The sequence below is a fragment of the Sinohyriopsis cumingii genome, unplaced genomic scaffold (assembly GCF_028554795.1).
Source record: "Sinohyriopsis cumingii isolate HCF-2022 unplaced genomic scaffold, ASM2855479v2 utg001437l, whole genome shotgun sequence".
NCBI classification, from domain to species: Eukaryota; Metazoa; Mollusca; class Bivalvia; order Unionida; family Unionidae; genus Sinohyriopsis; species Sinohyriopsis cumingii.
This window is the reverse complement of record NW_028315999.1, coordinates 107,724-179,812: the sequence shown is the minus strand read 5'-3', so window position 1 is coordinate 179,812 and position 72,089 is coordinate 107,724. Positions and strand designations below refer to the sequence as shown.

General features: G+C 36.9%; 2 protein-coding genes across 2 annotated transcripts; one reads left to right on the top strand and one right to left on the bottom strand.

Annotated features, from left to right (window-relative positions):
* Positions 1 to 4,480: 4,480 nt before the first annotated feature.
* Positions 4,481 to 5,311, top strand: LOC149772486 (zinc finger MYM-type protein 1-like). The gene has a single exon (XM_089947699.1). The coding sequence runs from the start codon at positions 4,481 to 4,483 to the stop codon at positions 5,309 to 5,311; it is 831 nt and encodes a 276-aa protein (XP_089803825.1).
* A 20,695-nt stretch (positions 5,312 to 26,006) lies between these two features.
* LOC149772485 (uncharacterized) lies at positions 26,007 to 60,025 on the bottom strand. The gene is made up of 3 exons (XM_089947736.1): positions 59,929 to 60,025; positions 43,247 to 43,383; positions 26,007 to 35,953 (listed from the first exon to the last, which is right to left on the bottom strand). The coding sequence occupies exons 1-3, from the start codon at positions 60,023 to 60,025 to the stop codon at positions 35,852 to 35,854; spliced, it is 336 nt and encodes a 111-aa protein (XP_089803862.1). The 3' UTR covers positions 26,007 to 35,851.
* Between the last annotated feature and the right edge of the window lie 12,064 nt (positions 60,026 to 72,089).

Below are 72,089 nucleotides of genomic sequence, written 5' to 3'. Positions count from 1 at the left end.
TTCTCGTGATACAGAGGATGATATTTCAACAATGAAGTCTAATGTCGAGTTAGATCACAGAGAGAGAGAGAGAGAGAGAGAGAGAGAGTCTTTTCGAAGTGAAAAATTCAGCGTTCGAAATTGTGTTTTAAAAGAGTTATATAAACCTGGAATGTAAACCAAAAAGATGTTACAAAAAAGTTTTCAAATTCCTCAAATCATTGCTCATTCTGAAAAGCATAACGTGCATTGGTAAACTGTTAAAACAGGGTATTATTCCACGGCCACTAATATAGGCTGGAAATTCAAGATGGCGGTCTTCATACAGAACATCAAAAATAAACCACCAACCCTTTATCCTTTTATCTATGTTGCTATTATTTAGCGTGATGCTTGTGATTTGAAGTATGAAATCAGATGGAGATCTACTGAATTTTATCCGTTGTTTTTCTGCAACAAGCTGGAATGTTACTAAGGTAAACATTGACAAACTCTTTTCACACAGAAGATACAATCCAAAACATACCATAAACATACAGCATTCTCCTTACCGATTTTAGCAATGTCTGGTGACATACTGACAAACACAGGACTCGGAAATGGCTCCATATTCCCATGTGGCTATTATGAGCCAGTTACTTGGTCACAGATTGGAATGTGCTGTACTAATTCAATATATGGCAAAACAAAACTTGTGCGGACATCAGCACTAAAGACATGTCATGTCTTGAAAGATTTAGTGTTGTATGGCACTGCTGTAAAGTTAAATTAACCCTTTGTAAATGAAATAGACAGTCATAGTAATTCTCACAGATATTTATTGTACTACTGTTTCAGCAATGTTTAAAATCTGTTCTTTTCTTGATACACCGAGTTAGAAACACGTTTTGCAGACAGTAGATCTTTTTAATTTTTATGGGAGTGGTTCAGAAAAAAAGTAGAATATAAAGGCCCAGTCTTACATGATAGCGTAGCGGAAACTCCCTCAGCTACACTACCCCGAGTCTCGCTATCTCTGGTTCTTTAGGATCGGTCTTTCCATTTGAAGTGATACTCCTCTGTATTTTTCTGAGGACTGGCGCTCCAGAGTGCGACAGATTTATACTTCAACGGAATACTGTCTTATTCCTGGCTTTATGTCGCCGACTTGGTCACATAATCACTGATTGGGTCGCAGAGTTGTTGACTGTGTTATTGACAGGGTCGCAGAGTCATCAACTGTGTCACTGACTGGGTCACATACTTGGTCGCAGAGTTCCCCACTGGGTTGCAGAGTGTTCAACTGGCTCGCTGTCTGGGTCACAGAGTCGCAGACTGGATTGCAGAGTCACTGTCATATAGTCGCCAAGTGAGTTGCAGAGTCGTTGACTTGGTCGAAGGGTAATCGATTGGGTCGCTCTATGTGTCACAGAGTTGCCGATTTGATCGCCAAATGAGTCGTAGAGTCGCCAACAGGGTCGCCGAATGAGCGAAAGAGTTTCTGGCTGGGTCACAGAGTCGCCGACTGAGTCGTAGAGTCGCTGACTAGGTCGCCGAATGAGTCACCGAGTCTTCGACTGTGTCGCTGACTTGGTCACAGAATCGTTATTGAATTAAGATTGACAGAGAGAGAGACAAACAGTGCGAAATGACGAGAGAAGAGATATCTTAAGTTAAAAAGTGTATTGTCGCAAGATTTCTACATTTCTTGAATGAGCCTTGTAGCTCCTGTCTTCTGGTCGACTAAAGACCTAGTCCCTACACGTTTTAGAGTCCCTGGCCTGGCCCTTTCTTGTTCGGTGAAATATGACCAGATGTGCTTGCTCTGAGTGTTGTGGTTATGCTGCTTCGCTTGCAAGTGGAAGTCTTCACGCAATAATGCTTCATAACATATCACCATTGTATCCACAATTGCCTCGAATATATTACAGGCGAATCGTGTGACCCCAAATCTTAGACACTAACGGTGCTACAAAATCCACTAACATTTAAAATCAAGCATAAACTTTAACGAAACAAACATTTGCTTCTATGAAACGAAAATTACTGTTCATGGATTTTTCTCATTACAATACTGTACCAACGCATTCCTAGCTACGTGATAGGTGTGATGATATGCAAACATATTTACAAAATACAATATACAAAAATACAATATTCAATGAATGTGAAAAAGTCTCCTGTTCGTATAGTATAATTTAAATATTAACACAGTATATACTGTGATTTGTTATGCATTATTATGTACACAGACTTATACTTGTGCATAACATGCCGTGTTTAAAAAAAAAATCACAATTTTGGACTTGCAAACCAGTCGACATGGCCATGCTTAGAAAAGCACGATTTTGAGAAATTTTACCCATAAACGTTTTCAACAACAAAAAAAATACTCTTTCTATACAACCGCAATACCAGTAATGAGTATTCATATTTGACAATCAAGTTTTTTTCAGGATGACGCATCAAAATCAATATTGGAAGCATTCTCATTTGATAAGCTTGATGTTTTGTCCGGGATTATATAACCATCACAAGTTTTTATGACTTATCAGATGGGTCCCAGACCCCATTTGTGAACATTATTTGACCTCATAAACATACAATGCATCAGCAAGCAATGGGAGTTTACCGATCATTGATGACTTGGCGATCCAACTAGCAAATGTCTTTGGCACATTAAATAAGTAAAATAAATAGAAGCCAGGTCCCCTGTTGTTTGCTGTTGGATTAAATTTATACACGAGTATATACAGTACTGGGACTATGTTGTTTGCTATTGGATCGAACTTAAAAACGAGTATATACCAGGGCCGTGCAGAGGCCGAGATACCCGAGCAATTTGCTCGGGCCCCGCCCCCGGCGGGGGGGGGGGGGCCACACGCAGTCAAACACAGCAAATTCTGCGGGCCGAAAGCTTGCGTTTTTTTCCCATTTTTTTTTAAAAAAGAGAACCAGTTATAACATGCACTACAGCACGAAGTAACTAATGACAGTGCGTAAGACGGGGAAAAAAGGAAGTGGGATGACGGGTTGAATCATCCTGCTATTTGGTTTCTACCGGTAATGCGACTCACTTGACTGGCGTGAGTTTTATATGACTTCGTCAGTTCGTTACTTTCTCTTGGTCTGAAACGTCAGTCGTCAGGCATATATTTTGCATGAAAAGGATCTGTGAGCGTTGATCTGCCGATGTCTTCCAAATTGAAAATAATTCACGTGTACCGTATTTAAAAACGTAAATATGGAAATACTGGTGAGAAATGAGTACTTTGGTTGAAGATTCAGCAGTACTACAGTAGTACTCAGCAAGTACTGCATTTCAATACGTTACTTTTCTAGTTGGAAGATATAACCCTGAAGTCGTCAAAGCATTGCATAGTACGTCGAAAGAATTGAAATGAAACGCACATATCCATCAGGTGAGTCAAAGCTAAAAATCAGCAAAGCAAAAAAAGCAGCAAAAAGGGAGGCAAACCTTATTTGATGTTGGAATTACGACGAATCCCAAGACCTCAGATGCCCCTTCCAGTAGTTCAACAACTCAGAAAGAAGATGACCCTACATCCGATCTTTTGTTCCAGCAGCTATAGAGAGTTTAGAAGCTGGTACCACTAGTCATGATTTAGAAAGTTTAGCAGAAAGCCAAAGTGCAGGTGCATCTGCCATTTTTGAGGACAGTCCAATCACTGAAACTGGTGAGAGTGGCAATACTTCTGCAAGGCCAACTGGAGTAGTTTTGTTGCAGCCATTTGACATTGGGGAATTTGAAACTGAAACATTCTTACCCACTCAGCTGGAAAATTTTGTCATGGTTGGTAACATTTCCTTTCCACTGGAGCTGCCAAAAGATACTGGAAATCACATATTTCCAATGTCTGTTTTGAAAGGTAAAATGCCAAATGGGGAACCATTTTCGCGAGATTGGCTTGTATTTAGCCGAGAAAAGATGGCACTATTTTGTTTGCCATATCGATTATTTTCACCTGAAATTCAGATTCAACGCTTGACTTCATCACTTGCAATGACGGAATGATGGGGACCTGGATAGAAATAGAAGAATCTTATCAATCGTATTCCTGAGCATGAGCATTCAAAAGCCCATAAACAGTGCTACATTCAGTTGCGTGAATTAAAAGTTCGAGTGAAGAATGATTGGTCAATTGAATATTTTTTAGATCGCCAAATCCTCACCGAAGCAGCTACATGGAGAAAAATTCTAGAACGACTCTTGGATGTGGTTCTGTTTCTTGGTGAACGTGGATTTGCTTTTCGCGGGAAGTCCGACATTATTGGAGATCCTCATAATGGAAATTTCTTATGATTGCTAGAACTGATTTCGCATTATGATCCAATTCTCAAGGAACATGTGATGAAAGTTAAACGGTCACAGGAAAAGGGTCAAAGGCTTCAAGCGCATTATCTCTCAAATCGTTCTCAAAATGAATTCATTGGACTTTGTGCTGATGAAGTTCGGAGATAAATCGTAGAAGAGTGTGAATCTGCAAAGTATTTTTCAATTATGGTTGATGCCAGCCCTGATGTGAGTCATACTGAACAAACTACTTTTGTCATACGATACGTACATGAAAAACTTAGAAAATTTTCCATCGAAGAGCGGTTTTTGATCTTTGCAGATTGTGCAAAAGAGACTGGATCTGATATTGCAAGATTAGTCCTGGAGACTTTGGAAACTTTGAAAATTCGCTTTGAGGACTGCCATGGCCAAGGCTATGATAATGGGGCCAACGTGTCAGGAAAGTACAAAGGTGTTCAAGCAATTTTCCTAAAGAAGAACCCACTTTCTATATTCTCACCATGTGGCTGTCATTCAATGAATTTGTGTGGACTGAATGCTGCCTCAAGCTGCACAGATGCTGAGACCTTCTTTGGAATTGTTCAAACTGTGTATACCATCTTCTCTGCTAGTCCACAACGCTGGGAAATATTACAAAAGAAGCTGCATGGTGTGTCTCTGCATGGGCAATCTGGGACGCGAAGGACTGAGGGACTTGATAGCATTCGCCCCTTCTCTAATCACTTGTGTGGAATCATTACCTCTTTGGAACAAGTTCAGAGCTTGAATCTGACTGCAAAAGCACGAACTGATGTGAAAGGTGCCATAAAATATATGAACTCCTTCAAATGTGTTATCATGGCAGGCATTTGGATGAAAGTTCTCACATTGATTGATCGCTGCAACCAGTTCGTTCAGGCAAGAAAGGCAACTATTGATGTTGCGGTGAAAAATATTGAGGCATTGATCAGTCACGTCAAATCTGTTCGGGATGACTGGCCAACAATTTTGAAAAAAGCCAAAAACAGTGGCAGTATCTGCAAAAATCAGTTTTGAATTTCCAATCCATCGGAAAGTGAAGCGTAAACATTTTGCTGGAGAACAAGTTGAAGGCGACGAACATATCACAGATTCAACGGAAATGGAATCAGAAGAAGAGGCAACTTTTCGGAGAACTGTTTTTATCACATTATTGATTCAGTTATTGGTGGACTTACAGTTCGTTTCACAGCCATTCAAAAAATCTTGGCTACATTCTCTTTCTTGTGGGAGTATTAAAAACAATCTGAAGATGAAATTAAGAGTGCCTGTTCTGATTTTGCGAAGAAATATTCATGTGACCTAACTGAAACTGAACTGTCTGAAGAAATGCTTCATATGAAACAAATTCATGCAGCAAATTTTGGTGAGAAACCTCTTTCCCAATTTGACTTGTTGAAGATTTCAGAACTGAAGCTTGGTGAACTCTTCAGAAATGTAGTGATAGCGCTGCATATTTTCTCTTCAATACCATGTGAGCGTTCTTTCAGTAAACTGAAACTCATCAATAATTTCTTGCGCTCAACTCTGGGACAATAACGAACTAGTGATCTTGCCATTTTCAGTATTGAGTGTGAATTAGCGCGAAAACTTGATTTCCATATCATTGAGGAATTTGCAAAAACAAGTGCAAGAAAAATGACCTTGTAACAAAAGAAAGCTGGATTTCTTATAATCGGTTATTTTTTTTTTGGGGGGGGGCAAAATCGGAATGATGCTCGGGGCCCCCAAATCCTCTGCACGGCCCTGGTATATACAGTTCTGGGTTTATGTCATTTGCTATTGGATCAAGTTTATACATGAGTATATATGGTAGTGGGTCTATGTTATTTGCTGTTGGATCAAACTTGTACATGAGTAGATATGGAACTGGGCCTGTTGTATGCTTTTGGATCAGACTTATACATGAGTATATATGGTGGTGTTTCTGTGTTATTTGCTGTTGGATCAAACTTGTACATGAGTAGATATGGAACTGAGACTGTTGTATGCTGTTGGATCAAGTTTTAACATGAGTATATATGGTAGTGGGTCTAAGTTATTTGCTGTTGGATCGAACTTGTATATGCATATGTAAAGTATGTATAAATGGTGTTTCTAGAATTGTCGTTTTACATGGGTGGTCTTTTTATGCATGTGGTTGCTAGAGCAACTTTGATGGTATTATGTCAAAGAGATTTCTGCAATGGATGTATTTTTCATAAGTTTAGAACTGGATGAAATTGGCACATTCTCTTTGATACGCATGAATTAGTTTATTTACGAATATGCAAATAGTCAAACAGAATGGCAGAAAACAAACATATATTGGCAACAACCATGGGCTATATTTGTCAGTAAAGAAATAACTTTTAAGTTTTACGGTTTTACTTGTTTTCAAGATAGACTTGGTAGTAATGCACATATATGACAGTAACTGGCAAAGGAGTTAAGACAGGAGATTAACAAAGCCAAAACTTCTATGGACTTGATGGAAGATGATGAGGAAGAAGAAATTGGTATATAACTGATTATATTGACAAAACTGACTGAAATATGAAATCCATTTTATCTTACTATTTATGCCAGTTATATTTTCATTACATAGTAGTATAACCTATCTTAAAAGACCACTGCTGTGAGACACCACATGTCTTGAGAACACAGATTTAATGATGATACGTTGTTATGACCTATTATAAGAGACGCCTGGCATGTTATACAAGAAAAGTTTCAGACTCCCAAATCCTCCGATATGGTTATGTTTTGAAAAACACAGTTTTCATGAATCTTGGCGCTATAACATACAAAAACATCATCATCATCATCATCAGTCTCATGACCTAGTGTGGTCGTTGAGGCACTGTGCTGCTGAACATCTGACCAGTTCTCTCCACTTGTCTCGATCATGTGCCAATGCCTGTGTATCCGCAAAACTTTTCCTGGTCCATTCTGTGATGTTGTCAGTCCACTTTTTTCTTTGTCTACCTCTCCTTCTGCCACCCTGGACGCTACCCTGCAGGACTGTTGTGGATAGACTGTTGGCTCTAGTGACATGGCCATACCATTTCAGCTTTCTCTTTTTGACGGTGGTGAGGAGGTCCTCATATTGGCCTACTTCGCGCCTGATGGTGTTACGCACTTCTTCATTTGTGATGTGGTCCATGTAAGAGATGCCAAGGATGGTTCTGTAGCATCTCATTTCAAGTTACTGGATTCTTCGTTGTAATTCTGCTGTCAGGGTCCATGCCTCACATGAGTACAAAAAGACTGAGATGACTAGAGCTTGCAATAGTCTAATTTTAGTTTTCAGACAGATATTCTTGTCTCTCCAGATGGGTCTTAGCTTTGACATAGCTGCCATTGTTTGTGCTGCTCTTGACAAAATTTCTGCTCTTGATCCCTCTTCAGTGATTATGGAACCAAGATATTTGAACTGGCTTACTGTTTCTAGTTCATGTCCTCTGACTTTAATCTTGGCTGAGATTTGTTTGCCACTATTTGTCATCAGTTTTGTCTTCTCAGCGCTTATCTCCATGTCAAATCTGGAAGATGTTTCATCCAGGTTCTTCACTAAGGTGGCTAGCTCGTCTTCACTGCCTGCCAGCCCATCAATGTCGTCTGCAAAGCGGAGGTTGGTGATGTTACGCCCTCCAATGCTGAATGTCCCACAGTGGGTTTCCAGGGCTTCGCTCATGATGCGCTCTAAGTAGATGTTGAAAAGCGTGGGTGACAGGAGACAGCCTTGACGCACTCCCACTGTTGTCTGGAACCAGTCCCCCACAGCACCTTGGGCAATTACTGCACTGGTAGCCTTGGCGTACAGCTGCTTGATGGTATTGGTTAACTTTTGACCCATGTTATACTTCTTCATTGTGGCCCACAATGTCTCATGCCACACTCTGTCAAAGGCCCTTTTGAAATCTATGAACACATGATAGATGTCTTGTTGGTGTTGCGAGTACTTTTCGCACAGAACCCTGAGATTGAATATTTGTTCTGTTGTGCCTCTTCCACTCCGGAACCCGGCCTGTTCTTCAGCGATTATTTCTTCTGCTTGTGGTTTCAGTCTGTTCAAGATGATCTTCAGCATTACCTTACTAGCATGGCTGATCAAACTGATAGTTCTGTAATTTTGGCACAGCTGGAGATTGCCTTTTTTAGGAAGTGTTATAATCAGTGACTGGGTCCATTGTGTTGGCCATTCACCTGTCTGCCAGATCTTGTTGCAGATTTTTCTTAGTAGCTCTTTCACTGATTCTCCCCCATTCTTGATAAGTTCAGCTGGGATGTTGTCTACTCCAGCTGCCTTCCTATTCTTCAGTGCTCTTATTGCTGACTCCACCTCTTCTTTGAGAATGGGGAAGTCATCATCATTTGAGGAGTTTGGAACTTCTAGCACCTCTGGGTCTCCTGTGGACTGATGGTTGTAGAGTTCTTTGCAATACTCAGTCCATCTTTCTGCAATGTCACTCGCTTCTGAGAGGCATTTACCATTTTTGTCTTGAATGGTACTGACTCTTGGTTGTTTCTGTCTGGTGAGGTCTTTCACAATTTGGAATGCCTTTTTGCTGTTATTCTTTATCAGACTGTTCTCCATTTCCGTGCACTTTTGTCCAATCCAATTTTCTTTTGCTTTGCTCAAGTTTTTTTCTGATATTCTTGTTTATTTCTCAGTACTTCAATGCCCCTGTTGTGAGTCTGATGTTTTTTAGTTCTCTTCGGGCATTACACAACTTCAGAATCTCTTCTGTAACCCAGGGTTTTTTCTTCGGGCGATGGAGGCCAATGATGTCCTTGGCAGCTGATGTCATGACTGTGTTGAAGGTGTCTGTCATCTCATTGACATCACCATCCATCACAAGGAGTGGGGCAAATTTTCCTCTAATTGTGGCTTGGAATGACTTGCAGATGTTAGGGTCCTTCAGTTGTTCAAGGTTGAAATTGAGCCTGATGTTCTTTGGCTTGTTAATTTTCTTCAGCCTCACTCGGAAGTTCATAATCACGAGGTCGTGATCACTCCCAACATCAGCACCTGGGAATGTCCTTGTTTTTGCTCTATTGATGCCAGATCGGTAACGGTTTTGAACCAGTATGTAGTCGATCTGGTTGTGATGGGTTCCATTTGGTGAGTGCCATATCCAGCATCGTGAAGCTTTATGTTGTCCCAGGGTGTTGATTAGTACCAAGTTGTTGTAGCTTGCGAACTCGAGCAGCCATCACCCTCTTTCATTGGTAAGCTCATTGCAAGAAGGTCCACAATGTACTTCCTAGTCTTTTAGAGCATCTTTGCCAACTTTGGCATTCCAGTCTCCTTGGACAATGAGGATATCTTTCTTACTGACCATGTTTAGAATATCCTGTAGTTTGTTGTAAAACTCCTCTATTTCTTCATCATCATGATCGGTAGTTGGAGCATAGACTTGGATAATTATGATGTTAAAGGGAGATGCTTTCAGACCAATGGAAATGATTCTGCTAGATATGGGGCAGCATTCCAGCACAGATCCCTTGATGACTTTGTTTACAAGGAAGCCTACTCCATTTATGGACTTGTCACACTCTCCACTATAGTATAATATATGCCCATCTTTGGTTTGGTGTTCTCCTGGGGATTTCCATCTAACTTCACAGAGTCCCAGAATGAGCCATGTGTAGTGTTCCAGCTCATGTGTCAACTCTTGGAGTCTTCCAGTTTGCGCCAGAGTTCTAATGTTCCAGGTGGCGATGACAATGTTGTCTCTCGCTCTGATTGTATGCATAGTACAAAAACATAAAAGATATTAAGAGGCCTTGCTTAATCACCACAATATATGACTGTAACTTCCAGCTTTGTAATTGCTCTGGTGTCCTAAGTGGTTAGAGCATCCACCTTGGATGCAGGAGGTCATAGGTTTGAACCCCAGCTGACTCACACCAAAGTCTTATAACAATGGTACTAGCAGCTGCCTCGATTGACACTCAGCATTAAGACGGTAGTGTTAGGGGTGGTCAGCCTGGTGTCAGGATAATGTGACTAGGTGGGAGCTCATGCTACTCACACTCACACTCCAGCCTGTATAAATAGTACACATTCCTGCTCAAAGTTTTAGTAAAGTTTAGATAATTAATAGTCAACCTTCATCTCACATATTCATTGTCATCATTAAGAATACATACTTTCTCATTACTTTATTGTTCTATGAGCACTGATGTGGGATGGGGTGGGGGGGTCCATGAGGCTAATTTGCATTGGTAAAGTAAGAATGTAATTCATTTGAAATTATAGGTATTTAATCATGGAAATGAGTGTTGAAGAACAGAAGTTTTTAAGCATCATTGGCTTGAATTAGAACATTTTAGCCATTGGTATCAAAAATTAATTGTAAGTTTGTGGTTAATGGCAGTGTTTCATTGAAGTCCTATCTTAATGTATTAACAGATTATTTCAGTAGTTGGGATAGCGTGCAAGGGTGATTTAAACAAAATGGTGAAATGCATCTGTTGTTAAGGGAATGGTGAAATAACTGCAAAGAGAGCAAAGCCAAGCAAAACTAGATTTCAGAATTCCTGGACTTAATGAATCACAGTAGCAAGGTGGACCAAATTCATTGCACATACTGCAGACACCATATTGACACAGGTCATTCTGCAACGTACAACGCCTTTTGACATTAAAGCATCACAGCATTGGGACAATGCCCAATCCCAGGAGTAACAAACATGTATAACCAATCATCAACAGACCATGTCACAAGAACTGAAATAATTTTCTGCATTTTGATTGCAGACCGCATTCTGCTGTTGACTCAGCTGATCACACTGGACAACAAATTTTTACAAAAGTCATGTTACTGAAATAAAATTAGTCAATTCTTATCAATTTTTATGTGCTGAACACGAATATGACAGTCAAATTGCAAAATTGGCTCTAGTTTTTTTGTAATCTGCAAGAAATTAATGTTTACATAACGAAATGCATTCCAATAGTAAAAGGTCAACTGTAATAGCCTACCTATAAAAAATCAAGTCATTGACTACATCTTAGATTTCTTCGCCTGTCTCTTGTACAGCTGTTCGGGAGCATCTCTGAGGAGTGTCCAGCAGTAGTCAGCCAGCATTGTAGTGGACCATTTTCCCTGGTATCTTTGTTCCATTGTTGCGATATCTTGATGAAAACGTTCGCCGTGTTCATCACTAACAATACCACAGTTGCTAGGAAAGAAATCCAAATGGGAATGAAGGAAGTGAATCTTTAGAGACATATTGCAGCCAAGTTTCTTATACTTCATCAACATGTCTTCTACTAGTTCCTTATAGTTTTCTGCCCTAACATTTCCGAGGAAGTTTGTAGAAACTAGGCGAAAAGCATTCCATGCTTGTTTCGCGTCACCTTCCAGCAAGTTGTTGAACCGGTCATCTTTGAAAAGCTCTCGAATCTGAGGACCCACAAAAACTCCCTCTTTAATCTTTGCTTCGCTGAGTCGAGGGAATTTTTCATGCAGGTATCGGAATGCTGGCAAAGTCCGGTCAATGGCTTTCACGAAGTTCTTCATCAAACCTAGTTTGATGTGAAGGGGTGGTAGCAAGATTTTCTGAGCCTCAACCAGAGCTGGGTGTTGGATATTCTTCTCTCCAATGGCTACATTCTGCCTGTGAGTCCATTCCTTCCTCATGTAGTGCATTTCCCTTGCTCGGCTATCCCACTCGCATAAGAAACACATGTATTTTGTATATCCTTGCTGCAGTCCCATTAAAAGGGCAACTACCTTCAAATCACCACAGAGGTGCCAGCTGTACTTGTTATACTCAATGGAATTCAGTAGCTGCCTTAAGTTATCGTATGTCTCTTTCATGTGGACAGCATACGCTACTGGAATAGATGGAAGAATGTTTCCATTGTGCAAAAGCACAGCCTTGAGACTCAGTTTCGAAGAGTCCACAAATAGTCTCCATTCTTGTGGGTCATGAGTGATTTTTAAAGCATTCATGAGGCCCTCAATATCGGAACAGAATATCAGATTACTTTCCTTTCTGAAGAAAGGCTCCAATTGCTGGTGGCGCTTTCGATATGCAGTAATTGTGACATCTTCTTCTAGAAGATTCCATTGTTGGAGTCTTGATCCTAGCAATTCTGCCTTGTTCTTTGATAAGTCCAAATCACGAATCAGGTCATTTAGTTCTTCCTGTGTTATTCTGTGTGGGGTTGATGATGCACCACAGTGAAAATCTGGATCACTGCATGCTGATGGACCAGGAGAAGAACAGGTCAACTCACCTTTGTCTTCGTCAGATGAATCAAGAGAATATTCTGCTGGAGGTTCTGGAATAGGAAGTCCCTCACCATGTGGAACTGGTCTCAATGCAGACGGAATGTTTGGGTAGACTATTCTCGACTTCTTTCGCTTCGTTATTCCGCCGGAAAGAGGAGGAACCAAGCAGAAGTAACAGTCATTTAGGTGGTTGCTTGGCTCTCTCCACACCATTGGGGCTGCAAACGGCATTGATGACCTTTTGCAATTCAACCACTGTGAAAGCTGTGTTGTACATGTAGCACAGCATATATGCGGAGCCCAAGGCTTGTCTTGGTCACCAACCTTGCATCCGAAGTAAAGATGATATGCCTTCTTCACTTGAGAATTGATACTTTTCTTCTGGTTGGCAAATGTCACTTCCCCACAAATATAGCAAAAATTGTCCGCGGTATTAACACACTTTCGAGGCATTACTGTTCTTTATTGTACGTAAATGGATAAAATAATAAGTTTTATGTAACAGTAGCTTGAACTGTCTCGCACAACGTCTAAAATATTTTAAATGCTGAACCTATCTGATTGGGCTTTATATAGTACACTGCTTACGTCAGCTTCAGCAGCCGCCTGGCATTAGTATAATAGGCCTACACATGTATAGTACACTGCTGACGTCAACTTACTTCAGCAGCCGCATGGCATTAGTATTGCATTGCATCAGAAAATGATGCAATCAACTGTGGATGATGTGAGCATGATGGTATTATGCAATGTTACATCATTATTCCGGATGTTGCTGCAGTCCTACTGGAGAAATTTACACAGTGAAACATAGAAAATGAGGTATATGAATATCTTCAAAACGAGAGCCAATACAAATTTTTCACGGTTATATTCGTGTTCGGCACACCAAAATACTACAGATTAGGGCCTTTTCAAGTCAGTAATGATTTCACTGTTGACCAGTGTCATTTTTGAGACCTGCATGTATGACATTCCCTGACAGTTGATTGTTTTTCAGACCTGCATGTATGACATTCCCTGACAGCTGATCATTTTTCAGACCTGCATGTATGACATTCCCTGACAGCTGATCATTTTTTAGACCTGCATGTATGACATTCCCTGACAGCTGATCATTTTTCAGATCTGCATGTATGACATTCCTGACAGCTGATCATTTTTCAGACCTGCATGTATGTCATTCCCTCACAGCTCTGCAGATTCAGAAAGATTTATTTTCCATGCTTAGAAAAATTCAGCAAGATCTTGAAAGAAGTTTAAACAACATTAACTCCCAATCTCTAATGAGTGGAAGGATGAACATTAACAGAGATGCATTATAGTCAGACATTCTACTGAAGTATTGAGAGCAACAATGATTGAATCTAATTAAGACTGTATTCCACTATGCAATGGATTTTAAAAATAGTAACTTGGTTTATTTAAGATAAGATAAGATAAGATAAGATAAGATAAGATAAGATAAGATAAGATAAGGTAAGATAAGATGAGATGAGATATCTTTATTTCAGACTACATAGTCCATACATCTAAATTAAAATACAAATATAAAGTAAAAACATTGTAAACATGAAAGATCATTTATATATTATGTACAAGTATACAGGTACATCTACAACAATGGACTGTGCCCTGCATTGTTAAGAATTAAATTAAGTAGCACATTTAAAGAGCAAAAATTTGTTCCATTATCTCATAGTTCCATAGAGATTTCAATATACAGTTCTTTTCTTTATTAGATATTCTTGTCATCATTGAGAATACATACTTTCTCATTACTTCATCAAAACTGAATAAATTATAATTTACAAACATGTTGGAGGCACTGCTCCATCATGGAAGGCCTTATAGAAAATAAAAACTATTATTATAACCAATAACTAGTTTTCTTTTCATACATTCACTAATGTTTGTCCACAGAGGAGCACAATACATTGTGCAGTAATAAGATTTGAATAATCTAATTTTGATGTTCAATGAATAATTCTTAAATTTATGTAGAGGCATGTTTGTTCGAGTACATAAAAATTGGTAATGTCTCATCATATCTTCATTATCTGACCAACTGGATTTTAAAATATGACCCAAATATGTATAACTGTTGACATATGCAAGAGCATTGCTGTTAAGATGTACAGGGGGAGGAGATGGTAATTTGAAAGAAGTTGACTGAAAGACCATGCATACTGATGTTTGTCTATTATAGATGATATCATTCTCTAATGCGTATTGTTCACATATCTTTAATAATATCCTTAAACCTGCGATAAAATAACTTACTGATGACATATCATCAGTGAAACTAAAATTGTTAAGAAACAGTACATATAGTGGCAGACATAACCACACATGATACTGACCCAGATTACGATTTAATTCATCTATGTATATATATTAAATAACAAAGGGGAAAGAACACCTCCCTGCCTCACCCCATTGGTTGCATAGAAAATGCTAAATATTACACTTCCCTAGCACACATAGTACAACTCTTTGCCATACCAGTTAACAAAAGTATGAACTATGTAACAGGTATTTGAATGTTGAACAACTTTTAAAACAGTGTCCAGTAACTGACCCTATCAAATGCCTTACTAATGTCTAAAGAAGATACAGGGCAGCCATTTTCTTCATAATATCTGACAGTTTCCTTAAAGGATTATTGGCATAAATCTGTTGAATGTTGCTTTTTGAAACCAAACTGATTATCTGAGATTGTAACTTCACATCATGATGCATTCAAATATTTTTGAAATAATAGTTTTAAGAGCTATAGGTCTGTAGTTATTTTTGTTTGCCAGGTTACCAGTTTTGTTTTTCAGTAGCAATATAATTGTAACTATTGTGAAATCATCTGTAACAAAGTTATGTACAAAGATACAATTAAATAAAATCATCAAAAGCACGTAAGTCTAGTATCTGAAAATTTAAAATATTCCACTTATAAAATCTGATCATTTACCTCCTTTTTGTCTTGTTATTGCATGTTGGGTCTCAGATAGTGTGATTACCTCAATATGAGCAGAAAGGGTATTCAGTGCCAAAAGAACACGCTTCTTATTCAATTCATTTTTAACGCTATTTAATAAGTCTTCAAAATGATTTTCCACATGTTGCATATATTATTTTGACTATGGTTCCCATCAATGCAGATTGGTAGCATATTGGAAGTTGTCTTTTATTTTGTTTAACTTACTTCCAGAATTCATGTTGGTCAAAATTGTTTAATTTTTGGGCTAGCAAGTCTGCTCTATGTTTTACTTCTTCCTTCTTATATAATCTAAGAGCATACTTAAATTGTACTTTTGTTTGGCACATTTGATTATTGAGATGGCCATGACAAGGTTTACTGTTATCCAACTTCAAAAAGAAATGTTGCCATTAATCCCAACATTGATAGCAATCCTTAATAATGATGGCTTAAACATTCTTATTCAAGGAAATGATGTGTAATAACTTATATTCATTATCACACCCCTCCATAATTGTACCTAACTCAAACAATTTGGGTTGTTCCACTTAGTGTACTTTACGCATACTGAGTAGCTCAATGAACTCTCCCACAACAGGGTTCAAGGACTTGACATAGCATCATCAGCCAATTAATTAATCTTTTAAGTGGTGGTTGCTTATCTCTGACTGTCTCATCTTTTAATTGACTTGATGATAATCAGCTATATAAACTGTCCCAAGGATATTTTTACTATGGTAGGACTGTTCATAGAGATCACATGCTTCTGACATGCATAGTGGTGGTCAAAAAATTTCTCATTTTTGTTTTTTCTTTTTCCATAGATTAAAGAAAATTATGGGGGTTGGGGTTGGTATGAGACAGTGTGTTATACATAGTTGTTCAGTCATATGCTGAAAAAACCTCCCATCATGAATGTGCATGGTCTACTTTATGGGGAAGATTTTAAAAGATTTTGTGCTGAATTGAACCTCTTGCACAAAGTTCCAGTTTCTAAATCTTCTCAAGTCTGCTATGCAGTTATACTATGTGTAACATTATTAATGGCCCCATTTACCCCCACAGCTTGAAAGTCAAGCAGCTGAATGTATGGGTGGGTAGATAGTTATGCCATGGGTGTTGTTTTTGCAGTGTTTAACGAAGTAATCTAAGTTATGGTGGAAAACGCTTATTTTTAGACTTAAGTAACAAAACTTTACTTTTCATATCAATATCTTTACTGAAAGAAACTAATTTGGTACAAAGTGACAATTACGGCATGCAGGAGGATTAGTAATGTTTAAACATAATTGTTTCATTGTCCAACTAATGTGTAAATGTTTGCACGTTTTTGTAAATATGGCAGGCATCACACTTATAGATGTCTATCATATAGATAGTTAAGAAGAATAAAATTAGCATTTTTATTCTGTAAATCTAAATGAGTTACAAGCAAATTTTACATGAATTTCAATAGTGTTATTAATTTTTTGTAGTGATACAACATGTGGTTTAGTACATGGTCATGGGAAAGTCTCAAAATAGAAACAGCTTTGGACTTTAAAAATATATGTTTTCTAAGCCCACATATTCTGTTCAGTTAGGATAAAAAGTGAACGTTGAAATATGTAATCTTCAGTTGTACTAGCCTCATGTTAGGAGAGGCTGATCCTTTTAGAAGAGCAGTCATCATAGGGTGATGTGGTTAGAGTTGGTTGCTCAAGCATGCCTTCTTTTTACCTATTCTCCTAATGTTAGTGTATTTGGCTGATGCATATGATGGAGAAAAGAAATGTTGTAGTAAATTATGTTTCTCTGAAAATACTTCATCACATTACTATTAATCCCTTCCACTCTTTCCTGCAAATGAGAGCATCCCATTACAGGTTTACTCAAGCTTAACTAATAAATATCCAGGATATGGGTGGTTATCTAGTAGAAATTAGGGGAGTTAATATGTCTGAGTTACATCCCATCATCTGTATGACATGTAGAAAGAAAAACATTTCTTTGTCTCCAGGGATGGTTAGATTTTGAGGTAGCAGAAGGTAATTTCTTAATGTTAAAATGGTTGGATAATTACTTTTGGAGAAAAAATATTTTCCTCTTTTAGAAATAAACAAATTTTATGGAGTATAGTGTAATGAAATTATTGTTTACAGCTATGTTCTTTTGAATGTAAAAATATGTTTCATGGTATTGAAAATTTTATTTCCCAGGTATAAGACCCAAGTCTGCAGCCTCAAGACCCAAAAGTTCACTGAGGAAAAAGAAAAGTTAAACCCACAACCATGAAATCAGCATTCGAGTGTTTGAAAGGGGAGACAATTCATGGTGCAGACTCCATAGATGTAGTTTGAAATGGAGCTCACCTCATGACATCACTCAATATGCAGCATATATATACACTTAGTAAATAATTCTCAGGAATATTTTATTATTATTATTATTATTATTTTTATTATTTAACTGCTCAGTGTGACTCTGGCTCGATTCGATTGAAATCAAAACTGATACTCATGATTTGCAAAGATATTGTATGCTTCCGCACATGCTATATATTTTTAAAGTACTTTATTATTTCTGTTATAAATTTTTGTTTTTATATAATTCTTATATTAGTCTTCAGTATAAGACATATTTTCTCATTTGATTTCTGAATCATACTGCTGGAAATCCAACCAGTTAAAAGTCTGATCAGTATAAAACTGGATGCCAAATTTAGTTGAAATCCAACAATTTTTAATAAAGTAATGATGTAGATGATGTAGAAGGGTACAAACCTCATGTAAATGAAGTTTTGGGAAGTTTTGGAATGCTAGAAATCAAACTGAGGGCTTACCAGTACATATGTGTATGCTAAATTTGCTCACAATCCAAAAATACTAGTAAAAGTTGTGCTGTAGAAACCAAAGTTACAAAGATGAAATTTGATGGGTCATAACTCCTTTAAATGATGTGTAATGATGGAAAGTCATTTGAATTAATGTCTCATCAACGTAAAGCAGCATTAAACATACCAAATTTTTGTTGAAATCAAACCTCACTAAAAAAAGTACTGTGGAAACCATAGGAAGATGAGCATTCTGGAGAAGAGATGGGTAAATGATATTGTGGAATGCATGGAAGGGCATTTTAGGGCAGGGATGGGTAAATGATGTCATGGAATGCAGGAAACAATTTATTCAGGGTCTTGTCAACACTAAACAGCATACTAAGCTTGGATTAAGTATAACAGTCTATTGAATGCCTAAAATTAAAAACATTTAAGATCTCATCAGCATAAAGCTCCATAGCAAATTTGGTTGAAGTTCAGCAGTCCTTTGAAACACTATACTGGTTAAAACAAGACTGGGTAGTCAGGGGGAACCACTCTTGCAAATGATGACTTGGAACACTGAAAATCTAATACTTTCAGGGTTTCATCAATATAGAACTGCATACAAAATTTGGCTGAAATCCAACAATTCATGATAAAGTTAAGATATGCAAATGCAAGTTGTGATAATGGGCAATAAGGGGCCATAACTCCTCTAAATAATAACAAAGAAAGATGTTAAACTCTTTTACGATCTCATAAATATAAAGCAGCACATTTGATTAAAATTTTGAAGTCTTTGATCTATAACAAATCTTACCTAATTTTATGAATATTTATTGCACAGTAACTGAACTATATTAAATTGTTTTTAATTTTATATTTACTCATTGTCAGCACAAATAATGTTACAATATATGATTTTACTATTTCCTTTTGTATAATTTTTAAACTACTGTCAGTTTTATGCACATTTATTTTCAACATGTATAATGTTATACTGCAGCTATCACTATTGAATCGGAATATTTGCAGGCTGTGATAATATTTATAATTTGATTTCACTTACAAGAATGCATGATTATATGAGTTAGCCATTGTAATTGTGTTATGCATTATTATTGAATATACATTCATGTTTTAATGCATGCACACGTCATATTTATATTTTTTATATTATTGCTGTTAATAATTTTTCTTCATCTACTTTGAATCTTGTTCTTTCAGTTTATCATTGTAGTAATTGAAAATATTTAGTTTGCATCAACTGATAATTTACCACCGAGTCCTTTTGATAATTTATTCCAATAATATCAACAGTTTTTGTCAGTATCTAAAATGTGTATGTTATAATGAACCTTTTAAATATTAAGATACTGCTGTGCATGACATTGAAAGATTTTATATTTGTATTTATGGATTTATAATTGTTGTAAATTGCATTTTAGCAAGCATATAATTCTAGTGAATTTAGCATGTGAACTAATTTCATAAAAATTGATTTTATGCTAGAATAATTTGATGAAAAAGATCATAATGAATACAGTCTAAATGCTGATAATTACACGATTGATGGTTATGGAAGGCAGAGCTATGTATTAGTATTCACCATTTCAGAAGTGCCATGTACTACCATGAATGTTAAATTACCACATGTGCAGAAAGACCTGTGAATGTTGCAATAAAAATATATGACATTTCTAGCTTGATTTCAATATCCCTCATTATCTAGGGTGGCTAATTTCTTTTTTTCATTTGAAGTTGAAAGAATAAAAGTGATTACTGCACACGAGTGGTTTCATGTATGTTAAGTGACTATCCCTATTGAGGAATAGATGGGATGGTTATAAGTTCATATAAATTATTTGAGAAATAATTAATTATATTTGACTTTTATTCCTTTTCTTCTCACTTCTACTTGAAATTTGTATTGCAAGATAAAAGCATCTTCACTGGAAAAAGTTTTGTTTTTTTAGTATGCCATATAATACAGACTGATCACATTGTGTACTTGTCTTGTTGTTTTTATACTTTCAGTAATGGCAGGGGAATACAACAGTCCTCATGTTCATCTGCTATCAATCTCATAAGTGGAATTAGATCCAGTTTTTGACAGACTGTTATGAAACTTGGTAAATAATTATCGTCATCACCAGAAGATGCACTTATTGACAAGTCACTTTGCTTCATTAATTTTTGTTAGTTATTGCTATTTTTTGTAGCAGTATATGACAGTCTTGTTAGTACAACTAGTTCTGCAGTTTTTGGTGGATTGCCATGAAAGTTCATAAATTTGATGGTCATCACCTGAAGATGCACACTTTTACAAATCCCTTAGCACTCAGAATTTTTATTAGAGATATTGCTCTTTCTCATATTGCCACCGTTATGTGCAAAACATCATATGTACCATTCACCTGAATAATACTGAATCTTGAAAGATATTGGTATTAATCATCCTTTAAAACTAGATATTATTGACATTTCATCCCTTATAAGCCACATGATTTCTCTTGAACTGAAAATGGTGGTCATTTTTCACATATGTACAAATTAATCTGATGTTGATTGGCAACATCTGTGGGTCAGTTGATTTCATTCAAAAGCTGGAACACAAGAATTGATGTAAACAGAAGAAAACAACACCATGCTATGTCAGATATGGTAGGTTCTCCTTATGATTTTATTCTAGATTACTTTGTTATGGATATAAATAAATTGCAAACAAAATCAAAGGAAACGGTCAAACATATCATGATCCACTTCAAAAAGCAGGCCTACGTCTCTTCATTCCCTGTTGAATCAATTTTGTTCTTATTAGACTAGTTACAAGCACAATTTATTGAATATATGATGTCACTACTTTTGGAGCACTCCCAAAAAGGAATGCAAGTACGAGCAACTTTTGCAGCTGAATTAAGAGGTGGCACCTCTTAATTCTAAACTGAATACATGAATGTCATTTAAACTGAACATCTTGATTAATTCAAAGAATTCAGTCGAACAAATAGTTGTTTCCGACCAAATTGTGGTAGTGCGCACATGTGCTTGACTTGCAAAACACACATTCACAACTCAAGTGTGACCTGAGGACTAAGTAGGTACTGCCACCTACAAAATCTCAATGACTAAATCATGATATAGCATTAACAACATTTCAGACAACCACACCCATCAACATCACTAGATTGCAAGAGGAATTGCAACACCATCCTGATAAAGAATTTGTGGACTATCTTATAAATGGTCTCTGCTTTGGTTTTCATACAGGACTTTCTCAACAGCCTACTTCTTCATTCGAGTTTAAAAATTTGGTATCAGCGACATCACAACCTGATGTGGTTGACATATTACTTGAGTATGAGCTCTCCAAGAACTACCTCATAGGTCCCTTTGAAAGTCCACCATTTCGTATATTCTGGAATACCCCCCTGGGTGTAGTACAGAGTAACATTCTGGCAAGTACAGACTTACAGTAGATCTGTCGGCACCTTACAGTTCACTCGAGCATGAAAGAATCAATGCCTTAATCAGCAAAGAAGATTTTTTCTCTCTCGTACGTAAAAATAGATGATGCTATTCACATTCTGGAAAGGGTGCTAATATGTGCAAGACGGATATTACCGATGCATTCATACTAATTCCCATACTCCCAGCAATGTGGCCTCTGTATGGTGTCAAGTGGAGGAAAAAATATTGTTTCTACACCAAGTTACTGTTTGGTAGTAGAAGTAGTCCTAAGATTTTTTATACAATGACCAGAGCGATTTTGTGGATAGCTCAACATAATTATGGTTTATCACATTTCTTGCATTACTGGATGATTTTTTTGTCCATTGATGAGTCTGATTTTCCAGCTGAAAGAACAATGGCATTCATCACATTGTTTTTCAATAGATTACTTATTCTAATTGCTCCCCACAAGACTTTAGGACTGTCACCAGTCCTGGAATACTTGGCTATAATTCTAGACTCAGAAGAAATGGAAGCTAGATTGCCACAAGAAAAGCTGAGCAGATTAGCTGCATTGCTAAAAACTTTCCAGCAAAAGAAATCTTACATGAAGAGGGAATTGCTGAGTCTGTTGGGCCATTTACATTATGCATGTAGAGTGATTGCCCCTGGTCGGTCTTTCACATCGAATATCCTTGTCAACAACCATCACCAAATCGAATCATCATGTAAAAGATGTGTAGTGACTTTATGGCTCAATAGAATGGAATTTCTTTTTTCTTGGACTCTAATATTACTATTGCTACAGATTTTGAGCTCTTTGCTGATGCAGCATCAACTCACGAATTTGGGATTTATTTCCAAGGCAGATGGTTTGAAGGATCATGGCTGGACAATTTGGATGTACTAGACACAAACAAGTCGTCTACGGCCCTGCTGGAAAACTACCCCATTGTAGTTGCAGCCCATATATGGCACCAGTAGTGTGTGCACCCCGTGTTTACATAATGTTGTTTGTTGCATCTGTTAGGTTTCTAGTTCAATCAGTTTACCAACTGTGCACTGCAAATCTGTTTTGTGCATCTGACTTAATTATTGAACTACATCAACTGTATGCATGGCTGCGGAGTAGATTTTAGGGCCGTTTGTGAAAACTTTATTTATACATTGACCCCAAACAGAGAAAAAGCCTTGAACATTGCTGAATGTACATGATTATAATTTGTCTTAGTTTAGTCATATATGACTTTCTTACAGATTCTTGCATCACAGCATTGCTTACAACTACAATTTAGATATACTGTGATTTTAGTCTTGTTTTCACCATAATATTGTATGCAGGCATAGATCCCTGAACAGTAACACCTTGGCATGGGTTCTTACACTATTATCTATTTATTGTCAGTCAGTCATACTAGCGAGTCCGCCTCAAACATCAGCAATTCTGTCTTGACATCATACTGGTGTTTCTACATCACAGATAGGGCGTGTTGGCCATTCGGCCCTGACATCAGTCATACTGGCGATTCCACCTCATAGATAGGGCGTGTTGGCCATTCGGCCCTGACATCAGTCATACTGGCGATTCCACTTCATAGATAGGGCATGTTGGCCATTTGGCCATGACATCAGTCATACTGGTGATTCCACCTCATAGATACTGCATGGTTTTCTACACTCTTACCACAACTAACCTCATGCCGTGGAGGGTGAAACCCAAGGGATGCCAAAGCTGTTCAATTCTTGGATTCCAGATAATTTGAAATTGCTGAAAACAAGGCTTCCATGTGAAATAAGTTGAGATTGTTGCCCAGAATCTTTCAGAGATAACAACCCCCACACTACAAACATTATTGATTGTGCAGAAACATTTATTCAAATAATCTCAAATCTCAAAAGTATAGGCAACACTTACAGTAATAATAAATCACACAACATTGGCTAATATATCATTGGAATATTTCCACATGCACAGATTATGTTTACATGTATTTCAGAAACAATTGATGGCCTTGCTTCTCCGTGGAGTGTTAATCTAGATACGTAGCTAACATTGTTTTGTGGGAATGACGTGAAGATTCAGCAGGACTAGTCACCTTCTTGTCCTACTTACAAAGACTGTAGAAACCTATTATTTTAATTACTTTTTCAATAAGAGAATATCCAATAGAATTTGAATATTGTTCTGATGCCACTACATTCTGAAGTCCTTGGTTTGCGAATTTATTTCCCACAAATTTGAAATTGTAAATATCCTTATAAAATTTGTTTAAGCAGTTGAATACTTTATGGCTACATGTACACACTGAATAGTGATATGGCAGATGCTGTGTGATTGACTGTGTCATTTGTACAAGATGTCCAGGATTCTTAAATGTGCAATTCTGTCATTTGTAAGAGTTGTCCACGAGTCTTCAAAGTGTTATTGTCCATGTCATTTGTACAAGTTGTTCATGTATGTCTTCTAAGCATGTTTGACTGTGTCATTTGTACATGTTGACCATGTCAGTCTTTCATGTCTGATTGACTGTGCCATTTGTACAGGTTGACAACGTCAGTCTTTAATGTCTGATTGACTGTGCCATTTGTACAGGTTGACAATCTCAGTCTTTGATGTCTGACTGACTGTGCTATTTGTACAGGTTGACCACGTCAGTCTTTAATGTCTGATTGACTGTGTCATTTGTACAGGTTGACCATGTCAGTCTTTAATGTCTGACTGTGCCATTTGTACAGGTTGACCACGTCAGTCTTTAATGTCTGATTGACTGTGCCATTTGTACAAGTTGACCATGTCAGTCTTTAATGTCTGATTCACTGTGCTATTTGTACAAAATGACCATGTCAGTCTTTAATGTCCGATTGACTGTGCTATTTGTACAAAATGACCATGCGAGTCTTCATTATGTTATTGACTCTGCCATTTTTGTACAAGTTGATCTTGTGCTGAAAAATGGCGTTTAACCCTATGACAAGTTGACCATGCAGGTCTTGAATGTATGACTGTGCCATTTTTATAAGTTGACCATGTGCCTTTTATTGTGTGATTGACTTTCATTTGTACAAATTGTCCATCTGAGTCTTCAGTATGTGATTGTGCAATTTGTTCCAGTTGACTATGCAAGTATTCAGTGTTATTGATTGCAATTTGTACAAGTTAACCGAGTGAGTCTTCAGTGTGTGATTGACTGTGCCATTTGTTCAACTATGTCAGTCTTCAGTGTATGATTGATTGTGCCATTTGTTCAAGTTGACCATGTAAGTTGTCATTTTGTGATTAACTGCCATTTATACAAGTTGACCATGCAAGTCTTCAGTGTTATTGACTGCCATTTGTAGAAGCTGATCATGTGGTTCTTCAATGTGTGATTGACTGTGCCATTTGTACAAGTCATCCATGTGAATCTTCAATGTGTGATTGACATTGCCATTTGTACAAGTCGTCCATGTGGTTCTTCAATGTGTGATCAAATGTGCCATTTGTAATAGTATTCCATGTGGTTCTTCAATTTGTGATCAACTGTGCCATTTGTACAAGTTGTCCACATGAATCTTCAATGTGTGATTAACATTACCATTTGTACAAGTTGACTGTGTGAGTGCTGTGTGTTATGCTTTGTTTATCTGAATGTGTTCTTAAATCTTAGGTATTTAAATGCATATAATAAAGACATGTGTTTAGTAACATCCGAGTGGTCCCAATTAAGTTTTCTGTCGATAAAATAGTTCAGAAGAAACAGAACACAAGAAAGAACCTATCTAAATGTCATTGGACAAATATTTCAAGCTGCATTTGGACCCCATTTACATCAGTTCAAAGTAATCTTGGTTCTTGCCAACTGAGACTAAAGAAGTTCATCCATTAAGCCTTCAACCAGATGATCGGACATAATATTGCTGTAGACACCTTAACAGGAAGAAAGGCATAAATGCATACTTAAATGTACTAATTTATACAATGGAATCTATAACACAGATTTAGCAAATGTACAGATATAACAGTAGATATAAATATGTACCTGCACACACGCACACTCCAGTCTGAATAACCAGTACACAGTCCTGAGTAAAGTTTATCATGGAACTCATTTATAATGCATCTGAATAAAGAAAATGTTTTATATAAAAACAGATGCAACAGACTGAATGATTGCAAACCTAATCATGTTTAACTATAAAATAAACACATGCTACTTGTTCCCTTTAGCACTGAAATTTAAATGAAAATTAAGAAAAAGAAAGAGACAACATTGTAGATATATATTATTTCTTTATTATAACATTTTTTCATATAAAATGTAAAGATCTGTACAAAAGCAATAAAATACACAATCTATATATAATTATTACACATCTCCATATAAAATTAGACATGCAAGTTGGTACATAACAAAAATTAGGTTACGGAATTAATGAAGCATGATGCAAGTACAAATATGAAAATATACAGATCATTAAGAAGTGGATCTTGCTGTATTCACAGCACTAACATTTATATGAAAACATGAGACCCTCTTTATGTTCAGTCCATCTTTTATTAGCTATATTGTTAAAACAAAATTTAACACTGACCTTTATCTAGGATGTGGATGGATGCACGGACTTACAAACATTGAACATCTATGTTGAGCTTCAGTTAAGGCAGGCTTAAAAAAATAAGACTGTAGCACACACCCAAATGTGCACCAAATAATACATGAAGATCAGGGTCTATGCTACTTGTCCTATTTACAATATAAAGTAAACAATGCAGACCTTAATCTGCAACTTTAAGATAATGAATGAACAGATCTGGGTCTATGCTACTTAATCTGCTGGACCTGAACATAAAGCACATACAGATCTAGAGCTATGCTATTTATTCCACTTACAATATGAAGTGACCATTGTAGACCTTAATATGTGGTCTTGAAGTAATGCACCAACAGATCTGGGCCACCTATGCTGTCTTAATCTACAGGACTCAAACATAAAGCATGAACAGATCTAGACCTATGCTAACGTAATCTGTTGCACATGAACATAATGTACCAACAGGTCAGAGTCTATGCTACCTTAATCTACTTGGACCTGAATATAATGCACCAAAGAACTGTGTACATTCTACCTTAATATGCTTGACATGATCATAGTGTGGTAGCAGGTCTGGGGTCCATGTTATGTTAATGAGCTGGACACAAACATATTGCACCAACAGATCTGGGTCTATGTTATCTTAGTCAGCTGGACTCCAACATAACGCACCAACAAATATGGTTCTATATTACCTAATTTGCTGGACTTGAAAATAATCCATCAAGAGATCTGGGTATATGCTACCTCATATTATGGACCAAAACATAATCACAAAAAGATCGGGGTCTGTGCAGTTTATAGTTAAATGTGTGTGCATTGTACTCAGATAAAAACAAACTCCCCATCTGTTAAACCCATATTTTATTTAGCTACAAAAGTACAAAACTTTAACAGTGACTTGAGTCTAAGGTATGGACAGATGTATGAACAATCACATGGATGCCAAAGTGATTGCTATGTCAAGCTTCTGCTAAGGTGGACTTGTCTATGATATTGTGCAACACTGTTTACAAAATGCAAACACAGCTTCACTTACAACAGAAACATGTCATCGACTAATATTTTATACTCTGTGATACTGATAGCTAAACTCATAAAAAATTGCATTACAAGTATGATAAAAGTTTTCTTTTGAAGTATTTATGTACAATTGGTTCTAGTGTTATATGTAAGGATACTTAACACAGAACCTGCATAATGTAGCTGAGATATCTGCATCAAACAATAGTCTGGTATTGTCCCTATGCATGTAAAAAGCATTGCTTCTTCATCCAAGACCGTAAGGTGGGATCACATGAAAATAATAGATTCTGAACCTTCAAATCTGGATATGCCTCTTCAAACTCCACATTTTCTTTTGCACATAATTTCTACACATGCATCTAAAATTTATAATTAAAATAAAATGCCAGTGTCCCTAATCTCATCCAGGTTATACCTTATTTTTCTTTTTTTTAAAGCTCTTTCTGTAATAAACACTTTCCATTTTTGCATTTTGGGCAATATCGTATTATTCTATTGTCACCTTCTCTGCACAAAACAACACTACAATGTTGTTTGGTAGGGTGTAGTGCCCTCACCTTCATTTCACTTAAAACTCTGAAAGAAGAAAGTTTCCAAAGGAGAAGGCAATAATAGATTAAGTACATCACATAACATCATGTGTATAACAATAGTGCCCACTGAAACAGATACAAATCCCAAAGTCAAGTACAGGCCTCTTTGGAAACTAGATTACACCCTTTGAATTGAATTTTTCTGTTGACTCAGTGGACCTTGGCACATGAATTTCCAGGACCATTGATCCAAATGTTCATAATTTATCACACTGTTATAATAAGAAGTTGTAAAATCTAAAATACCCAAATTAAAGCAAGCCCAAAATGCTAAGTTCAGATATTTATTATTTTCGTACTGTATTTCAGTAGATACTATTTCACTGAAAGACGTGAATAAGTATGGCTGATTTTAGATTGATTTTCTTCATGTTTACAAATGACAGACTGAATAATGTAAAAAAACATCTTGTCCACTGACATTTCCATTGCTACTGAGATCTGTGTAAATAACTGTTAGTTAGCACACTCTGTTATAATAATCAGTCTTCTTGCAAAGATCAAAGCAATGCACATGGAAAAGATATGATACTGAACTCATATATACAAGGGTCAGATACTGTGGCAGTTGACTGCTTCTAATCAAGACTGAAAACGAAGAAAGTACTATGTATTAATTTGGATTTTGGTGTATTCTGCAGTTGTCTTATATTTTTCTTATTCACTTGTTTGTAAGCACTAATCTATAACAAAAACTGATTTGACTGAAAAAATCATTCTCAGGCCATACATATATGGCATACGAGCCAAGTACAATCAAATCTGTGTTATATACGAATCCATCTTGGCGTAATATAAACAAGTGAGAAAATGTTAGGAGACAGAAAATGAGAGAGAATGGATCATCTAACTGTTTACATCATCTAAGTATTTACAAGTCCAGGGAGTATCTAAAGAAAAGTGATCAATGATTTAAACGATAATGCTTTGATCCATTTCACCGTAATAATTAAAAGAGTGGCAAACAGTTGAAATGTGGAATCAGGATAGGTAGCCAATAAAGTCCTCCATTTGGCATCTAATTCATTCATAATTTTGCTTTAGTTTTTAACCAGTACTTTTGTTCCTATTTGTCATTAAATTTTGAAATATCAAATTATTCAGTCATAGGTAATACTATTACTTAATCAGATTCACTCTAGCTTCCCTGAAAAATTCACACTGAAAGAGGTCATGGAATTTGCTCAATAACATTTAATATATTTTCTTTCTTCATAGGGAATTTCAATCCACTGACAAGTTTCAAAATGTAATTTATGGTGTGACAACCTAAATTTCAATATGGTTAAATACACTTTATTAGGAATTTTATCAAATACTCTTCCAATTGGATTCCCGTTATATAAACTGTAAATATTGTCTTTTGGAGGATTTCTACAAAAGATAATCAATCCAGTTTGTGTTAATCAGAGAACAATTTTAATAAAATTTGGTATGACACCAATTTTATCATTTCTATTATTTAACCATACATCATATCATCCTATCTTTTGATGATTTGTTCTTGTATGCGTTACTGATTTCAAAGATTCCTTTATCCATAAATGCCATTGTTGACAGCATAGTCCTCAGAGGTGATTGCCAGCCATGAAGAGCTTCCCTCTAAAGACAGATAAATCAGTTATCAAAAAGGCCTATAGCATCCCACAGTCAATAGTCACTGAGAAAAATGGTGTCCTAGTTAATTAGAACTTGAAAAGTTATCATGTGATGTACTAAAACATATTTTCTCATGTCTAATGCACAAACAACTGCACAAATAACGTATCTATGCCAGCACAATCAGGGCACAAATGTGAGACCAGGGAACAATGGACAGATCAGCAAACATGGCAGAGTATGCTGCCGAGGATAGCAGATCAGGGGGCAGAAGCTAAATAAGTGTGCAGAGGACAGATCAGATTTTACACTGTGTGCTCTATTTATGATTACAAACAAACAGCATCAATCATGGTTCCTAAATCATAAAACTTTACTCAACATTAGAGTTAGTAAAAAATTACTCGGCTTGGAAATATTACTTAAAAGTGACAAACAGCTTTTTGCTTGCTCAGAATATTTAAGATTTGTAGTCAGTCATTTTTATGATGTAGGTGCCTAATCTGCCAGCCATTTACATATAGATGCATTTTGTACAAAGATAAACATGGCAGCTCAAATCCTCCATGTAAACAGTTTTTCCTCCCTGAAAAGAACTCTTAACTACTGTCTGACTAGTGGCTTCATTCTTTTAATACTAGCAATTTATCTTACCAGTGGCCTTTTACAAAGTCAGGTTCTAAAATAATTACTAGACTGTTGTAAACGGATTCATTTTTTGGAACCACTTGTACTCATACACATGTATTATGACATGGTTATTATAAAATGTGAGAACTACAGGATCTGAGAAATAATGTCATTCAACAATATAATCATTGCCTCTTTAAAAAAAACCCAACAAATTTGGCCGATGGAATGCCTCTGAAAAAGCCCTGATCAAACCTAAGATCAATACATGTTGAGATTTACCCATGTGATGCAGAAATTTCAGACACTAACAGGAATATTGATATTGCACATTATGCATCTTTTGGCGTGGACTAATTACCACATAACCTCACTTTTAAGTTGAGTTCAACTGCAAACAGCATAGACCTTCATCTGCAACTGCATATTGTGCTGGCAGATCAAGGTCAATTTTCTTCGTTCTACTGATTACACCTAACAAACTGCAAAGACCCCGATCTGCCAGAGCATTAGGTCTGTGCAGTTTGCAGTTGGACTTGAGTCAATACAAGAACTTGATTAATATAGACTAATTATATAGACTAGTTATTTCAATTCCTTTTTGTGGGAACAAATTTTTGTAGATTTCACAAAATATTATATTTCTATTGGTACTGAAATGTGTGAATTCAACCAAAAGTCCACTGTTTCATTGCTTATGTATGAAGTTCATTGGGTCTTTCAGCCTGTGGTTTGCAGTAACCCATCTTCACTAGCCGAGGTTCCAATATGAACCATTTCCACACCTTGGCAGATCGGGCAGATATTTCTGTGCTTCATGTCTGTGAATTTCAGTGGATGCAGCGGCAAGCCACTGCCTCTAATCAAAATTAAATTGTTCAAATTTGAACACTGTTCCTACATGATCAAGATAAAGGGAGCACAAAACTCAAATGGACTGATAAATAAGCAATTTTCTACTGACGGTCCGTGTTTGTACAAATACCTTTCATTTAAATACAACAGTAATGGCTTCTCTCTGGTATGTAGTCATACTTTTGATGTTAAACCTACAAAGTATCCTTTTGAAGTCAACTGCCTCCACTATGTACAACGTACTGCTGTTACATGATATTGGTCAGTTGGCACCACGTTTTAAGGGATGCAACTCATGAAATACAATAGATGTCACTAGGACAAAGCACTAAAATATCTGCTCGATCCACCAAGGTGTAGATATTGTTAACATATTGGAACCTTGGCTAGTGAAGATGGCAGTAACCATGAAATGTACAAAAAACTGGTTTTCAAGGAAAAACAGTGAACATGCTAGCTAAACAAGCATACACAACAAACCTACAGGGTCAACTAAAAGGCCACAATGACATAGCTAGAGATGTCAGCAAACAGCAAATACATTGACACTGAAGCTCAAGCAAAATACATAAAGACAAAAATTAGGCCACAAAATTTCAAAGATAAAAGACACATCAAGTATTCCACATACAGTTAATGAAGTTCAATATGAATGAATACATAGCTAATAATACTGCTTGACTATTACCTAAAGATAGAATAAAAATGTTTTCTTTATTGCACACAGTGCAACATTTCCCCAAGGCACATCAATAAATGCTCAAAGAATATGAATACATTTTATAATGAAACCAAGAGGATACAAATTCAATGTGAAAAACCTTAAGCTTTGCTTCTAACTAATGAACCAAGGCCAATCTAAGTAAAATGTGTAAAACTGTTCACTTTCTCTTTTAAACAAAGCAAGGTTTTTCAAGCCTAAATAAAAAAGTAACTTATTCTCAAACACTGCAAATATGACCAATGGCAAGATGTATTTCTCTGTACATGACTCACATTACTTTTCAAAAACATAACATACTGGTTTGACAGAGCAGACTGGTTTGACATTCTGAGCAGTAATTTTGGACATTTACCCTTCTTTGTCTCATCATTTGTTTAAATACAAAATCTATATACAAAAATTATGTTCACCTTGCAAAAGTACTGCAGCTAATGTAAATGACCGTATGTAATGTTCAACCTTTGTATAGATAAAACTATTAGACTAGTTTTGACCTTTACAGTTACAAACCAATACACTCCTTAAAAAACAAAAACAACAACCCACTAAGTGTGAATCATTTTCACATTATATGTAAAGCAACCTTTTCACATGAGAAAATGAAGCAAAGAAACAAAAATGCTCACAGGACAAAATTTAGCAATGAACAAAACAATGAATGACTTTTATGTATGCAAAAAAAGTAAAGGAATCTAAAGAAGGTCCTGATAGTGGAATGTTATCTTCTAACATTAGTACTTCCAAGTTGAGGTAACCTCTCAGTTTTAAATACAGAACATATTGTTCTGATTCCTTGACATACTTAAGGAACATGTCATTTGGTAATCATATATTTACAGAATGTCTGTGACAAATAAATTACATTAGAAATTAATGGTGCAACGCAATCAAACCAGGTGAAGATAACTGGTAAAGGTGAACTTATCATAGCAGTAGATGTGTGCATGAAGTAAAACATAATGTAATACATGATGGAATATGCTTTAAATGTTGACATGAAGTAAAACATAATGTAATATATGATGGAATATGCTTTAAATGATGACATGAACAGCATATTTCAGCAGAATATTTAAAATCAAATACATGCATATGTGAAAAATAGGTTCATGTTGAAATTAATATCTGCATATAGAAACAGAATACAACTGACCGAAACTAAACATGTCCAACTGTAAATAAAATTGTTAATGGGAACTTTTAGCAACAAATTTTCACTGTGGTTCTTCATTTGCATGTATATCAGTTACATTTTCCTACTGTAAACACTTTCTTTTCAATCATCTTTTCACATACCTCATCACTTTGTCCAGTTATAATAACTGACATGAAGGTTACATGTAAATGCAAAATCACTTTTAAGTTCAACACCATTTAGTTCCCGATTCTAGTTTTAACCAATTAAGGTCAACCTTAATTGCCAACAGTCACTAAGCTTCTGGCAAGTGTCTCACAAAAGCTGCATTGGAATGTGTTATGATTTCATTTTAAATATAGCTATTCAGCGTCTACTTACATAACAAAGCATATTATGGTCCATTTTTAGCATTTAATAATTATGAACATATTTAAAGAGAAATAACATTTGCTAAATATAAATTTTAATATAATAAAGTAATATATACAAAAGTGCAAGTCAGAAGACTTTTCCCTTTATTATTTTGCCTGCTTATTTTTTTCTGAATTAAAGCTTTTAAATCTGCCATGCAAAACATCATATGGTGATGGTGTATTTGTGTAAAGTTTCATTAAGTTTTGTCTCATAGTTAACAAGCTTGAGAACAGAGAGAAGTACATTTGAAGTTCATAAATATCATTTGATCCTCTGGACTTTGCACATGGTCCTTTTAATAATTATAAGTAAAATATTTAGATGTGACTAAAAGCTCCTGCATATTTTAAAAGTTATCGGTCAGACACTACAAGTGAACAGATGGAAGCATAGACTGCCAGTGTCTACCTATTGGACCTGAGCATCAAATGAAACAATGCATATACTCTGTAAGATTGCATAATGATAATGTACATGTTAAATGGAAATGAGTACATATTTTGCATATCTTTTTCTTCCATTAAATGAATGCAAAAAATGTAATCTAATTTGGTTACAAAAATGGAGAGGGGGAAGCAGTTCTTTCTATAAAATCTTCACACAGATTTGGTGTAAATCTGATTCCCAAACTTGACAATAAAATACACAGTGTATTAAAATAAGCATGGTTCCAACCAGTTTTTACCACAAAACTTAAATCCCGAAATTAGAATCCAAAGTATTCTACTACATTTTGTCTGCAAACAGTAATGGCTCAAATTTTATTATCAATAATTTCATTTGTCTACCTCAGGTATAGTTTGCTGTTTCATGCAAGTATGGCTTTTGTCAAAAAATGTCTAAGTCCACAAAATTCAATTTTTTTATTTAAAAAACTGAAAATTTGCTTAACAGACTGACATCAAATGAGACTGACAATCAAAGTGATCAAAATATCAATACAAACATGATAGAAAAAATTCATCTGCTTAGGTTTAGTGTTTTTGTGCCACATTACAAGTTTCATCAGACAGTGGGGCCTAAATCAATATGCCCTGGTTGCAAGCAGTGGGTGCATTAAAAAAAAAGGCTCCATATTGAATACATACTGGTTCCCAGCTCTTCAATTTCATTTTCTTTGTGAAATGTTTCCTTTGCTGAATATATACTAAACTTTTAAAAGCTTGAAATATTTATTTACGTTCCAAAAGTATTTACAAAATTTTAACAAATGTTCACTTAAACATATCAAGCTAAAAACCAATGTCTTATAAAAATGTAAACATTTAAAAAAGGAACAAACACTTCTGGCACAGCCTTACTAAAAATGCAGAAGAAAAAAAAATGAACTCATTCAGGCTTCTGTATGTACGTTAAGGTATTCAATGCAGAAATATTTCTTAAGTTGTTTTAAGTATAGTTCTGGCATTTTTACCAATTTCATTAAAAAAATTCAAACACTACCTGTGAGAGTATAATATTCCCACTTTCAAACTTCTACAATTAAATGCCAATTTCCAAGCAATGTGGCCTTAACAGTCCACATTTAGAAGCTTTTATTGCTTAAAACTTGAGCATTGTATTGATTTATGGTTCATTTATCCTTGAATATTTCTCAAATCTTTATCAAATATCATTCTTCTTTGCTCGAATAAAAATAATTAAAAACTGAAATTGGGATCTATGAAAAATGAAACAGCTTTCAACAAGTGTCAGAAAGATTACATCAAGTGTTGCTCAAGTTCTGGAGATATATTTAAAATTTATGGAAAACAGGACCCTCAAATTATCTTTAGGATGTCTATTGGTTGTCAAAATGTCTAAGTTTTAAATATATAGAAATGTGTACAAGAACTGAAAGGATGCAGCAATGGTGTTAAAATCTAATTAAGTCATCTATTTATGACCATGATAAAATGTGAAAAAATTTCTCAGCTTTCAGGTTTGAGATTTTACATTCAGACTTACAGATGAATGGATCAATATTAGCAACTAGACATGCCCCCTTTTCCTACTGCACTTGATGCATACAATAAATGTTGAATTTATTCACAACTATTACTGCAACAAATTTGGACCTTCTAAAAGCATATTTTATTCTCAAAGGAGATTAAATAAATCTCTGATTTATGCAAATATATAAAGAAAAATATTCTTTGATGCTTCTATATTATATCTGTTTAAGCTTGTGCAGAGAAAGTAATAATGCATGAAGAATACAAAATAGTTGACCATTCAAACAGATCAAAATAAAACAGCGAAAACGTCATTCATAACATATATGTGCCATAATGACAAAAGAAAGGAATAATGGTTGTAGGTTATTTGAAAACTGAGAGTGAGAAAGTTTTTGCATTCCCTGTTCAGCCATTCAAACAAATTGCCTTCATTAACTGTGAAAGAGGAAAGGAAGTGTGTTGTATAACATATAAAAGTAAAATGTGAAAGAATCAGCTCATTTCCTGTGTGGTTCATTCCAATTAGCATCATTCATCATTTGTTATACAAGAAATTTAGATCAGCAGTTGAGATTATGGAAGATCCTGAATGAGAAAGATTAAGGCAGGCAAGATCATTCCAAGTTTGTTCCATTCTGACAAGCAGCATTCCTCTTCTGTGGAATAGCAGGAAAGTTCATCTCAGATTCAGATTCTGAGGGTTGTGGAGGAAGAGGCTGAAAAACAAAACAAAAGATATACATGCAAAACTAGAGGCAAGACTTGTATTCAAGCTCAGCTGATATGTGTTGTCTTTAAAATAATCCTACTTTTAATGTCACTAAAACTGCCTGTAAAAATTTAGTTAAACCTGCCCCAATACTGATAAGCATTCACCTATCCATACATGTGTCTCCCTCTGCTGGTGGACAAAAAATACCATTCTAAAGGCTGTCTACCACACATACCTTTTTATAGTTGAAATGTATCATATCTTTTTGGTCAATTCATGTCAAAATGCTGAAATGTGTGCTTTCTTCTGATGCTGAAAAACAAAATCAGCTAAAAATATTACACCAAGTTCAACAATCCTTGAAAATTAGAGTGTAAGTTGGTGCAAGTGAGTATCAAAGGTCCTGAGTTTGCATTGTGTGCTTCATGCAAAGTGGATTTTATCCTAGTACATGGATGACAAAAATGGTGTCACTAGACATATGCAGACACCATCACATAGAGGAAATCTTTATCAGAAAACAATCGAGCATCTGCAAAATGTGAAACTTAATAACCATAATGAATGCCATCAGTTGATGCCAGCAGTAAACTTGAAGGAAACTATAAATGCCTGTGGATTTTATCAAATAAAACCAAGTCAGTACAAATTGCTTGAGAGGATAATAAACAGGAACTTTCGTTAGAAAACTCAAGTTAGAAGAATGCACAATCAGTGGAATCCTGTAAATCCAGTTTATTCAAGGTCAATATTAAGAAGAATGATAGTGACTGAAATTTGACATTGCTCAGTACAGTTATGCAGCAGAAACCAAAGGAGAGCAGACAATCAGGGACCAAGCCATAATTCTTCTTAACGATAATGTGGAGTGTCTGAAATTAACCTAACACATGGTTTCATCCATATAAAGCTGCATACCCCAATACAGTTCTAAAACTGTTTGCAAGAATTGTGACTTTGATCAAAGTCAACAATATGATGTCTGGGGAAAAAAAAGGGTAACTGCATAGACCATGCTTAAAATAATTTTACTGAACTGATTGAAAATGAGATGTATAACTTTGAAAAGCTAGAAAGTGATTATGGAAAAGGGATGCCCCAACACATAGCCTGAAAAATGACCTAAGTGCAAAATGTAACGAAGCTGTATTTGATGGACAGCTAGATAAGGCCAAAAAGTCAGTCAACAAATTGTACCTAACATGAATAAACAATAATAAAGGTGCTACAGAGCACTTATACATCATGATAAGATTTACCCCAAAAATACGTTGGATTTTCAAACACTTAATACAAAATTCAAGCATGGAATCTGACAATTCAAATAGTAACATCAATGCTGACATTGACAAATGACTATAGTGCAAGTGACATTTGTTTTTGCCAATACAGGAGATAGAACTATACACCTGGAACACATGCTCTTACTTTTAATTTGATTGAAACAGCAATCAAACGAGAAGAAAAATGCACAAATCAAACCTTATATACCCACATATAAGGTGAGCCCAACTGCAGAAAAGACTGATTTGCCATCACATAATGCACAAACAGATTAAGGTCCATGTTGTACAACTGATTACTCCTAACAAACTGCACTGATCCAAAGCTACTGGTGCGTTGGATAATGGTCTATATATATGCAGCTAGTGGCAGATCTGGGTCTATGCTTATTGCAGTTTTTTTTTAAAAAGTGGTTTAATGCCATTTTTCAGCACTTGATAGGATATCATGGGAGTCATCATATCTGGTGGAGGAGGAACCCATGATGATCCTGGAAAGAGCCAACAAGCAATAGGCAGCTACTGGAAAGACTTCTTACATACAATTGATTGAGTCAAGACTTGAACTCATGTGGACAGAGGTGAGATATGTAAGTGATTTATAGAGGCAATTTCCTTTGACTACTTTTCCAGCCGGGTCAAGTCTGCAGCTGGGCCTAACTTAGAGATGAGTATATATGGTAGCTAATTGACTGGAAATGTCATTCAGTGTACCAACACAGTTCAATTAGAATAACACAAACTATTGTTATTAAAATCACAGGCTAATGAGATAATGCTTCCATTATTACCATTATTATATTGTGTAAGTAAGATATAAGCCTAGAAAGATTAGCTGCATAATTATAATGAGTAAACAGTTACGAAATAGAAGTGAAAATGAATAGCTGCAATTTGACATCTCTGTTTCATTTGTATGGCTTAAAATATCAAGTAGTAATGGATTATGATATATGTAGATGTAAATGCTGATGTGTTTGTTTCTCTGGATAAACAAGAAGCATACAACAATAAGTTAGCCAGTGCATATAAATATATGTTATACAGTATAGACACATTCAATTAAGCATGTATTCCATCTAGAACATCAAAATCTCTATATCATACTTAAAGATGCAAGTTCTTGTCTTCAAAAGAATGCACAAATAGAAACCTTTCAAAACATCACATCAATAATTTGTTCAACTAAGCAACATAATGACCACACAAACTCAACTGTAATGAACTCAGATTAAAAAAATTAAAGGACAAATTGTGAAACTTGTCAAGTCTGAATAATTACATAATTCAATTATGTATTTTTTTTAAATATTCTATTGAAACAAATTTTAATCATCTCAAGCAGTTCATTTTAATTTTTTTCTCCTTAAAACTATTTTGTAATAAATAACAATATATTTGGAAGAATAAAGCTGCAACATTGACTACAGTGCTTCTGCACAGAAAGGTGTCTCACTTGTGACCCATGCACTGACATATCCTCACTTCTTTGCAAAAACTTCAAACAATTTGGCTAGAGAATCTTAAAATTGACCATTATGATTTGTTCCACTTGCTGCTACTGGAAAAATAACACATATGTTTAACCAGCTTTGTCAGTGAGACAAAAGGTATCAACATGTCTTTCACACTTGGACAATGATGAAAATTTAATGTGAAGATCACCAGTGCAGCATTCACTAGTGGACCAATTACACTGGCTTGATTTTTCAAAGCTAATATGTATGTTATTTGAAAATAATATATGTTTTGTCTGGAGTCACCTGAAAGAACAAATCTGATATGGTGAAGAAATATGTTGATGCAGTGAGGCCAATTTTGTTAATACCATATACCTGTAAAAGAGTTCTCTATTAGACTCAAAACAAAACAGTTTTGTAGTTATTATATACACTACCTTGAATTTTTTATACTGTCCACAGACTTTCTACTATACAGAGTGAATGAAATTCAAAACAAATCTGAGACTGATTAAAGTTTGATTCAGAGGATCAAAGCCTTTTAAGATGCAGACATGAGTGAAAACCCATAAACAGTGCCAGTCCAGATGTACGATATGGAAATACAGACTTAACATCCATATCAAACAACAGATCAACCATTTAAGATTAAATGAGTTTGCAATAAAACTTGACAAACAATGGTACTAAGACATGTGACATACAATGTTCATATACATGACGTTTATAAGAGACCATGCACACAAGATCCTTGTGAAATGGTGACAGGGACTGGTACTATTCAAATAGCCTTAAGACAGCTCTGATCAGTCTTTGTAAGTCATCCTAGTGAATATACTTACTATTCTCATACTCTACAAGAAAAAAGAAAAACTGATAACTTCAATTATATGTACACATGTACACAAGTAAATTCTTGACCTTTATATGTGAGAGTTTAGTAGTACTACATTAGGATTATTTCGTTAGTTTGCCCTAAATATATGCAAACTGATCAAGAAATAACATATACCATACATGCTTTCTTATACGTTTAGTCCAACTGCAAACAAACTAGATCCATTTTGCTTATTCTACTGATTACTCCTAATAAATTGATAACACCCAGAACTGATGGTGCATTTTGCAAATATCAGATCCTGGTCTATGCAGTTTGCACTTGGAATCAACATATAAGTGAGTATATATTTTAACCATGATATCCAAATGTGTACGGGGGTGAGATGCAACAAATGGAATTACATTTCTTCAGTTTTTTCTAAATCTATCATAGCCAAATAATTAAAAGTATACCAATAAACATCTCTCATGTTTATCAGTCCTCCTCCTATTTCTCTATATTTAAATTTTGAAACTCTTTAAAGAAAGAAAACCTCATTTAGTTACAAATGATTTACAGACACAGTGATGAATTCTGAAAGAATCTCAATTTCGCAAAATAAAATTAAACTTGCCTTCTGAGACAGGGAAAGACAAATGTTTATCAAACAGAGCTACAAGCATAAAAATAATCTAGCTCCATTTTCACAAAATTTCTCCTCAAAATGTGATTTTACTTAATCTTGCTTATAACATTTCATACAAAATCAATATTTTTTTCAAAGGCAGAAAGGGTGGACAGGAGGAAAAAATAAATGGTACATTTTATAATGGAATTAATTAATGGTAAATGTTTAATTTCTAAAAGATGTAGTTTGGTGGTGGGGTGGTGGTGATAAATGATGTAATACTTACCTACTTCTACTGCAAAGTGTGCTCTTTTCCAGATGTGACCATATGATGAGAATTCGCCCTCCCATTAGGTGACTTTAAGAAATTTCTCACATGTAACCCATGACCTTAGCCCATGTACACTATTCCTGAACCTTGGTTAGAATGTAGGATTAAAACAGGGTAAATGACCCAAAGGGGAAGGTGCCACCTTTTCCTGTTATACATCAAACTTGTGAGAATCCACGAGGACTGACAAGACATCCTCATCCTGCTCTAGCTTGGTGGTGTGTGTGTGTGTGTGTGTGTGTGTGTGTGCAGGACTTTGTGACTCAATGTATCTCTGTGGCAGGGGAGATTTTGCAGGTACGGGGAGGACCTTGACCCATAACTCCTCACAATGAGGAGTCCCTTCCCTTCTGTCTCTTCTGGCAGACTTAGCAGTTGGATTAGAGATTAGAACTTGCATTCTTTCTGGGTTGGTTAGGGGAAGAAGGTCTGCCCCTTCCCTCCTTTCTGACCTCACCTTATAAGAGGTCAATGTCAGCCTCTGGACTGAAACATTGAACTTTCTACCACTGGGCCAAAGACCTGAAGTCCTTGTGGTGGAAAGTTCCAATATTCCTTAAGAATTAACTGATCTGAGCCCCTTCCCTATCTGGCACATGTACACAGATTCCCATGCCTACGTGGGATTCAATATTAGCCAAGTGAAATGGGTGGTCTCAACCTGAACCATTTCCTCATACTGGAGTGTGTGTGTCCCATAACCAATTCTCATAGACTGGTGCCAGGTGACTGACACCCAGTGCTCAGTCACTGGTCAGGTGACAATGATCTGCAGGAAGACCCTTCCTCAAATCTTAATGATTTGTATTGTAACTCTCCCTTTCCCAAGTAACTGAATCTTATCACCAACAATGGGCTTCATGTGCTGAAAGAGAGCTTGCTCCTTCCTTGTGGGGGTGAGGATTGAAAGACTTACTCTTAGCCAACACCATAGCTGTGGGCCAGTTGAGGGTGCTGCTCTACCCTCCTGTAGGGGAGGGGGTCATAACTTGCTCTCAGCCCTAAAGGGTTGGAGAGGGTACTGCTCCTCCCTAATGGGAGGCCACAACTCACTCTCCACCACTTAGTTCCTCCCCTAGTAAGGGCCCCATGGGTCTATTACATATCCAAAGAATCTATTCTATATCTATGCCGAGACCAGAGGGAATAAGTGATGGAAAATCCAGAAAGTTCAAAAGAAAAAAGAGGAGGGCCCTTTCTTCCTTTCTTTGCATGTCCATCTGTTTTCACAAAATTTTCAGATTTCATCTGATGTGTGTGTGTGTGTGTGTGTGTGTGTGTAGTAACCTAAGTGCAAGGTTATGAAAAAAACCTAACCAAACAATGCTAAAAATTCTTGAGAGCTAATTCTGAAGAAAAATAATACTTGATATGACGGTAACTCCAACTGTAAAAGCACAGCATATAATGATAGTACTCTATTTGCAACACATGGATGAAAGTGAAGACAATTTTCTTTGAAGTGTAATTTAAACCTCCATAATAACTGCAGCAACCAAAAATGAATGAGGACTATTGGTCATGGGTTAGACATGACAACTTTCTCAAAGTCACCTTATCGGAGGATGAATCCGTATCATTTGGCTGAGGGTATTTTTCATCCAGAAAAAGAGTAATCCAAGAAATAGCAACAGATTAAGTATTACTGATATTAAATCAATTTTATGAATTTCTCAAATTTGAGCAAATCCTTCAAACGTCCACCAACATAAAGCAAGACTTTTATCTAGAGAATTTAAGATATTATGACTACAGTTTCTAATTCCTGATGTCTACTGGCTGTTCTGTGAAAAATCGATGATTATCAACTAAGCAATAAGATTTTTAAAAAATCACAGTTTGAAGAAGAAATCTGAGACATTTCAGTGAAATGGATGTGGTTGATCACCAAAGATTTCTGGTTGTCTAATTAAATTTTTCAAATGGAAATGCCAATTAAAACAGTGATTAATTTAGTTTTGGATATCATCTGAAAATGAAGGCCAAAGTTCCAATTTTAAATTTCCATTGTACTGTATGTTGACAACTCATTTTATGGCTTTTACATTTTATCAAATATACTCATTTTTACCTTAAACATAACAAAAACTGTTTCTCTGTCTGAGACTTTAAGTTAATTGGTTGCTCAGTTTTGAATTTGTCTTGTCCCTGGCCACTAGACAATGAATTTTTCCAGCCCTGCTTTGTACAGAGTACAGCACTTTATATAGATCAAAATTTATTTTTCCATTTTCCCTAATCAACCTCTATATTAGTCCATTGATTGTCTTTTGATGACAAGTTTTATGCAAGAGTGGCATCCATGTGTTGAATAATGAACTTGATAATCAATTTACCTAGTATCAATATGTCACAATTACCCAGTATCAATGTCACAAAGTGGCAATTTCTGACTCATATTTTCATATAATAATGCATCTTTAACTATTTTTTTTTCTCATAAAATACTGTTTAACTGACACATTTCCAGAATTTCTGTCACTTCGTTAAAAAAAGGTTCTAGTGTGTTCTATGCAATGTTTCTGAGGCAGCCTGTTTGCCATTTTGGCCAAGGCACTTTTGACATAACTAGTTGAGGTATTAGTCCTCAATATTTAAACAAAATTTTGTTTCATGTAGTAGTAATCAGTACTGAACAAGAAACAGTATGATATAAACAAGCATCACTTAGCTGTGAAGTCAATCAGTGCTTTCAGGTGATGACTCACGGCTAAGTCGAGACAGACTGTTTGTTGAAATGGATGCACGACTTTTGATTTTCTCAAGGAAACTAACCTTGGGCTTTCGTGGTGTTTTTGGGATTGCTAATGAGGAAGACCGAGAAGGTACAGGTGGAGCATCTCTTTCTGTGGAGGAATGTTTATCTGGAAGAGGTGGAGGCTCATCGGTGGAATTATCTGAGTCACCATTTTCTGAAACAGATTGTATATTTAATAAACTAGACGAACGACCTGAGGGTATGTGCAAAAAAACAGATTCAAACCTCAAGAAATATTGTCAAACTAAATTTAAACTAAATTTAAATGCAATATAAAGGAAAAATTGTAATCAATGCATATCTTGGTTAAGGCTTACTGGCAGAATTATCAGTCAAAATGTCTGAAATATACTAGAACTTCATTCAACTAACCATAACAGAAATCTGTTGTTGTTGTTGTTGTGGGGTTTAACGCCATTTTTCAGCACATGATAGGCTATACATGGCAGCCAGAAAGAACCGGAAAGAACCACCGACCCACGAGAAGCAACTGGCATGCTTTCTCACATACCCACATTAGCCGAATCTGAGACTTGAACCCACGCAGACAGAGGTGAGATGGCAGTGGTCCGTAATGGAGAGCGCTTTAGACCACTCGGCCACTTGGGGCCCCACAGAAATCTGTAGATAAGTTGCAAACTGCAAACTTTGTCAAAATATCTTAAATAATAAATGATCTAGAACCAAATTTAAATGTAATCCAGCCTTAGAAAAACACTTGAAATCTTGATATATTTAAAATATATGCACAACTGTACTCAATTGTTTCTTTGAAAGGGCTGACGTTCCACTGGTCAAAAAGAACCTGAAACAACTGAAAAGAAACCTCTTTCTACCCTTCTTTTATTCTCTGTAACTTCTGAGTATTTAAATCACTGACATGCAACCCAAAAAAATCCAATATATCAAGTTTGGTAACAAAAATATTTTTGTTAATGGCCAAATTTAGCATGTTCACAAGTGCATTAGAAAAATATTTACCTGACCCCAAGATAGGTATGGGTTTTAACAGACATGTTGGTGATCAGATATTAACTTTTCACATCCCAAATAGAAATTGCAAATCAAAAGTGTTTTACTTAAAACCTCATGACAATATCAACACTTCTTCAAGAGAAGTAATGGTAACAAACAAGTTGATGACCATTATTGTCATCTTTGTCTTGACCCCAAGGTGATGCAGGTTTGGCTTTCAAACTCATTCACAAAGCATGGACATGTTGCAATCTGATTCGCATCATTTTCATTCTTGACCAGCTACATGTTATGATGTAGGGTGTAAACCATATGTTGGTACAATCATCCACACAGGATAAGTAGCAATAAAAAGATTTTCAAAAAGATTTTTGCACTTTCACTTGTAGGACCATCAAAAGGTATATGCATCTATATGATCTAATGTAGATCACCCTTTTATCTAAGATGGAAATGCACACTGCTTGTAAGGTATGCAATAGTATAAGCGTCTTCATACTGTGATTGGACCCATGTTTCACTGACTCCGCAAACGTTATGCAAGGTAAAGTGATCAAACTGCCTCTTCTTAATTTTCTCTATGTTGCTGTTGAATCTTTTGATTTCTTTATTATAAATGACATGTCCATTTTAGATGCACATTTTCCTCCCGTCCATTTGACCTGAGATACGTAATGTTTTTCTTTGGAATTGTTCCGCATTCCCCCTCCAAAAAAATCACCCAAAACCTAAAATAACTGCACATAAGCTGTGATCTACTGTAATTGGTGACATACTTTTTTAATAATTTTTATTCTCTACAGAAATGAGGGAAGTTTTCTAGTTGTGTTACAAATAGGATAGGTAGGTTGTTCATTTTTGAAAGGATTTGGGGTAAGTGACCTCGTGTATCTAAAGTCAGTGTCAGGAGCTGCAATCATGTATTGTATGATAAGAATTGGTCACGTTAACCTGCCTCTGATGTTATGTTCTGTGTATACTAAACAAATATAAAGTGCTTTATTTTGTATGAATTCTTTCTCTGTTCGGACATAAGAGAGGTACATGCTGATTGGTATATTGCCATTAGACGTGGTTGTTACATAATATGATATAATGTGATTTATCACTCATGAGAGGTTCAATAGGTGCTGATAAGAATAAAACACATAATTCACAGTTAAAACAATTGATTTGATTCGCAACAATATTTTGGTAGTAAAGCATAAGTATGAAAAGAGCAGCTGAAACTGCGCTATGACATTTATATAAACGATACTATAAGATATAGCTTGGTACCTCAGCAAAGTGTTTTTGGCAAATGAGACTAAGTGACTTGCTAACTTGTGCATTCTTGACATATATCAGAGATTATTGAAAAATTAAAAATGACTATAGGTATAACGATACCACTTTGATACATGGTGGTTGTGGTTATCGTTACCTAGACGATGATCCACCAAGGTGTTATTGCTCGGGTGGAGTAAATAATCAAATAAAATATGAAATTGATGGGTTGAATAATCAAAGACCTCAGCATGAGTACAGAATAGAACAACACGAGTGTCAGTATGCTGAATATAACAATTTAATCAATTATATAAACAAAATGAATTTGAACACGACATTGGAATGACAGACGTTCTCTTGGAAATAAAATTACAAAAGTTATAAACAATGAATTTTGCCGTTCTGTTTATACCGATAAGACAACCTTCATCACGAAATTGGTTGAACTCAATTACCTAACCTGCTTGTATAGCTTGGTTAGATGCCGGTCCTTCCAAATTCAACGCTGGTGATATGTTATAGTCGACATATTCCTTTTCATCTTCTCTCTCCAGCTTCCTTTCCGGTCCATGGCCGTGATTATGGTTGTCTCTTCCCTTTGTGCACTGTACGTGTGTTTATAGTATGAGCTATTTCTCTTTTCAAATTAAATAAATAAGCAAACTAAATGTTTGTCAGGTTTTTACTTCTAGGTCGAACATTACTTACTCTCTCGTTACGTAATATATCGTCATATCGTAATTCAAAGAAACTAAGGCTAATATAAATCAGTGAACACAAACTTAGTAAATGATGTTGTTGTTGTTGCAGGGTTTAATGCCATTTTTCAGCACACGATAGGCTATGCATGGCGGCCAGTATTAATGGTGGAGGAAGAACCCGGGTAAACCCCGGGAAGAAACATCGACCCACGAGAAGCTACTGGCAAGCTTTCTCACATAGCCACATTGGCCGAATCCTTGACTCGAACCCACGCAGACAGAGGTGAGAAGGCAGTGATCCGTAACGGAGAGCGCTTTAGACCACTCGGCTAGTACCAGATGATTAATGTCTCCCGCTGACGGCTATTCAGTATCCCTAATTGAACTATGACATACTCTGGACTTTTTAATGAACCATTCCTAAGCTGTGGACTATAAATCATTAACTGTACTAAGTGTCAGCCGGCAGACGCTCTTAATGCTAATACCAATGATTCTCGGTTAAAATAGTTTAAATTTTGATTATACAAATGAATTCACGAAATGCACTTCATGTCTTATAACAATATTTGCTAACTAAAAATTCATCGGCATAACATTTCCAGACATAGTAATATCAATTACTAGCCTATATCATTTATATCATTTAACACGGATGAATTCACCGAATTCTCTCAAACTCGTATAAAAAATAATGAATGAAATTGTTAGAATAAACGAGGCATATATAATTCAAGACGAATGAAAGCAAACAATTATCTCCCGAAGTAATCAAAGGAAAAATGATGTATGAATATAATACAAATAAATTCATGGAAATAATTATGAACTCATACCATGAAATGGAAACAATTATGTCGTGCTTTCCAATACTCGTTTGCTTAGCTTTACGTTCCGTGTTTCTTAAACCTCCAGACACCCGTCCTTTAGATAATTTATAAGAGGAGAATACGTTCGATTCCACCAGAGCCAATACCTTGGACTGACTAAGTTTGCGAGGGGAATACTTAAACATTGAATTTCGTCTCGGAATACACACTCCTTATTTAGCTTAGATAATTGTGATTATATTTATCTAATCGCCGAAAATTAGGAAATTATCATCGAACTTAGAATAATTCTCTCTATTCCTCTTTTCTTAAGTAATCCGATTCTTTGAGAATTTCACTTTATGACACATAGTTCAAATTTAACAAAACTGTCTCTATATCATCTCCACTTTGTCATTTTCCCGCTACTTAAATACAAATTCACCTTGCCTCGTCCATCTCTCTGACCGTTATCACAGTTAAAAATCAATCACTCTCGAAGCCATGGATGTTAAGACTATCGCAGTCTAAGACTAGCAATTTAATATGGTACCTAGCGAATTAGTCAGTTTAATTTGTTATGTATTAGACTGACCGCGGTAAAATTGCGTTCAAAACCATCTTCAAATTCTCATTGTTACCCAACTGAACATACCCAGGGGCCGAACTAAATTTGTTGGAATCATTGTATTCAGAAATAAACAAACAAAATAGCTGTGATTCGTGCATTATGTAAGGTTGTAGTTTCTGTCAGGGTTAAAAAAAATGAGACTCTTGGCAACATGTGAGATTATGTTAATTTATATATAGATCATGGTTTTTTTTTTGGTTTTTTTTATATTTTTAAACAGCCGTGACACACATAATTTTTAAATTGTATATATTGTGATTGGATAACTCCTACCCCAGTTTAGTTCAAGCAGAGTTATCTCTCTTAAACGCAAATGAAGTACCCATGTGTGTGCTTGCCAGACTGACAATCTAACATTGCCCTCTAGGACAGTGTGTGATAGAAAGTATATTTATTTCACCGTACGTTAGCACTGAGGTCCTTGGAAAAATAATTTGTATTATGATAGCTATAGGCAACAATGGCATCATAATGCATCCATATAAACGCATACATGAGGGCACCATTTATAAACTGTACTAGATCGATGTAAGAAAACAAATGGACACTTAAGATTTATGGTCAAATATTGACAGGCTTTTAGCAATAAAATATATGAAAATAGGATATGTTTGCTTTGGAGAAGATTTTTTGATACATATAGCTATGACAGATAGGGGTTGTATGTCCTGATGGCTTTGTTTCAGCCGAGTCAGCTCGAACATTGGCGCAAGTGCAACAAGATAAGCTATGTAAACACAGTGTGGATGACTTTCGCCAAAGATTAACTATTTTACCAGCATGTCAGGAAAAACGCATGTTAATAACTATCTGAGTCTTGTAATTCGGGCCATAAACAAAAAGGAAGTTCATTTGTTGTTGATCACTTTGTATCATATATGATATTGTGATGTGAGTAATTTTAAGTAATTTAATACAGATATAGTCTTCCTTCTCGTGTTTTATTGCTAACAGTTGGTCCTTTTTGTACATTTTCTTGCCTTAAAATTATTTCAGTTTTCTTTTGTAGAAGAAGCAGGAATGCCGACAAAAACAGCTCTTTAAGTCAGCATTTTTCATTGACATTTGCATAAACCCATGTATAACACTCTACTGACTTTAAATTAATCATATTTATTTCTGACTGCACCCTAGAGAACATGATCCATCTGTTATGGGGCAACCGCCTCGTTTCAGTAAAAAAAATAATTTCATTTTAAAGGTCTCCGTTACATGCAGGAACCTGAATTTTAGTTCCTCACTTTATCAATAATTTATATTGAGATAATTTAATTACATGCATTTAAATACCAGTTTGTATATACTAATTTATATTACACGTATAATATGTTGTAGGACATAAAAACACCACACTTATGTATTTCATTCATTTATCTCCCTTACACTATACATGACATTAAATTAAATAAAGACTCAAAATTTTTAGTGATGATTTATTAAAATAAGGAGAACGTTTAACGTGAACTATTATATTTGCCATCAGTATAGATGCAAATGTAAATACGGTTGATTTAATAATTTCTCACAGCAAAGTTTAAACACTTAAAAATTAATTTTGATTGTTAGGTTCTTTATTTCTTGTGTGTCTAACTTAAACCTGTTAATTAATTTCATGTGTAGGACCAATATAAATAATATGCCTCAATGCGATCCAAATCACGCACCTTTTAATTTCCAATGGGAATGGACACTGCTTCACCTAAAGATTTTTACTTGCAATAAATTATGCAACACACATGGGTACAGAATAAATAATAAAAATAGTCTTATTTTCTAAGATCAGTTGATGATTGACTATCTAAATGCACAAGTGATATTTCCAGACAAATAGACAATATAAGTAAAACGATTAATTGAATGGTAAATAGATGAATAGCTTTACGTGATAAACGACTTAATAACCGTGGAAGAAATTTTAGCTCCATGAAAATTAATGACATGAGGAATGATTTAGTTAAAGAGATAAAGAGATAGAACATAACAAAAGTTTCAGGTAAAATTATAACAAAGCATATAGGTCGTTTAACTTGCAGATTTCGGAATGGAAAGTGTTCCTGATAGCGGCTGTTACATTAGATCTTGCAGTAATTACATGACTTAATGTATCTCTAACTTTTAGATGGATTTGGTAACATACTTGGGCTTGTGGCGAAGGTTTTAAACGAGAAGCTATTGTACAAAAAAATTAAAATACGATGAGAGTGTAACCTCATTAACAACAATAACCGAAAACAGCTGTCAATATTACACGGAACACATTACAAATCTGTTGCTTTAGTGTATTATACACACTGGATACAAACGTCATTGAGCAGTAAATATAAAGAATATTTGAAAGACGAAATCACATTGGAGAGCAGAAATCAAACTCTAATGCTTTAATATTTCCTATCCATAATTTCTCATCTTATATAACCAAGTGCAACGCAAAATTTCCAGGATTTAATAATTAGAGACCAATAAATAACTTTACGAAATAAGAAATATGTTGCGGATATCTGAAGCCGGAACATTTATAAATTTTCCTCGATTATCAAAACAATATAAATAAGTACAAAAGCAGTTCCTGCTATAGTCTGTTAGTCTTTACTATTGAAAATTTATTTCACAGTGATTTCATCAAATATGATATAAGTAGTCCATATAAACTATTACAATGAGGTACTACAAACCAAGTAAATATAAAACATAAGGACGACAATTTCAGGTTATATATTTTAATGAGTATTTCGGGCAAATTAATTTGTTTGTTTTGCAAGAAGGGAATGCGCAGAATGTACTTTTACATAATTTCCTGTTCTGTTTGATCTCCTTATGATCATTACGTAATCGATGGTGGGGTCCTCAACAGTACAGTTCACCTTTGTGTTCGTGATACTTCAAAGCTTTCTTTATCTAATATGTAACCGCTACAACTGATAACAACTGGATTTAGGACTCAACCAGAAGCCACATACTTACAACTCGTCAATTAGTGTCAGGTTTACATAATGCTTAAATTTACAATAACAAATTAGTTCATTGTCTTCTAATTTCTAGAATGCAATAATCGAATCAAATAAAATATCAAGGATGATATAGACATGTCCTTGTCGAAGAAGGCTTTATCAAATACAACCTTTTCAGGCCGATGTTGTAAACAAAATTACTGACATTTCCTTTACGCTCTCTTTAAAGTAATTTAATTATCCCTCAGCCGAAATATTTGCATATCTTTCTATATGATATGCAGCACAAATAAATCCAATTTTAATTTCCCAATAATCATATTAAAATGGAATATATATATATATATATATATATATATATATATATATATATATATATATATATATATGTAAAAAGATTAATTAAATGGTACATAGATGAATAGCTTTACGTGATAAACGACTTAATACCCTTGGAAGAAATTTTAGCTCCATGAAAATTAATGACATGAGGAATGATTTAGTTAAAGAGATAAAGAGATAGAACATAACAAAAGTTTCAGGTAAAATTATAACAAAGCATATTGGTCGTTTAACTTGCAGATTTTGGAATGGAAAGTGTTCCTGATAGCGGCTGTTACATTAGATCTTGCAGTAATTACATGACTTAATGTATCTCTAACTTTTAGATGGATTTGGTAACATACTTGGGCTTGTGGCGAAGGTTTTAAACGAGAAGCTATTGTACAAAAAAATTAAAATACGATGAGAGTGTAACCTCATTAACAACAATAACCGAAAACAGCTGTCAATATTACACGGAACACATTACGAATCTGTTGCTTTAGTGTATTATGCACACTGCATACAAACGTTACTTGAAAGTGCCTTAGCATCTGATATAGGGATTGAATTTTTCTGTGTTAGTCCTAAATCTCTCTCTAGTAATTTCTCTTTAGAGTGCACATTTATGATGGTATACTTATCAAAAGGGAGTTATTCTTTTGTTAATTACAATTATGATTTAGTAAAGTTCTATAATTTTCTGGTGTATGTTTCAAGTCATTTCATAGTTACTTTTGAAATACCTTAGCATCCCAAAACGGATCGAAAATCTCTATCACACGGACGTGATAGAAAACATGTAGGTAGTTGCTTGCTTGCTTCATTAAATTAAAGCGGCGTGCGTACATAGGTAAATGTACCACTGGTTTATGACTGCACCGCAGCCTGATAATTGTTCCAGAGGGAAGGAAACAGTGCCTCATCCCCCAGGCTTTTATGCCCTCAAAGAGTGCTGATAATTTTAGACGTCAGCTGGCGAAACATAATGTTTCATGCTAGCTGAATGGTAGGCTGACACGAGTGGGAATAGACCCTTCATGCACTCATGTCAAATGTGTATTATATTTTCTATTTCAAGGCGCGGCAGCCGTCGTCTGTTGTATTTTGTGGTGTCCACTGGATCCAGGTTTGTGTGTAGGGTGAATTCTGAATTCTGGTTGATTATTGTAGCCAAAGAGAAACTGATGCAATCCTGTGTTGTTTTTGAGGTTAGTAAGAGAAGGTGAAAGAGAGAGATAATATATAGTTTTTCCCTCCCCAAAATTGGAATATTATTTTTGGTGTGGGTTTCACTAGATTGTTTGGAATAGGCAGGCGACTTTAATGAACCCATGTGAAGTAAAATGCTCCTCAATGAACCCATGTGAAGAACAGTGCCCGTATGATGTGGACGGCTGTATCGGTCTGTGCACCCACGACACCTTTTCAGCACCCAAAAGGGCCTCGTTCAAGTTAACAACTCTCAAAACCAGATGTGTTTAGCCCGTGCCATCGTGGTGGGACGAACGTATGCCGACAAGGACGACACGGTAGAATGGAAAAAAAGCCTGGACAACTATTCAAAAATCGAATCGTGCCAAACAACGAAGAAAAGGAGTAGTCCTGTTACAGCAAGCTGACCTGTCCAAATATACATCCTGTGGCATTCCTGAAATGCAAAACTTGCAAGACGTTTTGGCTCCACGCTACACCTTGAAAGTGCACTCTCAAGAAGTGCGCAGACCTTTGTTGTTTCGAAGCAAAGACTTCAAAGACGGAAAACACATTCACGTTTATTATCATGATGAACATTTCGATGCCATCACCAGTATCACTGCATTCCTAGGATACAGTTATTATTGCGAGAAATGTGACCATGGTTATAACAACCGAGAGCAACACAAGCATTGTGGATCGAAATGTAAGGATGTTTGCCCACTCAACCCTGTCTGGATGAAGGACAACAACGAGTGCATTGCCCTGCTTGTCAGCGCACTTTTGTCAGCCCTGCCTGTTACCAGCAGCATCTGAAGACGCAAGGTTCATAGCAGAAAAGTGCTTGTCAACTGCTGAGATTGTGCCCTACTTGAGGACAAGGCATACGTACCTATAATATCAAGGCATACGTATGTTCAGGAAAGAAACGATGTCACATTTGTCACCAAATCGTGGACTTGGAACACCAATGCTACATTCAAAAATACCATTCCAAACAAGAGGAGGAAGATGACCAGAAGAAAAGCAATTTCATCTTTTTTGAGTTCGAATGCATGCAAGAGACTGCCATTCACATTCCTAATTTCTGCGTGGCTCATCGAGCGTGCGAGAAGTGCATCCAAGAGCCTATCTTTAGTCAATGCCTTCACTGCAGCAAGATTCCTGGAGGACGTGAATTATTTTTTCGGAGACCGAACACGCTGACCACATTCGCCCAATGGATCTTAGACCCCATCGACGAGACGTGGAGCCAAGAGGACAGCGAACATTACAGTGATTGTCATCGCCATGCACGGTTATGGCACACAATTTCTCGCGATACGATGGACAGTTTCTTTTGAGATACTATACGGAACAAAGTACCGAACGTCCGAAAGTGACTTTGAACCAAGCCAAAATCATTTCCATGCAAGTGGGTCAAGTACAGTTTAAAGATTCGATGAGTTACTTGGCCATGCCTTTGATTCGAATGTCTAAAACGTTTGGAATAACAGAAATGACCAAAGGCTACTTTGCGCACTTTTTCAATAACGAAGCCATTCAAAACACCGTTCTACCCCATTTGCCTGAGGCTCACGACTACGACCGAGATAACATGCGTACCGAACGACGAGAAGCTTTCTACGCTTGGTACTAGGCTCACTCCTCGGACCCCTTCGACCTTTAGGAAGAAATGTTAAAGTATTGTCTATCCCACGTGGACATTTTATGACGTTGCTGTGGAAAATTTCGAGAACGGAACACGGAGGGATCGATCATTTGAAAGAGGCTTGCACCATTGCCAAAGCCTGTTCCTTAGTGTACAGTCAACGATTCACGCCCGAGAAAACACTGGCCGTCATTAGTCCTCAAACGACGAACTTTGTCAAACGTCAATACTCGGTCAAAGCCCTACGTTAGCTACATTACTTGTGTGACAAGAAAGCCAAATGGATTCAGCACGCCCGTAACGGAGGAGGCGAAAAAACCATTGGAACGTATTTGGTTGGGACTTAGAAAACACCAAGATCGTGTACGAGTTTAATGGTTGCTTATTTTAATGATGTCCTCTCAGTTACTCTCAAAGTGGCACTAAAAATCAGTTTTTACAACGACAACGAAAGACTTGTACCAGGCCACTTGTCAACGGCGCCTGAAGTTAAAACAGCAAGGATACCAAGTGGTGGAAATGTGGGAACACGGATACGATCACCGTTTAAAAACCGATCCCGAGTTTAAACGCATCGTGGAAAGTTACAAGCTGGTGGACCACTTTAGACCACGTGGTGAAAAGCAAGGGAAGGCAATGATCGTTTGCCAAAGTGATGTTAAATTGCTTGTGGGGTAAAATGGCGCAACGGCCGTGTTTACCTAAGACGGACTATTTGACAGAACCTTCCCGCTACTTCCAGATGATTCACGACAAAACCAAATACACGAAACACGTGGACGTCGTTCGTGAGGATTTGATCTTAGTCAATTACGAAAAAAAACTGGAGTTTGTACAAGCTGACGAATTTGGAAATGTCATCATTGCGGCTTACGTGACAACCCATGCTCGCTTAAAGTTGTACGAAGCTTTAGAACTGTTACGTGATCATGTCTTATACTTTGACACGGACAGTTGCATCTACATCGATCGCCCGGGTCAACATCACCATGACATCAAAGAAGACCGTTTAGCAGCCTGGACAGACGAACAACCCGACGACAAGATTTGCAAGTGGTGGTCCTAAAAAATACGGCTACGAATATCGGAACAAGCAAGGTGAAGTGCACACGGAGTGTAAAGTGAAAGGATTGACTCTCAATTATCGCACCAGTCGAGTGGTGAACTTTGGTGTATTGAAAGAAGCCTTGCAGTCTGGAGAGGATGGAAACTTTAAAGTGACTACCTACGAACCGCACAAGACTGTACGTTTACCCACTCACCAAATCGTCAGTCGACCCTTGGAAAAGCTGTATCAAATTGTGTACCAGAAGCGAGTGCGGCTTCCCAACCACTTCACTTTACCATACGGTCATGTCGATATTGGTCAGCATATAAAAAGGGACAACGTCCTAGATCGATAGTTCATTGTCACTACGAAAACCAAGCGAGAAAGATGAATCCTTTTACACAGACATCATTGAAGTTTGGGGACTCTCAAGTGGAGTGCAATGCTGTTCCTTGCGATGAGAGCGATGCCGTACGCTGTGACCTCAGTGATGCAGTAAAGCATCATGGGAACTTTGTTATAACTACTACTACAACTACACCTACCATGGAAAGTGATACTGTGCGTGTCAAACCTGACTGATGCGAAAGCGATGCCATTCGTTATCGTGGACTCTTTACTGGTTTTCATTGTCAATGGCAACCTTCACGTGAGGCCATGCGTCTACCACCCTACGGATCTCATCCAAAACTGAGCAAACTTCTGTCTATTTCACCCTTCCCTCATCGACATGAACCTGTGAAAGACGAATATTCGTTCCCTGTTTGCCTGAATACTGCTACTTTGAAAATCGTTTTCAATCGTTCCAAGGAAAATGGCCTAAATACCTGGGAGGACCTACCCCCGAAGAATTAACTAGAGCCGGATTTTTCTACTTGGGCGAAGGGGATAAAGTCAAAGTGCTTCAGTTGTGGTGTGTCACTACACCAATGGGAACAACAAGATTCAGCATACCTGGAACATGCTCGATGGTCTCCGGATTGTCACTACTTACCTTTAGTGGGACAATATCAGTAATCCCTGGATGGATAATTTACAAGAGAACATTCGTGGTTTGCCTATGGAGTTGAGAGAAAGCATTTACCAAGAGTTGGTCAAAATACAAGTGAAACGCAAAGAACAATTGCATCCGTTACGTCACCGGTGTTTAAACCATTGTTACCTGAATGGTATAAGAGGACTGATCATTTAAATGTGTTCAATTGGTCGGACATTGATGGTTCGCATGACATTCATAAAATTTTGTGTGCCACTGATTCTACTTCAAGGTGATCCTCATACACCGAATTCCAACGGACGAGACAGAGGATTACCAAAATCTGTTACACCAAGAAATCTTGGTTGAAGAGGAAACTTCTGTACGAAGTGTGGTGTGTGAGTTATTGACTAAATCATTTTGGTACGGAACTAAAATAAAACCGATGCTGTTCAAAAAGTACACTTATTACCTCCGACAAAAGAGGGTATAAAACTGGCTACCATGCCACAACCTTTATCAGAAGCGATACAACCAATTCCGTGCAAGGTAATCAATGAGAGTATTAAAATGGTGGAAGATTACCAACATTTATTACAAGAATTGTGTCCATTGAATTTGGGTCGTCGTGTGGTGTGACTTAGTGACTTGCTTTCTGGGATTTCGTTTACCAGCCGATTCCTTGTGGACTCTTTACGATCAGTACTTGCCACCAAATAAAATATGAAAGTGCTCCCTTTAAATGAGCACGAGAAACTCATTTTGTTCAAAGCCTTGCGTTTTCATCTGGATACTTCTCGACCTCTATGGGGAAAAAAAGATTCGTCAACTTTTAGGTACCAAAGATGTGTATGACGATGTGTGTGTAGCTTGTGACTTACACCCTCATTGGACAGATGTACGTAACTAGAAAAATTGGAGTTTTGAGGCTTGGAGTGGCCCATTATGCTCAAGAGTTGTGATCCTTCATTCAAACGTCCAAGGAAAAAGTCACTTTTAAACCTGTGTTATTGACAGCACCAGAATAACCCGTCACCGAGGACAACCACTCCCTTCAGGACAGGACTGTCATGGACATTCCCGAAAGACCATTCCAGGAGGACATTTGTGTGACATTACCCCATGTAGAGATTGTAAGAACATTACACACTGTGCCTAGGAGACCTTGGGTACCAAAAACATGTTGTACAGTGACTTGTTTATATATCAATTTGATCGTTTTGATGTATATTTTATCGTTGTACTTAACCATTTGGCTTTTATGTATTTTTGTCTTTCGTGTTGTTCCATTTTAACTTGCAATAAACGTGTCCTGAATATATATATATATATATATATATATATATATATATATATATATATATATATATATATATATATATATATATATATATATATATATATATATATCTATATCTATATATATATATATATATATATATATATATATATATACAACTCTTGTTTTGTCTGTCTTTGTGTCAAAAGTGACATTCTTTACGCTATGGCTACCTCTGCTGTCTCTGCTCCCCTTTCAAAGTCATCGACGAACACTTAGATCGTGCTAGTTGGGAGGCCTTGTATCTTGCCATCCCTTTAACATGTTAATTGCCAGACCTAGCGGTTCAGTCAAACCCGAATTTGTCAAACGTTTGATCGAACATAAACATCATTTGATCGATCGTCCACCTCAACGAATCGTGTGGTGTTACAAAGAGTGGCAATCGGCGTACAGCCTCTTGCGAGAAAGTCAAAACGATTCCATCGTGTTCGTGGAAGGGATTCAAAGCGAAGACGATGGAATCGTGTCTGACCCCAGTCAAACGCATCTGGTCATTTTCGATGACAAGTTAGGAGAAGACGAAGAAGAAATTAAACTCTAGTTTAGGCGCAAAGGGCATCATCGTAATGCCAGTGTCATTTACATTACTCAAAATTTGTTTCAACAAAGTAAACCCCATTGTACCATCAGTTTCAATGCTCATTACGTGGTCTTGTTTAAAAGTCCTAGAGATAAATCACAAGTGCAAGTCTTAGCCAAACAGTTAAGAACGTCTTGGCTGACTCATACGTACGACGATGCCACTCAAACCCCACACGCCTATTTACTCGTGGATTTACCCCCCCCACCGATGATTTGCGATTTCGTACCCATCTGTTTCACCACTGGTGTCAAGACGGAGGGCATTTCGTGTAAACGTCCTCGTCGTCGACTTAACAACAAAATATATCTATAAAACCTCGGACACTTTGCGTCTTTCTCACACAACGTCAACATGACGTCGCTTCAGTCTCATTTTCCCGTCAAATTGATTCGTGCGAAAAAATCGTGTCTTAGAAGCCAGTCTCAAAGAAGTCTTACGATGGTTTACGGTGACAGCACGTCAATTACTGCAAGGTATCATTCACATTCCTCATCAAACCAAAAGCTTTTTTGATAGAAACAAAGTAGCCTTGACGCAACTGGCCGATCTCCGCATCGACACTCAAACCAAAAAGCAAACCATTTTGAAACCTGGAGGGAGCGGTTTTCTAGGAGGTGTCATCATTCTTTCCCTCTTAAAATAGGATCCTAATGCCCCCCCCCCCCAAATTTCTCCCCAAGAAAAAAAAAACACTCCAAAAAAAGCCAAACGAAGCCCAAAGAAGAAAATGAGCAACGGTGTCAAGACCAGGTCACAGCCCCAGAAAAAGAAAAGCGCATAGAAAAAGAAAAGCCCTCAGAAAACAGCTTCTACCCGCGAGAGAGATACTTCGGAAAGGACGCAACCTTACATTCGCAAACCACGACCTTCAGCGACGGTGACCACATCTCCAGTAGCCTCAGGTTCTTCCACTTCTCCGTTGTTGGTGATGTCTGGCAAACCCAATTTGTCACCTGTTCTTCCTCAGTTGATGAAACAATGGAAACCCGCGTCTCCAAAACTTCTCCACCAGCTGTGACACTCTCCTCTTTAGGTGCAGTGACAGCTGCTCACAAAGTACCTGCTCCCAAAATCAAAGTCCAAGAGAGATTGGGTATGTTACAGAGTTTACAGTATTTGTCCAAGCAAGAGCTGTCCTGATTTAGTCCGTTGCGAACTTCTCCACGACGCGTAATGCCCGTCATCAAGTTGACATCAGTGGCGACGAGTTCCAGTATAAAATAGGCCTGAGGCAAAGCATGGGTATCAGCGTTTTTGTGCTCCTGAAGACCCAAATATGTCACCCCCCAAAAGAAATAAAGGAAAGGACTCCCTCCTCGTTTAGTTAAACATGGGGACATGTCCGTCCTGTCCAAAGCGTCTCCACCCATGCGGAAAATACTCATGTGAAAAAACTCATTCAAACCGCCTCCAAAGATGTCATCGATACCGTGTGCCAATGTTGTTTGAACGTCTTGAAAGGTACGATACCTTTGTCCAAACACCAGAAACAATGCTTAGCCAAACAGCGTCACGTTCTTCGCCAAATCATTTAAAAGAAAATGCCCATTCGTCAAAAGAAGAAGATGTTAGTACAACGCGGATGAATTTTGCCTCTGTTGTTAGAACCCTTGCTGAAAGGAGTATTGGGAACCATGCTGGGAGGACTCGAGGGAGCAAGATAAAACGGGATCAAAAAGATAAAAGGGACCTCTGAAGTCCAAAAATCTCAGACGTGACCCTTGAAATCGAAAGGAAGGACGAACATTCGCTTAGTCCCTTACAAACGATGGATGGAATACCATAGTTGGCAAGAACAACGGACCCTGCATTTGCCTCCCAATCCAAATTTGACCGAGATGTCCCAGTTACAACACGAATCGCAATAGTACGGTCAACTCTTGCAAATACTACAACTTTTTCACCAGAAAGCTTTAGACGAAACAGGTCTACCCACTCTGAAAGATTTTAAGGTCTTGATGAAAATACCATCACCAACACCACCACCACTACCCCCATTGGTCACGGCAGATGCAACCCCACGAAAGCCTGAGGAAGAATAGGTACGAGAAGTCTTTCAAATACCGGCAGCAGCTCCCATTTCTAGTAAGATTGCAGCGTCCTTGTTGACCCCTTCCACCACATACAACGAGAAGAAATGAAAGCTTCGGTTAAACAGGTAATGTCCACTCCTCCTTCGACAGAAGTGAAAAAGAAAGAAGTGAAACCAGAAGTAAAAAATAAAAGAAGACGAAAGCCATTCCATTACCACCACCTCTACCACTATCTTCGACTTCTACTCTCATGGCACATCGGACACGTAAAGCCGTTTCCAAACCTATCACTTTCACCGTGAATTTGTACATCCTTACTATTTACCCGTCAGTAAGTAGTATTTCGACACTGTCAACATTATTATAAAAGGAGATCTGGGACACAATATTCCATTCTCCAAAAGAAAAGTCACGGTGAAACTCCATTTTCGAAAACGATTCTCTAACGAATTGTAAGTCATGTATCAAGTGTACCGAGGAGTCGTTCGACAGCGAGGACATGATTTAGGAGATATGTTGAAATCAGCCTTTCGTTCGGTGGCTCCGGTGTTAAAACCTATGGTGACACGAGGATTTCACGCCTTAAATGATTCCGCATTTACGCAGGGTAAAAAATTTCTCCAAAATGTCATCATTGACAAACAACCCCCCACAAAAATTTCTTGAGAACAGGAAAAAATGTCTTGCTTCAAACGGGCAAAACCTTTTTGGCCGACGAGAAACTCCTATAAATGGCATGAACGCTACTGAGTCAGGTTTTCCCGTTTCCCTGACACCACAGCAAGGACAAGGCAGAAAGAGACGACGAAGACATCACACTCATAAAGCTAGAAAGACTAAGAAAAGAAGAATTGCTCGAGACTTAGACGTTTTTGATGATTAAATAATAGAAACAAAAATGATGCACCGAGAGTCTTGCGTCTGTTCCATGTCGGAACTGGATCTGTTTGCCATGCCGCCTACTATGATGACGATGCAAGGATCCCAATGGGTCGAATTTCATCCCATCTCTTCTGTCAAGGACTCAGGATCAGCTCCCATCGAGTTTGAAATCAAAGGACAGCCCGAAGATTACATCGATCTGAATAGCAGTTGCTTGTACTTGAAAGTGAAAGTGATCGACACGTCGACACACGGTCCCGATGTAAAGGACGAGGATTTGTATTTTAATAACAAACTGGTCAGTATCGGCATGGACACTAACCCTTACGAGGCGTACCTGGAAAATCTCTTGACGTGCAGAAAAGAAACGAAGAACACCCATCTGGATGCTTGTGTGGTATGGAAACCTGACACAGCGGGCAAGTGTGACGATACCTTTTGGTTACAGATAAAGACCCCAACCACAATGTGGGATTCAATGCCCGACGAAACCAAATCAAAGGCCCCAACAAAAATTTAGAACTGATGGATCGTTTGCATTTAGATATGTGGTTGCAAGAGAAGTATTTGCTGAACGGTGTGGATGTCCGCCTGAGACTGAATCATCGCAGTGTCCCTTTCCATCTGATAAGTGATGCTGTCTATTACAAAACCATCATCCAAGAAGCCAGGCTCTACGTGCGACGAGTGGAAGTGTTACCTAAAGGGGGAAACGACATCAGTCACATTTTGAGCAGAACGACCGCCAAGTATCCGATACGACGCGTGAAAGCGAAAACCTTACCATTCCAGCTGGACATCAATCCATGATCGAATATCACCTGTTCCAAGCACAGTTATCCAAACGTTTGATCATTGGTATCGTGAAAAATACAGCCTTCAGTGGAGCCTTCGAGGAAAATCCTTTTAAGTTTCAGCACTACAATGTGTCCAAGGGCAGTTTGGAACCAACACTAATCACAGTATTACGGACGAGGATTATGCAGAAGGTTACACTTTCTGGGCTTTCGATTTCACCCCAGACCAAGGCAGCGACGAGAGACATCTCCATCCTATAAAATCAGGACAGATTCGTGTTGAACTTCAGTTTGCAAAGCCAACACTCGTAAACAACACGGTGAACGTCATCCTGTATGCTGAATTCGATAATACCATAGAAATCAACAGTTTGTGAGAATTCATTTTAGCCTATTAGAAGCTATGGAAGACTGTTATTCCTCTTTGAATGGTGGATAATCTTTGGAAATGGAATGGAAGGAGCCCGTGGAAGCAGAACCCCAAGACAAAGACGAAAAGGATGTGATGATGAAGTCCAGATGGCCAGAACAAAAACAACATTTAGTCTCCGGTTTTGCCAAACACCTGGCAGAAAATATTACGGAATTGATCAAGAAAGATTGCTAAGGATGTAAAAACAATCATCCCAGTCAAATTCAACACGATTAATTTATGATGCTTAGTCAAGAAGAAAAATTGGACGAGTATCTGGACGAAGCTTAGAGTCTCATCTCGGAAGAAGCCGTGTTGCATCACTGGTATAAAGACTTGCGTGATCATTCCTTTCCTCCATGGATGACTCTAGAGATCCATCACATCGAAGCTCTCTTGGCTCAGAGTACAGAGACAAAACGATAAAACGGTTACTTGTCAGACATTTTCAAACAGAAAGTCAGTATTGAATTGATCACTTATTATTACCTGTGAAGAAAAAAGAACAAGAAAAAAGCTTCACAAAACATGGGTACCTGGGAACTTTATTACCTTTTGAACCACAGTTCCTACACTGCTTTTTGGAATCATGTCGTGTGTGCAAAAGATCAACTGCCTCGTCGCAAACCTCAAGACCATCAAGCTTATGTCATGTCATCAGCACGGACGATAGTCATCTCCCAGCAACCCACTATTCTAAAGAAGGTTGTTTGGTGTATTTTGAGTTGTATGCATTGCCCTCTTTGGAAGACATCATCGACTTTATGAGAAGAAATGTTCAGACAACACGATTCAATAATATGAAATTACAAGGCACATATTCCATGGTGTGGTGACAATATTGTGTGTATTTTCTTCATCAACGCAGTCTTGGATATTCTTTAGAACATTTAGTGACTTATTTCGATCGTCACTTATCTAGAAACGATGTGAAAGTAGATCGATGGTTTTGTGAACATTATGGTTATCTTTTGTCTTTAGATAGGAAACGTAGTGTAAATCAATGGCCCAATGACTTCCAACATTGGAAGTCTAACTTAGTTCACAACGTTGTCAACCTTGTCCAAAATAGTTTGTTATTAGAAAAAATGTTTGTTAGTTTATTAGATTGTTTATTAAAAATATGTTCATTGTTAATTGTTGGATGTTAGTTATTTGAATACAAATGTTGTGTTTTGAAAAAGTCGTCTGTCGTTTGTTTTCCATTTTTATCATGAACCATGCTCTATGACTTCTCTCTATCCCTCTCCCTCAAATCAAACTATCCTAGCCTTCTGACTCTAAACAGTGAAGGGATGTTTTTGATCGCGTCCGCGCTTTTGAACCATATAAAGTGGAGTAGTCTCCTGTCTGACCATCCATTGTTGACTCATGAAGATGTGCTCAAGACTAGCGAAGTTGAACTAAGCTTACGTGAATTTGCATCGTGTCAGGCAAAGCCTCGTACCGAAGCGTGCAGAGATAGTGAATATCAGAATATTGAAAGTGATTAAAGACCTGATAGAAGAACTCTTCAGAGAGGAAATCAAGAAGGAGAAAGAAGAATGGACGGAGAAGTACAGACTTCAGAAACAGCAGCAACAACAACAGCAGCACGAACCAGACAGAGGATTTGTCGACTGTCGTGTAGACACCAAAGAGTTCTCCTTCTCTTTCCGAAGAAACAGACCCTATCCTGTGGGAAAGCCTGCTGCCAGACGGGGACGCAATCTTAGACAATAAAAGATTGCCACACTTCCTCGTCCACAAAAACAGCCATTTTCAGGGCTACCGAATACTCTAGAAAAGAGATACTAAGTAAATTGCTAATGGTATGTTAGTAAGTTTAAAAAATAAAGTGTGCCTATAAGCACTTCGTTTCTTTAATTTTGTTAGAAGTATGTCTATAATCACTTGGTTTTTCCGTTGCTTGTCAAATAGTCAGTGAATTTTTTATATTAGTTAGGGTTTGTAAGTAAAAAGTGAGTGAGTGTTTCCTTTAAGTCCGCGCGATCCAGGTTTGTTGGGGTAATGATATGGTAAGTTTTAGTAAGGGATGTTTTCCTTCACGTCCGTACTTGACACGTATAAAAGGAAACGATTATCAGTCTGGCTACCCATCGTTGACCAGTCAACTGCAAAGAAAATTAATAGCAGGATTTCAAAACTCTTAGAGCTCCAAATGCACTTGGAGAATGCCAGACGTATCATAGACGAGGTAACAATGGAGGATGAAGAAGAAATGAAGTTGGAAGAGGAAGAAAAGAAGAAAGAAGAGAAGGGGAAGGAAAAAGACATAATCCTCCCGATGAGGCCAGTTTTCCAGTGTTCATTGTGCTTCATACAGAGGATTGGGATTTGGAGTTCCAAGCACGGTAGCCACTAAATCTCTGGGTATAACATAGGAGACGAACGAGGAAACAAATGAAGTTTCAAAAGACAGCCCTTTTCAGGGCTAACCAAATCTGCAGAAAATAGACTATTCAAGTGGCTAATCTTGTAAATGTGGAGTATTGTGAATATAAACACTCACTCCTTTACTGCTGTAGTAGTGTGTGTGTGTGTGTGTGTGTGTGTGTGTGTTTGTATGAGCTCGCGTACGCTCGTGTGAATAGTATATTTGGGGTTTGTAAGCGTTTGCGTAGGTTTGTGTGAATAGTTATATTTGGGTTTAATTTTTTCTTCTTTGCTTGTGTGGATAGTATATTTGTGGCTTGCTTTTGCTCCTTCCCTTGTGTGGATAGCATTTTTGTGTTTAGTTTTTTTCTTCTTCACGTGTGTGGTTAGTATATTTGCTGCTTGGTTTTTTTTCTTCTTCGCGTGTGTGGATAGCATATTTGTGGTTATGTTTTGTCCTTCCCGTGTGTGGATAGTATATTATGGTTTTGTAGATAGTATAATAAGGATTTGTTTTTCTCCTTCTCGTGTGTAGATAGTATATTTAGGTGTTGTTGCTGTTGTTGTTGTTGTGGGGTTTAACGCCATTTTCAGCACATGATAGGCTATGCATGGCGGCCAGTATTAATGGTGGAGGAAGAACCCGGGAAAGCCCCGGGAAGAACCACCGACCCACGAGAAGCTACTGGCAAGCTTTCTCACATACCCACATTGGTCGAATCCTAGACTCGAACCCACGCAGACAGAGGCAGTGATCCGTAACGGAGAGCGCTTTTGACCACTCGGTCACACGGGGCCCCCTATATTTAGGTTTACTTTTTGCTCATTCCCGTGTGTGGATAGTAACTAACAAACCTTTTGAATTATAGAGATGTGCGCCCAATTGGGCATGTATCTCTGCTTTATTCCTAAACGGTAGGATTATTAATTGCTTCTGGGGGACGGAAAGAGATTTACATCCCCCAGGCTTTTATGTGTTCAAGGAACACTTATTAATTTTAGCCGTCAGATTGTAGGACTATTAACAACCTGAATGTAAAACTATTACATGAGGGGGAATAGATCCACGCACACTCATTGTTTCAGCTGCTATCTATTACAAGTGTATATGACTGGGATTAGACCCAGCACACACTCATATGACTTGGTCTGCATTTTTCGTGCCCTGCACGCATGTGTTTTGATGTCCAGACGAGGCAAGGGACGAGCGGGTGATCGGGTGTAGGCGAATTTCGTGGCACAGGTAGGTACTCCTAGACTCCAGGGTAATAGTCCAAAATGTCGTCCTACACATGTCTGAAAATAACTGTTTATTTGAGTTGGGTGTGGATAGTAGATAATATGTGAAGTGAGTGTAGGGAATGTTTTCCTTCACGTCCGTGCTTGACAATTATAAAGTCAAAGCGTTCGTCGTTCGCGCCATTAATCTTCTGAAAAACATCAAAGGCTTACAGACCAAGATACATTGGTAACACTCTACAGGGCCTTAATTAGATCCAGAATGGATTATGGATACCAGATCTATGCATCTGCTAGACCATCAATACTCAAACACCTAGACATACTCCCAGGAAAATCTTTACGTATATGCACAAGCACACTCCGAAATACCTCTACAAATCCTAACAGGCGAAAAATCTTTAATACTAAGGACAGAAGAATTGATATTAAGATATGCAGCCCGAATTTCAATACAAAATCCAAACCACCCAACAAGGAACATCATAAACAAATGCAACATCCCATTTAGCCGGAGACTCGTCCCATTCCCGCCATCTGGGAAAATTATCCACATATTATGTAAAGAACTACAACTCGACTGCCTTCGTGTAGAATCAATACGATCTCTTGACCCTACCTCATTGTCAAGGAAAAAACCAACTGTCACACCCTCACAACAACCTTCGGATCCAAAGAAGAACATCCTTTGGAAATAAGACAGGTCCAAATCAAATAATCCAGGCAGAACTGCTGCAGCACTCACTATACCGGAACTGAATAACGAAATAGGAAGCCGACTCTCGGACAAATGCTCAATATACACAGCAGAATTCTAGGCTATATTCGAAGCAGTAAAGATAGCATACCAACAGAAAATTCAGAATATACTAATAGTAAGCGATTCACTAAGTGTACTTAAAACACTGGAAACAGGCAACTCAAATGGGCGTGAAAACCTCCTTAAAGAAAACTATTTGCTAATTAGCAACATGGAAAAACAAGGCAAAATTGTAGAACTCATGTGGATTCCATCACATATAAACATCTTAGGCAACGAGAAGGCCGATCAAGCAGCAGAGAACGCATTAAGTGAACTTGAACCAACCCACATCGATTACAGCGTTCCAGAATTGTACAGCATGATAACCACAAAAATTGTCTCTAAATGGCAAACACAATGGGATACATGCCTCAAAGGACGTACGCTGTACTCGATTAAAAAACAGTGAGTCGCAAAACCAAAGTACCGAAAACCAATATCAAGCATCATCAACGGATCATTAACCGAATCAATACAGGAAAAAGCTTACTTGTAAGCAGTATGGGGAAATATGTCCTGGCTAATCGTGGATTTGGAGCAAAGTGTCCCAATTGCCTTGATGATGAAGGTCTCCGGCCTGTTTTCAATATATGTCCGTAACATGACGAACAAAGGAACAATTTGGTCAATACACTAAGGACATATATCTACTCCGAACTTCTTTACCAAACTAACCAAGACTCCAATCAAACAATTGCTGCTATGTTGATTTTCCTTAAGGAAATTGACAAAATCAGTAACTTATAAGCCAACCAAATCCATACTCAGACCGACCGGACACCTAGGGCGACTACATAAGCAATATATTCTAAGGTATAATTTTAGAAATAGGACACATTAATAAACATCCATACATCATTAGACACCCCTCTTAGTGCGGCTGGGTGGGAAAGTGCGTGCGTACGGCATACGGTTTGCAGCCCGAATAGGGGCAAGTACCGCCAGTGAGCGGGCTGATGCTACACTTGCACCTATCACTTCAGCGCCATGAGCTGCCCAAATGTATAGTCTATCTATCAGGCAATGTAACAAGTAACCGGTAATCAGGGAAACAGCATACATACTAACATCTATCTTCTATCATTACTTAAAGCATGATGAATCGACATAAAATATTAATTATGACTGGCCAACAAAATTAAAAATTATAAGGTGGCTTAAATCGCAGCAATTATGGCCCGCTGCACAATGCGGCAACACATTGACCATAAACTAACTAGAAAATTAGAGTAACAACACAAAACTAGCTCTATAAGGTGGCTAAAACCCCAAAGCCATCAGGACCAGCCAAACAAGGTGGCACCAAATTATATAATTAGGAATTATGTCCTTAAAATATTGATCTAAGGTGGCTAAAAACCCAGTCATCAGACACTTCGCAGAGGGGGGAAACATTTAGAGTTTAGAATAGAAACACCAAATATCAATCGATTGAATAATTTTCTCCCTAAATTAGATTAGGAGATTCATTTTACTATCTATCTCTATATCTTTTCTGCAAACAGCACAAATGATTTTCCAAAATTATAAATACGGCAAACATTTACTATTCGGAAATTGGGGACAAAAAATGATACCGGATGTAGGGTGAATCCGTTCCACTGAGCCCGATCCTCCTTTGCCGCCTCCAGACGTGTACCATCTAGGTGAGTGCGTGTGGACCATTCCCACTCACCACTAGTCCCGTGAGACATAAATGTCTCGAAATTGGACGAATCAAACAGCACTTGTTAAGTGCATTAATGCGTTGGGGGAAGTGGCACCAATCAATCAATCCCAAATGGGAAATAAAACGGTCGTACATGCCCGAAAGGGCGATAAACGATCTTAATTCAACCAGTCAGGCAGTCAGTCATTTGCGCCATTCTTACACAGAATAAACTAAGATGACCATATAACTGTTTAACCAGTTAAAGGACAGTTGGTACTGGATGATGGATGCCGTCTATGTGGTGGAAAGGCTAGAGAAGGAATGGAGGTATACAGTTACCAAGGACTTTGTGACAAGTCAAGTGACCAGTCTGAAAATAGCCAGGGATCTGGTTCAGGGCATGATCGAAGAGGAAGTCAAAAAGTTACAAGGCTTCATTCAACTTACGTATTTGAGAGTGGGTAGCTTGAAGGTAGCCTTTGATAATGTAATGAAAATAAGGTGTTTTTTGGAAGACATAATGCATTGGACACAGTGGTCTTTTGTGAAATGGGGGATGGAACAACTAAAGAAAGCAGAAGAACTAATGAGAAAAGTGTTTAAAGAAAAAGTGAAATGATAACAGACAGGTGGTCTAAGGAAAGAAAGGAAAAAGAAAACAAGGAAAAAATAGGAGTTTGAGAGACTAAATCAAAACTGGATGAAGATGCAAGAAACATTTAGATTGATGGGACATCCTGACTGGATGCCAGAGAAAGAGAAAAAGAAGAAGAAAAGAATGTTTGACAAAGTGAGGACATGGTGGAAGAACTGGAGAAAATAGAAGAACCCAAAGGCCCTTTTCATGGCCACTCATGTGCCTCGAAAAAATTTGCTTTCTTGTCTCAAAAATGTTTTTATTGTGTTGTATAGTTGTTTGTATAATTCTAGTGTCCGTTGTCTGTGTTATCTCTGTTTCATTTCTCTTGTACCTATACAACAACCCAAATTTCCCTTGTCGCCATACAGGCCCAATAGTCCCATGTTAAATTCCCATTGTCGCTAAACGTGCCCAGGGTGTGATTAAAAGCGTTGTCTGTAATGTATTTTCCCATTGTCTTTATAAATTTTGTCACTAAACCTGCCCAGGGAGGGTCTATAATGTAGTTTTCATTGTCGTTAATGTGCCCCCCCCCCCTTCACTACTTGTATGATACTTATAGAGTGCCTTATCTAACATGCACCCGTTAACTTTGATAAAAACGACGTTAAGAAATCTTCCTTACAACTAGTCATTTAATGTCAGGCGTAGGTAGTGTTTCAGTTTACAATAACAACTTAGTTATGTAGGTCTTTATATCTTAAAAGGCAATAATAAATTGTATAATTAACAATTAAACTATGACTCTGAGGACATCAAGGAAAACGAACAAACGAAAAAAATGTATGGAGGTTCCAGACATTTCTTTGTTGAAAAAATATTTGAAGCAGAACTTCTGCTATATAATTTAGGCAACAATCATACCTCAGACAATATATTTACAGTTTTCTCTGTATGACGTACAGCAAACAGAAATCCAATTTACTTTTTCCCGTGATCAAGACGATATTTACTATATGAAAACACACACACACACATATATGTGAGTGTGTGTGTGTGTGTGTGTGTGTGTGTGTGTATAACGAACGCAAGTAAACTAGATGTGTATCCATATTTGGACATAAAAAGTCAGAATCGTTCGCCGAGGAATCAGGATAATCTGTGTCTTTTCTTGCATGTAAGAATAGTCTGTGTTAGTAAACTTCTTTAAAGAATAGGCACTTTTTAATATTTTAGATTTTAACGGTAAAGTTCATATTTTCGCAACATTTTTCTGAGATTTTCTATTTTATATTATAATGTAATGAAACGTTTAATTGTTTTAAAGAATTTTATTCATTTGTATATATGGAAATTATTATTGGAAAAGACGAGTGCGTTACCAACTTCATGCTTAGATTTAATTTGGAAATACAATATTATTTAAGTAATAAAGAATAATGTTTAGTAACCTATTCCAAATTAGTATTCTATTTTAAATTTAATAAAATACATTTCTTCAAAATGATTGTTGCATTTATCGCAAATATTGAATTTTAGACTCATTGGATATCACGAAGTTAATCAGGATTTAACTATCTGTATTATATTCTACAATGCATGAATTATACAAAAGTATGAAGTTGGTAAGATCGAAGGAAAAGTGTAATCTTATAAGAATTTGGTGTATTTTAAATATAAAGCTTTATTGATGTATTCCTAGAATGTAGTATTATATATATATATATATATATATATATATATATATATATATATATATATATATATATATATATATATATATATATATATATTATTTAAATAAATAATCGTTCGTCGAGGAATCAGGAGACTCTGTCTGTCTTTTCTTGCAGAAACCCGTACCTCCGCTTGACATATACCCCAGATGTAGCCATGAACTTTTTCTTCTTCTTCTTCTCTCTCTCTCTCTCTCTGGTCTGGAAATCAGCATTGCTAAGAGTTTAAGAGAAAACATTCTCATAAAATATATATCTGTCTATGTACCTACCAACCTACCTACCTACCAACCTACATATCTCTCTCTCTCTCTCTCTCCCTCTCTCTCTCTCTCTCTCTCTCTCTCTCTCTCTCTCTCTCTCTCTCTCTCTCTATATATATATATATATATATATATATATATATATATATATATATATATATATATATATATATATATATATATCTGTCAGTCTGTCTATCTAAATGAAACATTTTCCCTCAATACGGTTACATCAAGCAGACCTAATATTTCGAAATTAAATGATGAGAAAGACTTCCTCAGAAACAAATATTGACAATTTATGCTATGGTTATGCAATATGGACATAATGCTAAACGGAGACTTGTCATAACACACATTTGGTATCTTTACACAACATTCCTGTCATACACGTTGTGTTATGACCTTTGTGTGGTCCAGGGTCGGGTCAACAGTTTTGTCAAGCTTTGAACAGTTGAACCCAAAGTTCGTATCACTGATATTATCTAACAAAGCACCTGCTAACATTGACCAAAACTGGGTTAAGCACACATATTGGCGTCACTATCCTTGCAACTAGTCAAGTAGTGTCGGGCTTACATAATGCTTAAAGTTACAATAACAGCGTGGTCCTCTAGGTCTTATTATATTAAAATGCAGCAAGATATTTAATAGTAATCGATGGCGCTGCTAATACTGGAAACATGTGGGACTTTTGCAGACATTTCTTTCTCGAAGTCGTTACTTGTCATGAAAATGAGAGAGTCTCAAGTTGTTACACAAACAATATTTATTCACACACGTCCTGAGTACACATCAATAAACTTCCATGATGGATCGCGGCTCCCACTGCCTCCGGGAGCAGTCCCTATCTAATGTTGCAGTTACAAAGGGGAGCAATTATTAGTTAGAACTACCAAGTAAAATACGATACCACACATCTCCCCTCTTTTAAGATTAAGATTTTGCTTATGAGTAGATAGGAAAAAATGAATCAATTCCGCCAATAAGTAAGCGATGAATTTACTGTCTTTGTATCTGAACAGTCCACTGAAAGAATTTAACAGAATTGATTTATATAACTGGTTACTGTAAAAGTGCACAGGATATTATAATACTATAGAAAACCTAAAAGTCCAATTCTATTGCAATGTCTGTAGACGTATTTGTCTTGACTTGAAGTAGATTCTCAGGGCTTTTCATCCGCTGTACATGGATTCGATTGCGCCTGTATATCCTTTGGGGACTTTTTACCAAGTAGTCTTTGTCGGCTTCAATAACTATGCTTGGTGTTGACCACTTGTTATCATTTCCATGCCATTTGATTCTGACACTGTCTCCTTTTGTAATATCTGGCAAATTATGCGTAATGTGGCGCAGGTTGTAAAATAATTACTATCTTTGTTTTGTCTTAAGGTCTCTCTGCCTGATCAAGTTTGGCCGCTTGGGGCTTAACTTCTTTTCAATAATGGGCAAAGTGGTCGGCATCTGGCGTCCCATCATCAATTGGGCTGGGCTGTCGCATCCGTCGGTGTGGCTCTATAAGCCATCAAGGCAAGGAATACATCATCCTGCTTAAGTATGGACTTTGCTATTTTGACACCACTTTCTGCTTCACGGCATTTGGCTAATCCCTGATGACCCTCGTGAATGTTATCA

Excerpts from the sequence above, each read along its gene's own strand:
- LOC149772486 (XM_089947699.1), top strand. The coding sequence starts at position 4,481 with ATGGTTGATGCCAGCCCTGATGTGAGTCATACTGAACAAACTACTTTT.
- LOC149772485 (XM_089947736.1), bottom strand. The coding sequence starts at position 60,025 with ATGTACAAATTCACGGTGAAAGTGATAGGTTTGGAAACGGCTTTACGT. Across the intron at positions 43,384-59,928 it reads AGATAGTGGTAGAGGTGGTG|AAAATGGTGACTCAGATAAT; the intron begins GTAATGGAATGG and ends AATCTGTTTCAG. Across the intron at positions 35,954-43,246 it reads AAACACCACGAAAGCCCAAG|CCTCTTCCTCCACAACCCTC; the intron begins GTTAGTTTCCTT and ends TTTGTTTTTCAG.